The sequence below is a fragment of the Pseudophryne corroboree genome, chromosome 5, assembly GCF_028390025.1.
Source record: "Pseudophryne corroboree isolate aPseCor3 chromosome 5, aPseCor3.hap2, whole genome shotgun sequence".
Taxonomy (NCBI): domain Eukaryota; kingdom Metazoa; phylum Chordata; class Amphibia; order Anura; family Myobatrachidae; genus Pseudophryne; species Pseudophryne corroboree.
Window position 1 is genome coordinate 592014324 of NC_086448.1, and position 72089 is coordinate 592086412.

Consider the following 72089-nt stretch of genomic DNA (forward strand, 5'->3'; position numbering starts at 1 on the left):
TTCATGATGACATTCAGAAATTAATAAATTATCACAAGGTTTTCTCAAAACTAGTTTATTATCAAAATTAATTTGATAATTGGAATTGCCTCCTGTATGTCACTATTGTAATAAAACTTTTGTTGGTGACAGACAGGTATGAAAGTCAGTGTGAGACATGCATGATTTTAAGGTCAGTGTGTGTGTGTGTGTGTGTGTGTGTGTGTGTGTGTGTGTGTGTGTGTGTTTTGCTCATCTTTGTCATTTACTTCTCACCATAGGCGTGCACAGCACATTTTATTAGGGGGTGCACCGTCGGAGGGGTGTGTCTAGCACCGCCTTTTGGGCATGTCTAGCACCATCTATTGACTGTCATCGCAATATAAAATATCCACCCTTGTACCAATCCTAATAATCCTAATGTGCACCAAACAAACACCCCTGATGGCACTCACTGCAATTACACTGCTCCTCCTCAGCCAGGTCTGGCTCCCCATCTCTTTCCCCTGCAAGCTGCAGCAGCTTACTTTCAAGTCAGTCACTCACTGACACTGACAGTCGCAGACTAGTACTGCTGCTGCTGGAAAGCGAGTGATGTGTCAATGTTGCCGCCGACCGCCTGCCAGTATTGAATTTGTCTTCCTAAGAGAACGTTGGCTGCATACTGATCCTCATCAGTGGCTGGCGTTGGCATAGCATAGAAGGAGAGAGGAGGGCGTGTGGCGGGTGTGACGAGTGGGCGTGAGAGCAGCATTACGTAATCACGTCACATCACGCTGTTTTTGTACATGGAGGTGGAGCTGGGAGTTTGAAAGCCGGTGGCAGTGCCACCCGTGATTAACTCAGGCGTCCGGTCAGTAATGCAGTCCTACAGGGTGCAGCGCAGAGGGGTCAGTAATCAGCCTGCTCGGCGATCGCTGCATCAGGCATGTGAGATCGGGGTGCCAGACATTAGGGGGTGCCAGTGCGCACCAGGCACCCCCCCTGCGCACACCTATGCTTCTCACCTAACACTGGGTGACACATTATCAAATAAAAATATACAAATACATGTATTAAAATATTGGCCCTCATTCCGAGTTGTTCACTCGCTAGCTGCTTTTAGCAGCTTTGCACACGCTAAGCCGCCGCCTACTGGGAGTGTATTTTAGCATAGCAGAATTGCGAATAGAAATTTCTTAGCAGTTTCTGAGTAGCTCGAGACTAACTCCTCCACTGCGATCAGTTCAGTCAGTTTCGTTCCTGGTTTGACGTCACAACACACCCAGCTTTCACCCAGACACTCCCGCGTTTTTCCCAGAAGCGGCTGCGTTTTTTCGCACACACCCATAAAACGGCCAGTTTCCGCCCAGAAACACCCACTTCCTGTCAATCACACTACGATCACCAGAACGATGAATTTTCTTCGTTAAGCCGTGAGTAAAATACCAAACTTTTTTGCAAATTTACTTGGCACAGGCGCACTGCGAACGTTGCGCATGCGCAGTTTGCGACTAATCGCTCCGTTGCGAAGAAAACTAACGAGCGAACAACTCGGAATGAGGGCCATAATCCAGCCAATTACATTATAGCTCATCAATCCCATTAAAACATCTCATTAGACACTGCACAGTTGTAACAACTGCAGCAATCCAATGTTTATCTCACACTCCAGACACTGGCAAAGTGATAATAACATAACAAGCTTTCTTGATTTTCTTTTCATGGAGCTGCAATATTATTATTACAATTCTTGGACTGAATTTCAAGCATTATCCTATACAGTGTAAGTGTATAGACCAAGCAAAGCACTAGGATCCGGGGGAAATCAGGCAGTAAGTGAGCTGTCTCATAAGCTCCACCTACACCCACATCACGGTAAAAGCTCTCACCCTTTGCTGCACTCCAGAATCATCCCCCTTTTCCTTTTCCTTTCCCTGGTATTCGCCGCCCCGTGATATGTCCCTGCTCCCTGGTGAGTGCTGATCACTACCTCGCAGACGGAGCATGCAGAGGGAAAGAAGGCAGGCTCATCCTTCTAGCTGTGCCCAGTCTGCCCCTGCCACTGCAGCAGCAGCAGCAGGAGAAGAAGAGAGGTTTCTACATCCATCATTTACACTACAGACTGGAATCCTAATTCTTACTTCCTTTCCAGACTTCTGGCAGCAGTCTCCTCTTTCACGGCTTGCAGCTGCAAATTAGCAATTGTTAAGCTTCCCGCAAGGCACATTAGCCCGATCAGTCAAGAGAATACAAAGGTAAAGTTTTGCAATTGTCTGAACGTATTCTGTTATTGGCGAGAAGATAAAATGATGAAAACAGTCTAAAATGATCGCTTTCTTTTCATCAACTGTGCAGATGTTTCCGCATGCAATGCTCTGGTATGGTGCTACTATGTATTCTAAAATGTTATTACTTATCCAGGTTACTGTGCATGCAGCTGAATTGTGTAATGTGAAAACCACAGTATCATAGGCGACTAATGACTTTTACATGTGTTCAATTATTTACAAGTTTAAATATTTTTGTTTCATTTGTGCGTGTTGGTCGGTAGAAAAGAAAAGACTCCATCTAGTGGTTCTTATTGTCTGACTAGTTATTTGTTATTGACATTTATGATGTGTGTAGTGTGTTGTTTCAGTTTGCAGTGTTCTATTTTTACCTTTTATTTAGTAAACATGTCACTGGCACAGTAAACGGGTTTCATTTACCTGTATTTATTTTAAAGCTTAACTAGATTATTCTCAGGGGGTTGGTAGGAAAATGAGGAATGGGAATAGAAAGTGTATGCATTTATACAGTAATATATCCCTTTGGAAATAAGTGCAAATAAGTGTGTCACATACTGTATCTGCTACAGTTTTGAATAGTGTCTGCTTAAAATATATTGCATGCATGTCAAATTCAGCAATGCATTTCCCTTCTATACTGCTAGGTGGGTTAAGGCTGAATTAGCTAAAATTTACATTTAATTATTGATAGCAAGTTAATTTAGTTAAAACCTTTGTTGTGATTACAAGATGTTGTTACCTAATACAATTTGCTACAGTATGATGTTACTATCATTAGTTCACTTTACCTTCTTCTTTTGTATTAAGATATTATAGTTCATTTTATTTTAAGATGCATTACCCAAATGATTAAATTTGGAACTGCAGTATAAACTTCTACGGTCTTTTTTTATATGATACATATTTAAGTCCATCATTTTGTATTTTTGTGGATAAATCTTTTTATGTTCCCAAAAAGTCACTGTTTTGTTAATAGAATTTTTTTTTAAATACACATTTTACAATATACATATTGTATTCTATTAATGTGCATGTAAAGGGTAACACAGTGAAGGTACTGTACCATGCCAGTAACCCCCGCAGTCCACCAGAATGCACCACACGAGTACTGCAACACTTCTTGTTGTGTTGTCAGAACACCTAACCAGCAATGTTTGAGTCTCATACCCATACAGTGATGGATTGAGACGTGCATGGTTCTGTCCAATCAGTGCCTTTGTTATAAACTGACACAGCATTTTTGAAATGTGAACTGTTACCTGTTGTCAGTTTTAGGATATGGGGGGTAATTCCAAGTTGATCGCAGCAGGATTTTTGTTAGCAATTGGGCAAAACCATGTGCACTGCAGGGGAGGCAGATATAACATGTGCAGAGAGAGTTAGATTTGGGTGGGGTGTGTTCAATCTGCAATCTAATTTGCAGTGTAAAAATAAAGCAGCCAGTATTTACCCTGCACAGAAACAATATAACCCACCCAAATCTAACTCTCTCTGCACATCTTATATCTGCCTCCCCTGCAGTGCACATGGTTTTGCCCAATTGCTATCAAAAATCCTGCTGCGATCAACTTGGAATTACCCCCATAGAGCATGCAGCACTGGTGGTACTTACAGTAGTTACCTTTACTTGCAGTTATGGACACTGAACTTACCTCTACTAATCGTAAAGTGTTTTGTGTGTTTATAAACTAGTATGGTAAGCTATGACTAAAGGTGTGTATGATAAACGTCAGTACAAGAAACACTATAAAATGAGGGTGACTTGGAGTACTGTTGTCCCTTTGTAGCCTTGAGAATTATGTATAGATTTTCTTTAACTTGTAGGGTTTTGCGAATTATAAACAAATTAAATAACCATTGTGCTATGTTATGAATAACCATTATTCATACCAAAATACAAGATATACCGGTAATCTATAGAAAAGGATCATAACTTTATTCTATAAATTACAGATATATCAGGTATACCTAAACTCTGCCCTTAAGATACCCTAACACTCCTGGTTTTAAGGATATCCATGCTTGTGCATAAATTGTATAATCAGATTGACTAAGGTACTAATTAAGTCCAATGTTTTTAAAGTAAACATTGATAACCTTAAAACTGTTATGGCACACTGAGTTTGGGAACTACTGTCATATATAATCCAAAAATAAATTGTAGTTAGAGATTATACCATTATGGGTAAATATTAACTAAATTGAAATGCTTTATATTGGCTGTATTGCATTGTGAGCACAATACAAGTTACAGCCACGCTATCTATTCTCCCTCCAGGGGGGCCGTGGACCCCCAAGAGGGAGAAAAGATGTCGGTATGCCGGCAGTTGGGATTCCGGCACCGGTATGGTGGTCGCCGGGAACCTGAAGACCACCCGTTACAGCATACTACACTAAAATATGTTCTTCCACCTTGCTTCCATAAAGGGCATACATTATACTGTACCTGTGCTGCCCCCCTCAAAGTGACTGTTCTGCATTAGGTGAGAATTTAAACATGTCCAAACTCTACGATGACTCCATGATGTCTGACTGTCACATAAAACCTACAACGTCACTTGTGATCGTAATAATGTTTTATTTGTAAGGGATAACACTGAATAAATATAATTTTCTTACATATTCCGTTCAACAACACTTATTTTTGACAATGGTTCATTTATTGTCAGACGGGATGAAAATATCTTTATTTTTAATTGTTCATGTAACTATAATCACTTCATTAATAAGTAAAAACCTGTTCAAAGGCCTACACGAATATTATGATTTGTTTAGCTGCACTCTTGGTTTTTATATTAATGACATCTCCTCTTTTATTATGTTGTACAAGCACAGCCTGAATAGAATCATTAGTTCATGTTCTCCAAGCCAGCACTGTGCATGAGCTTCAAACGATTCAGACTTTTCACATCTTTTGAAATGAATAGAGCAAAGTGTCTGCAACGTAGATGGCATTTTCAGATGCAGACAAGAATCGTTAGTATTTTGTACTTTCACCCCCACTGGCAACATTAAAAAGGGATGAAACTAAACTTTAGATTTTTGATACAACAATTGTTTACTCTGTTGATGGAATTTTCAGTTTATGGCATTATTATAAATCCGGACTACACATTTTCCTTTGCTAATCTGGGGATCTCCAGCAGTATAGTTATGTTGCTCAAACATGTGATTCAGGTAGTTAAAGCCATAAAGAAATGACACCGCCAAACAGAATTTGATGTAGCATATATAGTTAATACTTAAATACAACACAAACCATAAACACAAATAGTTACATCTGCTCTAAAGTAAAGTAATACTTTCTACTTTCTGGACCTGCCTTCTGCGAGATCCCAGAAGGCATCTCCAAAAGGCAAGTACAGAGGACAACACGTTTCACTTTACAGTATCATGGACTTACTCTCTGCCCGCTGTGTAATGCTACTTATGGGTGGGATCCAGGAGCGTGGCCTAGTCTCTAGAGAATCCAGGAACACTTCCTAAAATCTGGAAGGTTCCTGGACATATCCCAGCAGTAAAGGTATGTAGTTACCTCTATACTGTACGTCGACATTGAGAAAGTCTAATGTTACTGAATATTAACATTTTGGATGCCTATATTATGAACATATGAGCCAAAGGGTGACATGTACTAAGCAGTGATAAAAGTGGAGAAGTGAGCCAGTGGAGAAGTTGCCCATGGCAACCAATCAGCTGCTCTGTATACTTTTATAGTATGCATATTATAAATGTTACATCAATGCTGATTGGTTGCCATGGGCAACTTCTCCAGTGGTTCACTTCTCCACTTTTATCACTGTTTAGTACATGTCCCCATTAGGCTGTGGTTAGGGTCAGAGGCTTCACTATGGGGATGTGGACTATACATGGGTGTCGCCCTTGGAAGGGGTAACACCAAAATAATGGCTCCTGTGCAGGGACAGGAAACCAGATGCTGCACTGTGACATTATCGTGCAGCGCCTGACAGAGTAGGAGCCGGCAGGTCAGGGGTAGTCTCTCGGGGCAGCCCAGTATTTCTGGGAATGCTGAGCACACCCTTCAGGCATGCATGTCAAAGGCGTGCGTGGGGGTGTTAGGGATGCCACTGGTTAGAGTAAAATAACACTGCTGACATTATCTCAGGGTCAACATGAATAATGCCAAATTTGTGAACATATCAACAGTATGACAGTGTCGACATTGTGACCCTGTCAAAAATCTGAACGTTGACATCGTGTCCACACCTGCAGTAACGACAGATGTGTCCACATACACCTTTACCCATGTAAGCCATATGGCCAAATTAGCCATGCAATGGAATCTGCGACTTATCTATGCCTTGTGATTTTTATTAATATTTGCGCATTTAGGGCCTAATTCAAGGTTGATTACAAAATAAAATTTTTCTCTAATGGGCAAAACCATGTGCACTGCAGGTGGGGCAGACATAACATGTGCAGAGAGAGAGTTAGAGTTGGGTGGGTTATATTGTTTCTGTGCAGGGTAAATACTGGCTGCTTTATTTTACACTGCAATTTAGATTTCAGTTTGAAATCACCCCACCCAAATTTAACGCTCTCTGCACATGTTATAGCTGCCTCACCTGCAGTGCAGTAGCGGATCTTGCCACGGGCAAGCAGGACTTTTGCCCGGGGCGCCGCCTTCCGGAGGGCGCTGGCGCCATCCGGAGGGCGCCGCACCATGGCAAGATCCGCCACTGCTGTGCCCTCCGCTGCCCGCTGTGTCCCCCGGCTCTGCGGCTGTGGTCCCGGCTGTGGTCCCCTGTGAAGGGAACTAGACGCGTAGCGTCTAGTTTCCCATCGCGGAGAGGACCTTTGCTGAGCGGTGCGCGATGACGTCATCGCGCACCGCACAGGAAAGGTCCTCTCTGCAAAGGGAACTAGACGCTACGCCTCTAGTTTCCCTTCGTGGAGAGGACCTTTTGCTGTGCGGTGCGCGGTGACGTCATCGCGCACCGCTCAGCATTTAAGTGGCGCTTCTACTGTACAGGGGGCGTAACTGACCACGCCCCCTGTATTAAGCCACGCCCCCATTCCCTGCCCGGGGCGCCGAGGGCCCTCGAACCGGCCCTGCTGCAGTGCACATGGTTTTGCCCATTAGAGGAAAATGTTAACCTTGAGTTAGGCCCATAGGGGTCTATTTACTAAGCCTTAAATGGAGATAATGTCGCTGGAGATAAAGTACCAGCCAGTCGGCTCCTAACTGCCATACCACAGGCTGGGTTTGAAAAATATTAGCTAGAAGACAAATTGGCTGGTACTTTATCTCCAGTGACTTTATCTCCATCCAAGGCTTAGTAAATAGACCCCTTAATCTGCTACTTTATATAAATTATTTTGGTGCAACAAAATAAAAAAAATAACAATTGGGAATCCATCCAATTGCTACTCGTGGTGGATCTTAGCCATGCTAAACATTTCATGCTAAATGAAGAAAAAGGATAAGATGTTATGAAGACACATCTGTATGATCCAGAAAAGTCAGCTATAGAACAACAAAACATATGATACAGGTGGTCATTCCGAGTTGATCGCTAGCTGCATTTGTTCGCTGTGCAGCGTTGAGGCAAAAAAAGGCACTTCTGCACATGCGTATGCGGCGCAATGCACACACGCGGCGTACTATTACAACGGCCGATTTAGTTTTACACAGGGTCTAGCGATGATTTTCAGTCGCACAGGCAGCCGCAGAGTGATTGACAGGAAAAGGGCGTTTCTGGGTGTCAACTGACCGTTTTCAGGGAGTGTTTGAAAAAACGCAGGCGTGCCAGGAAAAACGCAGGCGTGGCTGGGCGAACGCAGGGCGTGTTTGTGATGTCAAATCAGGAACTGAATGGTCTGAAGTGATCGCAAGCGCTGAGTAGGTCTGAAGCTACTCTGAAACTGCACAAAAATATTTTGTAGCTGCTCTGCGATCCTTTCGTTCGCGCTTTTGCTAAGCTAAAATACACTCCCAGTGGGCGGCGGCATAGAGTTTGCACGGCTGCTAAAAACTGCTAGCGAGCGATCAACTCGGAATGACCACCCCAGTCTCTTTAATATATATTTTTTTAAATGTAGCCATAAATACACTTGCATTGCCATATTATTATTATTATTATTATTATTATTATTATTATTATTATTACCTGGCCTGCTTCTGAATACATACAGTACAGTAGGCACATAGACTATCGGTCTCAGGGATTTGGAATTGGGTCATGTAACACCCAGATGACCTTTCCCATAACGCTCTGTAATGAGTTATTGGCATATATGTCTATGCTGTATCATATTAACAAGTTTTAGCAATCGAAAGTTAAGAAAAAAAATACAGATAAACAGTAGTTCATTAACATTCATTATTAACTTGACCAATGATATAATAAGGATTAGTGAAAACCTTTTTATTTCATTTTAGATTAAGCAAAACTATTTTCTGTTAAATTTAGGGGGGTATTCAACATGGAACGGAATTGAGATGCGAAAGGGAAGAGGCGTTCGTGGGGCGGTGATGTGGAATTGCAGGGGCGACGACTTGGTGTTGTACGGGCATGGTGATGAAAAAGGGGGCGTGTTCGGGAAATGGCGGCCTGGAAAATAGTGGCACTGTGCCTGGGTTCGCGTTGCTGCCAGGGATTTGCATGCTGGGTGGTCTTCTTCCGGTGCTGGACGTCCCCAGCATGCGATTGCAGCCATTTCCAGTTTTGCTAAAATAGCAAAACTGCCTATGAAGCTGAATGAGGTCCTTAGGGAATATTTAGATACTCATTTTCCTGCCCATTCCCTTTTTCATTTTCCTGGTGTTTTTTTTTTTTCAACTGTATGTTTTACTATTAGTTGCAACACATTTCAGTTATGAATGATGGCATCTTTTTATTGTGTTCTTGATAATCTGCAATATATAACATCATTAGCTTCTGCAATGCTATGCATTCAGATTTTAAAAAATATAACTAGGGGTGTATTATGTGAGTTCAGTTCATCTTCTGAAGTTGTAACATAATACAAGAATCTCAGAAAAGTACATTGCAAGATAAAAAAAAAAAAGTCCATGAAATACCATTGAATAATATTTGATTATGGAGTGTTTCCTAACACCCTAGTGAATATACTGACAGCATAGTGACCCTAGCAAACATTTATGGGCCTCAGCAGTAAAACCAACATACTGTGGTGAGATGCCAAAAGTGCAAAATGCATTATTTTGCATGCAAGGACAACGCTGCATGCTTGTGTAGGAAGCATACAAATACTGGTTAGCAATACAGATTGAGTATCCCTTATCCAAAATTCAAAATCACACATTTTTGGTTCCCCTACTGAGATAATGACACACATATATATGTATTATATTATATATTTAATATATCTACATATACACATTATATATAATATAATATCTCAGTAGGGGACCCATTAATGTGGGAATTTGAATTTTGGATCTGTATTTTTCACACTGTAATTTAGAATTGAGATAAATTGTGTCCCTTTCCCATCTGCAAATTTTGCTGCATATTTTAAATACAGGTTGAGTATCCCATATCCAAATATTCCGAAATACGGAATATTTCGAAATACGGAATTTTTTGGGTGAAAGTGAGATAATGAAACCTTTGTTTTCTGATGGCTCAATGTACACAAACTTTGTTTAATACACAAATTTATTAAAAATATTGTATTAAATGACCTTCAGGCTGTGTGTATAAGGTGTATATGAAACATAAATGCATTCCGTGCTTAGACTTGGGTCCCATTGCCATAATATCTCATTATGGTATGCAATTATTCCAAAATACGGAAAAATCCAATATCCAAAATACTTCTGGTCCCAAGCATTTTGGATAAGGGATACTCAACCTGTATCCACCTGTAGATAGATTTAATTCTAACTCTAGATAAGTGTGGATGACAGTGTATATTGCAACTATTATATTAAAAAAAGGTATTCACTATGCCTGCCTTGCTATATTTATTAGTTTTTATTTTTTGTGCTGTAAAAATAAGGTAACTATTTAAAACCCTTTCTCCCATCTTATTTCTTTCTCCCTGCATATGACAGTGATAAACATATTTTTATAGTGATTTATCAAGCTGCTCATGTTGGCACAATGATTTCAATGAGAGCCTTCCACAAAGAGAGTGTAGTAAAGTAAAGGATTTTTCTCTATCCCTTTCATTCTGTGATCTAACCTAGTTTTCTTAATGCGGAAGTGCAGAAAACACTTAGCAAGGGAGGGAAGGAGCATGAAGCCAGCTGGGGGTATCAGATCAAGGGCGTAGCTACGGGATACGGTTAATATCCCGCGAAGGGAAGGGGGGGTGTTAGGTTTAGGCATCACCCAGGGATGTTAGGGTTAGACTGCGTATTAGCATCAGCACCCTGACAGCTGTCATTTCATACCATAAGTGGAGGGAGTGCAGCTGCTATGGGGACCAGAGCTGAGAGGGCCCCACCTGTCCTGTCACAGTTACATGGGTTATATACATTTTTCACCATTGGATGATACATAGGGGCCAGGCCCATGCAAGTTTTTGCTTTGCGGCCTACAATATATATAGTGTGAATTTCCAATTATTTCTAAATAAACATTTCAAATGCCAGCGTTAATATATACTGCAGACGCAAGGTGCATCTTATTACCATATGCCATAAAAGTGCGCTGAACATTGCAGCACTATATCCCTTAAGAGAAAGCAAGCAGTCGCACATATTGTATGCTGAGGTCCAATGCTCAGAGATATATATATATTTGATATTAAAGGTTATGCATACAAAGTAACATATGTACAGTATATCATTAAGTATAACATGTATATATATATGGTTACAGAGTTACCGTTACAAAAGAAGCAGTTGTAGTTACATAAGAATCAGTTACAGCCAGTATACATCACACCATGCTCAGTGAACAGTCGTCTCCATTTTAGAATCTGCACCAACAGAGCTTCCTGGGTGAGGGGAAATACCAATATACTGTGTATTGGGGGAGGTACATGTCTGGGGCTGAGTCTTCTGCTATTGTTCCAGGGGAGGGAGGTTTCTCATTCATGATGTGTTATTGGTCAGTTCATATGCAAGCAATGTTCAGTTTGAAGATGCAGTTATAGGGGTTAGCCACTGGTTTTCTGCACACATGCTTTCTTCAGGAAGTTCTTTGTTCTAATAAGAGTGACTTTAGATTTCATACATTTAATCATAACTAATCGTTGCAATGTGCTGCAATTTACCCATAGCTATCAAATTACTCCACACATTCTCCAGATCATTTTGACACTAAGTATGATATATATGTATTATTGGAACGGAACAAGTTAATTATATCTAATGTTACACTCTATTATATAAATACCTTATAATGTCTGGTGCTTGACATGTTTTGTCTATGTGTAATTTATGTGTTGTATGAAATATGTGTTGAATATATCTTTGTGGCTTGTCTGTGTGAATGCGTATGCTACCGTATATCCTGTGCACGCTGCATGTATGCGCACGAACAGAGACCTCTCTGTTTGGAGTTTGTATGTTGTGTGTATGTAATATTTTTGACTTCGACAATAGTTACGCCCTTCAACCTACTCATTGTAATGCGGTTTAAAATGAAATGGAGGGAATTGTAATGTTACATAATATGAACACAGGCAATTTAATGTGCTGAATATGTAGTGGAGGCAATATGAAGTAATATGAACTTGATATGTAGTATGTCATAATGTGTATTGAGGGTATTTTGTTGCATAATGTGTACTGGCAGCACTACAGTGGCTTAATGTGAACTAGGGCACAATTATGGTTCATAAAAAAATAAACTAGGTGTTAGGGTCTCCTGCCCTGTGCTGCCACGTCGTCATGGCAACCGGGAGACAAGTGCTAGCGGAGTGGCCTGAGCGCAGCTGATACTCCGGTTCAGGTCTTTTGCTGTGCAGTGGTTACAGGCTTTGTGCACGGCAGGGGATCCGGTGCTGGTTTTTGTGCTCACAGTCTGTGAGGTCTGAGTGGGGCGTGGACAGCACCTGCTATATAAGGCCTCTTCTCAGGTTAAGCAGATGCTGCTGAATCTTTGTTGGTTAGTCAGTTCCTGAAAGTTAGCCAGTACTGTGTAGCTTTGTATTTGTTGTTGCTTACTGCAAATAGGCCTTGGGGTTTGGTACCACACTCTGCCAATCCAGACCTAGCAGTAAAACTGGAGTCAGTCGTTTAACTTGCTGAGGTTCTTTTGCTACTCTGTGAACTTAGCAAGTTTGCGGCTGTATTCTCAGACTTGCCTGCCTAAATCCTTTCTCACTGTGCAATGTGTTCAGGTGTCAGTTTAGTGACAGTAAACTGAACCTGTGCACTGCAAGTGAGGATTAGGATTGTGGAGACTCTCCTTGTGTCTATCATTCCATCTCTGACCAAGGAGTTTACTGCCACACCCGTTGGTAACCCTTTAGGGTTTTGCTGTTGCCCTTAGCAACAGCATTTCGGGTTCTCTACGTATTAAAACACAACATCTTGCTTTTTCCATCTGAGCATTCCTAATACTAGGGAGACACCCAGTTTCTTAGCCTCTGGGCTTCTCTGTTCACTTTGTGTTTATTTTGTTACCCTATCACCTTCTGTGTATGTAATGTCATATTCCCCAGTCTGTCTGTGAGTTCATTTGTTTTGCATCCCTATCTGTTCAGACACCAGTACATTCCTGCAGGCACTGGTGTGCATAACAGTTCAGACACCAGTACATTCCTGCAGGCACTGGTGTGCATAACACTAGGGTACTACTATGGTTCATAAAATCAAGTAGGGCACTATAATTGGGCATAAAACTAACAACTGCTGTGGAGAGGTGTCTCCCTAGCAGTGGCATCGCAAGGGGGGTGCGGCCCGCTCCCGGGTGTCACCCGCCGAGGGTTGGCACCAAAATGCCAGCTCCTGCTCAGTGACAGGAGCCGAGTGCTGCACTGTTACATTATGTGCAGCACTCGGCTCCTGTCACTGTGTAGGAGCCAGCACTGCAGGCACAGCACACCCCGGGAGGCAGCCCACACCTCCCAAACCCCCAAGTGACTAAAAAACGGGTGTTGGGACATGATGCCCCGCCCCTCCATTGACGCCCCACCCCCTTCCCACAAAGCCCCATCCCCTTTTTGGCCCCCCAAGTGGCGATAATGGGTGCCGGGTTGCGAAGCCCACCCTTCAAGTTAAGTCCCACCCTTCCCATGAAGCCCCACCCCTTTATTCACCGCCGCATTGGGTGTCCAGGAGGTAAGTGACGCCTCTGCTCCCTAGAAGCATTGGGAGAGGGACCCTTCAAAATGTTGCTATTGGGCCTACAAAGTTCTCGCTATGCCCCGTATCAGATGATCCCTTTCTGGAGATACTCTGCCCACAGGTGATCAGACCAAGCTCTAAAAGGCAAAATACAGTACGTTAGAGCCTTATAAATTGGTGCATTCTGAGTCCCCATTAGGCTTTTATGAAATCACCCTGATACTAAAATATGCCTCAACCATACAAAAACAACCATTGCTGAAAGAAAACAGACAAACAAATTCTGATCATGGCCATAAAAAGCAGACTTGAAAGTAATAGATTTTTATAAAACTTCATTGTGGCAGTAATCTGACAGTTTAGTTGGACTCTACAGTGATAATGGAATTTGTTACATTGTAAACCATTCTTCTAATCACCAGGCTAGAACTAGTGATTTTCCTTATGCATAAAGGACAAGTCAAATATTAATATGTTTTTTTGGGGGAACAAAATAGTTTAAGTTTTTGGATCAAATATGTATATAGTATTTTACATGTTTTGTTTTTTAATAATTCTGATAACTAGAAATACAAGCTGTCTCAAGCATTCCCAAGGAACATGTATGATTTATTGTACTGTATGTAATTGTAAATATTGCTTGTATTCACTTTTAGGGGGAAAATGTAATAAGGTTTGAGAATCAGAAAGTGAGATATTTGGGGGAGGTTCTCCTGTTTTCTTTTAAGTGGCAATCATTTACATGGCAAAACCAGGTAACTATTCTCCATGGACATAACATGCACGTAAATGGGCCTAATTCAGACCTGATCGCTGCTGAGCGTTTTTGCAGAGGTCTACAATCAGAAATCTGCCAACCATAGAGAGTGAAAACCCGGGCCGTGCAAGTGTGCGAATGCATGTGTACGCCATGTGAAAACTTTGCCAGACAGCGGACATCTGCAAATCCGTTCATAACTCACTCACCGTCAAATTATTTTTCCAGGCTGTGCAGTCTGTGCGAAGCCCAGGATTTACGCCTACAGTGCGATAGAAACAGGCTGATCGGATCCGGAGCTGACGTCACACACCCGCCCAAAAAATGCTTGTGAATGCCTGCAATTTCCCTGACACTCCCAGAAAACGGCCAGTTACACCCCCCCCCCACATAGTCCACTTCCTGCCAATCACCTGGCGAGCGCCTAGCATTCAACATTTTTGCACCATTCTGTCCCTGTTTGACGTTGCACCTGTACATTGTGGTGCATACTCATGCGCAGTCATTTGATAATCAATCGCTATGCGATTTCGCACAACAGCGATCATCACTGAATCGGGCCCTAAATCTAGTTTCTCCTTCATGGACTACATTAGGTTTATATGCTATGATATGTAACTTGTTGGGCTACATATGTAGGCTCTTGCAGGCAGAGCCAGTCTCCATCTTGTTCTTCTCTTTAATACTTCAGGTCACCCGTGCTCTGCTCCCTTGTCTCCTTCTCCCCCTTTACCAACTCTATCTCTGTCTGCTGGCCCCAGTGTTGGGTAAAGGATCACTGAGTATTCAATTGATTCCCACCCTTGACTCCTTCTAGCTTCAGTGAGTTGCCAGTCCATGCCTCATTTATCTATCCTGCCCAGCCTGTAATGTATTATTATTGTTTGATACTTAGGCTGTAGTATGCCATTGTGTATTGTACTTATACTCTGATACCCTGTTACTGTGAACTGTTTTCCTTGTGCGGCACAGCACATGTTTTTTGGTGCCTTATAAACAGAGCCGGCGCAAGCCGCTCAGCAAAGGCATGCAGTGCCTCTCCCTGCTCTGTACTGAGCTGATGTCCCCCTGCTGCTGCTGCTGCTGCGCCTGTCACACTCTATGGCAGGCAGCAGGGCCAGCGCCAGCAGCATGTAGCCTTGCCTCCCCCTCCCCAATATCAGTGCAGTGTGCTGACCTAAAAGGGGGCGGATCTACACATAACGGGGCGGAGCTACACAGGACCAGGCTGAACAGCAGGATGATCTGCTCCAGCCTGCCAGACTAAAGAGAGAGAGAGAGCAGCCCCTAACTGCCCTACACTCAATGGACCTCAGCTCCGATCGTGGCAGTGTTAGGAGGCAGCTGCTATGCACGGAAGCTCAGCTGTGCTGTGCGGAGACATTTCCTCCCTCTCCCCTCACAGGCAGAAGGTGCCCAGTACTACCACTACTACAGTCAAATGGGGCCCGCAACCAGTGCGGGCAGGCTTGGTGTCTGGCCACGCTGGCATTATGAAAGGAGGGGAGGGCCGCAGGGACAGAAATGCAGCCGGTGCCGGCCTCAGCCCACCCACCTTGTCCATCATCCGTGGCACTGAGTCAGAAAGGGGCGGGGCCTTGCTGTGTTCTTCAGAGGAAGGAGCAACCAATGGCAGCGCACAAACCAGACTGTCATTTCCTGAATCCTGCAGGTCAGCCGGAGATGAAGCACATGGGATGTTGCTGGCTGCTGTACAAGGTTGCGCTCAACAGCAGCATATGTGAGGCCATTGCAGTAACTGAGCTACCTATTATTGTTCTGTCTGATAGTTTCCACCTCAGCCTGTGATCACAGGGACTGTGGACTACAGGAGTTTGATATGTCTCTTCACTTACAGCACAAGGTCCCCTGCATCACATGTCGCCTGTACAGATAATTAATTATATGAGATCATATTCTTCCTTTTGTAATCAGGTGCTAGGGGCAAACAGGGGGCATGAGAGGAATGTGAGGGTGATGGGGGATGTTAAGGGCAAACAAGGGGCAGGAGGGGAAGCAGGGTGATGGGGGATGTCAAGGAAAACTCTGGGGGGCAAACAGGGTATGTGCTGAAGCAGGGTGATGATCACTGTACATCACACATAATAAACAAACAGTTAATAAGAGGTCAGTGAGACAGCTTAGTAGCCGCGAGGGAGACTGCTCAGGAGGGGTCTGGGTGCAGGTGTAAGTAGAGTAACCATTTTAGCCCTTTTGCCTGGGACGCTCATGGATTACACAGGTTCTGTGGCTGATTAAAACCAGCTGAATTGTAGGCTTGAAGTCAGCCAACCCCAGAACCTGTGTAATCCATGAGCATCCCAGGTAAAAGGGATAATATGGTCACCCTAGTATAAGAGAGGGAAGTAGGGAGTAAGAGGTGCAGGAGAGAGAGAGAGAGAGAGAGAAACTATCTGAGAGGTGCAGTTGGTGAAAGGAAATTGAGATGAGAGACACGGGCTAAAAGGGTAGCGGGGAGTGGCAGGTGCTCAGACACAGAGAGCATGTGGGGAATGATAGAGGGTTACCTGGGATAAGAGATACACTGTAAATAAAATATTTTACACACACATACACAAACATGGAGATATCTGCAATTATTCTCCTTTGTGGCACTGCACATAATGGCCTGTGTCAAATGAATAGTAATTGTTCACATTACTATTATTATTAAGGTTAGTGGCCACGCCTCCTCATTTGTGGTCACACACCACCAGTACTTTGACATATGTACCCTCTCCACAGCCCTGACCCCCAAACCTATTTAGGGCTGCTTACAGAAATTTCCCAGGCTGGTTTGGCATCCCAATCCGCCCCGTGTGTATGTGTAATATATGTTTGACTGTGTATGTGTGTAATGTATGTACAGTATGTATGTGTTTATGTGTGTGTATCTGTGTGTGTGTGTGACTGTGCGGCATATTGTGTGTAAGCGTCACTGCTACAGGGGGTGTTGCGTGTGTAAGCGTCACTGGTACAGGGGGCGTTACATGTGTAAGCGTCACTGGTAAAGGGGGCGTTACGTGTGTAAGCGTCACTGCTACAGGGGGTGTTGCGTGTGTAAGCGTCACTGGTACAGGGGGCGTTACATGTGTAAGCGTCACTGGTAAAGGGGGCGTTACGTGTGTAAGCGTCACTGGTACAGGAGGCTTTACATGTGTAAGCGTCACTGGTACAGGAGGCTTTACATGTGTAAGCGTCACTGGAACAGGGGGCATTACGTGTGTAAGCGTCACTGGTACAGGGGGAGTTACGTGTGTAAGCATCACTGGTACAGGGGGCATTACGTGTGTAAGCGTCACTGCTACTGGGGGTGTTGCGTTTGTAAGCGTCACTGGTACAGGGGGCGTTACATGTGTAAGCGTCACTGGTAAAGGGGGCGTTACGTGTGTAAGCGTCACTGCTACTGGGGGTGTTGCGTTTGTAAGCGTCACTGGTACAGGGGGCGTTACATGTGTAAGCGTCACTGGTACAGGGGGCGTTACATGTGTAAGTGTCACTGGTACAGGGGGCGTTACGTGTGTAAGCGTCACTGGTACAGGAGGCTTTACATGTGTAAGCGTCACTGGAACAGAGGGCATTACGTGTGTAAGCGTCACTGGTACAGGGGGAGTTACGTGTGTAAGCGTCACTGGTACAGGGGGCATTACGTGTGTAAGCATCCCTGGTACAGGGGTGCGTTGCGTGTGTAAGCGTCACTGTTACAGGGGACGTTACGTGTGTAAGCGTCACTGGTACAGGGGGCGTTACATGTGTAAGAGTCACTGGTAAAGGGGGCGTTACGTGTGTAAGCGTCACTGGTACAGGGGGCGTTACATGTGTAAGCGTCACTGGTAAAGGGGGCGTTACGTGTTTAAGCGTCACTGGTACAGGAGGCTTTACATGTGTAAGCGTCACTGGAACAGGGGGCATTATGTGTGTAAGCGTCATTGGTACAGGGGGAGTTACGTGTGTAAGCATCACTGGTACAGGGGTGCGTTGCGTGTGTAAGCGTCACTGTTACAGGGGCGTTGCGTGTGTAAGCATCACTGGTACAGAGGGGTGTTATGTGTGTAAGCGTCACTGGTACAGGGGGCGTTGCGTGTTTAAGCGTCACTGTGACAGGGGGTGTTACGTGTGTAACCGGCACTACTGCAGGGAGCATTATGTGTATACGTGTCACTGCTACAGGGGGCGTTATCTGCGCTGTCCCTTTGTAAAGTATGGAAGGGTGCAAATTTATAGTTTGCAGGAGGGTGCCGAACACCCTAGCACCGGCCCTGCTTATAAATAAAAGATAACAACAGTAGTCAACAGTAGAGTCAAAGTATATTTCAGAAACTATCCATACTCCAGAGCATCGTCTCAGGATACAGCCTCATTTTGCTTCCTCAAGCTGCAGCTCACTGGAAACTTAAGTTCAGCTTGAATGGAATTGCAATATGTAAAGCGCTTTTTTAAAGAAAGCTAAGAAATGCTGCTCATTTTGTGGCAATGAAACTTGCAATTCAATGATATCCTTTAAAAACCTTGAAAGTAGTGATGATTAAGCCCTGCTCTTACTCCAGTGTGTGTGATCATCTGTACCCTGTAGCCACTGCCACACCAGCATAATAGTATAATTAGATTTTACTAGCATGGAGAGTGCTGGTCAAGTTCCAATTTTAATAATAGTCAGCCTGAAGAGTACAGTGATGAATGGGCCTACACATAAGGAGTAGTAATAATAATAATAATAATAATAATAATGTTATATATATAATGCTTTTCTCCAGCAGGGCTCAAAATCATTTTACAAGCAGCAAAAACATAGCACAGAGGTTTAGTATTACAGCCTAAAGAAAACAACCCAAACAATTGTGAACATAAGGGGCACAGTGAGCTTAATGCAGGGTTGTGGCAGCCATTTGGTTACTATATTCCACATGTTACATAATTCACCGACGAAAGGTACCAGGTGGGGCAGCCATTTTGGGCGCACTACATAGGTTACCCTGTATGGACTAGGCAAGCCTAGAAGAGATTACAAAGTTGCAGTATACTAAAGCTAGAGGCAGAGCCCTTACATAACAATCAGTTCCAAGCAGGGGTTAAAGTGAGCCGGAACAGGGCGGAACTGCGTTCTGTCAGTTCCACTTGGAGACGGAACGCAGTTCCGCCTCCCCCGGCTCACCTAACCCGATGTCCCGGCGCTGCAGGGAGATGCCGGGCGCCTGCTGAGGTTGCGTTACCAGCGGGCGCCGTCTCCTTCTCCACAGCGGCAGCCGGAGGCAGGAGCTCACTACTGAGCTCCTGCTTCCGGCTCTGTCAGTGCTCGCTATGGGAGAGTGCCAAGGAGCGGGCGCCCAGAGAGGACTGTGGCGGGAGCGGGGCTTGGTGAGTATGGTGCCTCCCCCCCCAATATGTGTACTAGTGGCGGCGCTACTACTGGGGGCAAACTACAAAGGGGCAAACTACTGGGGGGCTAAACTACTGGGGGCTTTACTACTGGGGGCAAACTACAGAGGCGCAAACTACTGGGGGGCTTTACTACAGAGGGGCAAACTACTAGGGGGCTTTACTACTGGGGGCAAACTACAAAGGGGCAAACTACTGGGGGGCTTTACTACAGAGGGGCAAACTACTAGGGGGCTTTACTACTGGGGGCAAACTACAAAGGGGCAAACTACTGGGGGGCTTTACTGCTGGGGCAAACTACAAGGGGGCAAGCTACAAAGGGGCAAACTACTGGGGGCATTACTACAAGGGGCAAACTATAGGGGGGCTAAACTACTGGGGGCAAACTACTGGGGGGGCTTTACTACTGGGGGCAAACTACAGAGGGGCAAACTACTGAGGGGCTTTACTGCTGGCGGCAAACTACAAGGGGGCAAGCTACAAAGGGGCAAACTATTGGGGGCATTACTACAAGGGGACAAACTGCAGGGGGGGTTTACTACTGGGGGCAAACTAAAGAGGGGAAAACTACTGGGGGGCTTTACTACTGGGAGCAACTACAGAGGGGCAAACTACTGGTGGGCTTTACTACTGGGGGCTAACTACAAAGGGGCAAACTACTGGGGGGCTTTACTGCTGGGGCAAACTACAAGGGGGCAAGCTACAAAGGGGCAAACTCCTGGGGGCATTACTACAAGGGTGCAAACTACAGGGGGGCTAAACTACTGGCAGCATTACTACTGGAGGCTAAACTACAAGGGGGCATAACTACAGGAGCTAAACTACTGGGGTATAACTACAGGGGGGCATTACTACAAGGGGCTAACCTACTGGGGGCAAACTACATGGGGGCTAAACTACAGGGGCTAAACAACTGGGGGCACAACTGCAGGGGGCATTACCACTGGGGGCTAAACTACATGGGGCAAACTACATGAGGGCAAAACTACTGGGGGCATTACCACTGGGAGGCTAAACTAAAGGGGGGGTAAACTACTGGGGTCATAACTGCAGGGGCATTACCAGGGAGGGCATGACTACTGGGGCTAAACGACTGGGGGCATTACTACAGGCAACATTACTACTGGGGGCAATACTATACAGGGGCATTACCATTAAGGGCATTACTGATGGAGTGCACTGCTAATAAGGGCATTGTAAAGGGGGCACTTCATAAGTGGCACCACTCCTGGGGACATAAGAGGCACTACTATTGCGGGCATTGCATAAGGGGTGCTACTGCTGTGGGCATTACTGTATGGCCCGACAAAGAAGCTGAGCTCCCGGTCCGCCCTCCGTCGCTCTGCTCCTACCATCGCCGCCACACTGGAAGCCCTGGTTCCAGACTCCCAGCTGCAGCGGATCTGGGACCAGGCTGGCTTTATTATCCCTGCCGCCGCATTGAGCTCCTGTGACCACGGCACTACTAGTTCATATCTGTCGCTGATTGGCTGCCGGTCCGCAGCAGTTTTGAAATATAAGCGCCGTGGTCACAGGAGCTCGATGCGGCGGCAGGGATAATAAAGCCAGCCTGGTTCCAGATCCACTGCAGCCGTCCTCTGCCGCCCCGCCCTCGGACCTCTGCATGCCCACAGCCTCCTCTCCACACTATCTCCGAGGCCCACAGCCTCCTCCACTCCATGCCTACCACAGCCTACTCATCCACCGCACCGCAGACCACTGCCGCTGCTAAACAGGTAATCTTACCCTGCTGCCTTTCTCTCTACTTAGTCCCTACTATATACCCTTGCTGTCACTCTCCATGTCCCTGCTGTCACTTTCCATGTCCCTGCTGTCACTCTCCCTGTCACTCTGTCACTCTATAATGTGAATTTCGGCTCATACCGTGTGCTATAATGTGAATTTCGGCTCATACCGTGTGCTATAATGTGAATTTCGGCTCATGCTGTGTGGTGTAATGTGAATTTGGCTCATACTGTGTGGTGTAATATGAATGTGGTTCATACTGTGTGGTATAATGTGAATTTCGGCTCATACTGTGTGCTATAATGTAAATTTCGGCTCATACTGTGTGGTATAATGTGAAAGGGGTCCTACTATTGTGGTGCATAATGTGTATAAGGGGTATATGGTGTGGTAAACTACACTGAAGGGCACGCCCCCTTTAGCATGGCCACGCCCCCTTTTCAGGAGCGCGTGCGCACCTTCGGCACACACATAATTACAACCTTCACTTTTCCATACCCCCACTTCAAAATTTCCACTTGGGTGCTACTACTGTGGGCATTATTACTATTGTGTAACCACACCCCTTTCTTTTTGAGACCACACCCCCTTTTTGCCACGCGCGCCTACGACGTGCGCAATACCTTTGTTTCATGGGCACCGTGGGGAGGGGGGTGAGTTCCACCACCTCTCTAGGACCACTTTAAGCACTGGTTCCAAGAATTTTTCATCCCACCCACAGGTGTACAAGACGAGGCACCCATCTTTGGTGCACCACAAAGGTTACAATGTGTGAGATAAGCCATACAAGGAAATAAGACATATACAGGTGACTGAAATGTGTGTAATATGATATGCTCTGAATGAATAGACAGCGTTGTTCACCCCGACCATGAAAGAACGATCTGAAGCAGCCATGTGGGGTGCGCTGCATAGGTTACATCTGCTGGGTGTGCAATTAGAAGAAGTATTACATTCAGGTGGAGGAAAGAAAAAAAAAAAAACAAGTTCAATACAAAGGTATAAAATGGCAGTATTAAAACAATGGTGACAGCATTATAAAAACCATGGTAAAGTTAATAAAAACTTAAAATTACAAATAATGGAGTAAACTGGAATAAGCCACACATTGTGGCCTGCGCTTAGCATCTTCCTAGTTTGCAGTTTTGTTGCATCCAGCACCTTGTTTAGTGCTACTGGGCCACAGCACGAGACTGCCCCCGAACACAGTCTCTGATGTACGTGGTAACAGAATGATAACCAAGGTGGCATAAGAATAAAAACATATAATAATAATAACAACAACAGATAATGTGGGTGGGCCAAAGTCCAAATCCAGTCCAAACTCCAATCCTAACTTTGGCCCTAATTCAGACCTGATTGGTCACAGCAGCCGATCAGGTCTGAGCTGTGCCGGCGCCGCAGTGCGCCAGCGCATTCCAGACAGCCGACGGCCATCTCAGCCCTGCGATCGCCTCTGACTGATTGACAGGCAGATTCTGGGTGGAAGGGGGCGCGGCCCAGGCAACGCAGACGTGCCTGTACTGTGCGGGGGGGCGGGCCGTGGTGGCGCGTGTGATGTCACATGCAGCTCCTGTGACCCACACAGTGATGAGTAGCTACCTGCCAGCGCGCAGGAGCTGCGCAGGTATGGAGTTATTCCTAAAGTACAAAAGCATCGCCGCTGTGCGATGCATTTGTACTTGTGCGGGGGGGGGGGGGGTTAGGCCTGACATGCAGGGCGGGCTAGCCCTGTGCTGCCCACCCCCGCATGTTTGTGTGACTGATCGTAGATGTGCCAAATTTAGCACATCTATGATCAAGTCTGAATTAAGGGTGCAGTATGGTTTGCCGGCGGTCGGGGTCCCGGTGAGCAGCATACCGGCGCCGGAATCCCGACCGCCGGCATACTGACAGCTGGGTGAGCGCAAATGAGCCACTTGCGGGCTCGCTGCGCACGCCACCCTGTGGGCACAGTGTCGCGCTCCCCGCGCCACGCTATCTATTCTCCCTCCAGGAAGGTCATGGACCCCCTAGAGGGAGAAAAGATGTCGGTATGCCGGCAGTCGGGATTCCGGCACCGGTATGGAGGTCGCTGGGAGCCCGGCCGCCGGCAACCTGAAGACCACCCCTGAATTAGGCCCGTAATGCTTCAGATATGCTTAAGATGCAGGCTTCAAGATGGCAGGCACACCATCTTGTGGCCATTAGGCATCGCACTTCTTCCACTGCTGCCTCCATCCACTCTTATGTCAATGAAAGTGCAGTAAAGCCAAAACAGGACTTTGCTGTGTATGCACACATGCTCAGAAGACCATTCAGGGTAGATGCAGGAGGATGGATAGAATTGCCGTGCCCATGCTCCATATTTCGTAATTGTGCCCTGTAATGTAATGTTCAGATTTAAGGGATGCTGTCAGTATTGTCCATATGGAAAGATGTAGGTTCTGTTGGAAGATTAATAATGGATGACAATAAAGAGGGAACAAGCAGCAGATGAAATACAAGTTAGATTTTATTTGAGAAAAAATGTGTGAAATGCACATTCAGTTGTGTAGTTGTTAGACAGCATTTTAGCAACCTCTGAAATGCACAGTTAATAATACATGAACCAGGCTATGCTGTTCCCTATGTGTATTCAGTGGCAAATTCTACATCTTTCCTCAACTCTACCTTACATTAGTTATGTTGGCTGTACATTCTGTATTTCCTTAGTTATTCATCTTCCAGCAGAACCTACGTTTTTCCATGTGGACAAAAGTGATACCTACCTTAAAAATAGTGAGTGCAATTTAATAAATTTTTTTAACCTGTTGTGTAAATGTGCTCCTAATGTATAGGGGGCATTGTACTACAGCAACAGTCAGAATGGGAAGTCAGGGGTTGGGTACAAAATACTGGCAGATCCCGACAGCCAGAATCCCCACACATCCCGGTAAGTATTTTTACTGTACCCCTAATCCTAACCCACCCCTCCCGCAGCCTAACCCTAACCTTCCCCTACCTCAACCTAACCTTAACCTTCCCCTCCCGCATCTTAACCCTAATCTCACTCTCCCACAGCCTAACCCTAACTTCCCCCTCATGCAGTTATGTGACTGGCGGTCGGCCGGTCACTATACCGATGCTGAAATCCTGCCTGGTGGAAAGGCCGACATTCAGCATGCTGACTGACATGGACTATTCCCTCTTGTGGGTGTCCACGAATTCCATAGAGTGAGAATAGAACTGTGGCGAGTGCAGCAAGCCACTGAATTCGCTGTGTGGCGAGCGCAGCGAGCCAGCAAGGGCCTACGTTCCGCTCGCCTACCCCCCACTTGCAATCTAAATCCCGGGATCCCGATGTCGGTATGGTGACTGGCGGTATCCTAACCATACCTCCCAACATGACCCAATGCTCTGCTCCTGGACTTCCCTCTTAATGTATGATTGCCATCACATGTGGTGAAACACCTTTCTTCTCCATTAACTTTTTCAACACAGGTGCTGGCAATCATAAATTAAGAAGAAAGTGCAGAAGCAGAGCATTGTGTGCCTGCTGGAGAGGGTCATGTTGGGAGGTATGTGGTATAGGGGGCACTATATTGAGGGGTATGAGGGCCAGTGTGTATATAGGGGCAGTATATGGTGGAGGGTGCAGTGTACATAGGGGGTGTGTGTGTCCTTGTCCTCCAGTGGCTGCCAGCGGTACCACTGAGTTGAGGAGCAGCGTTAGATTAATGTAATCGTAAGTGGAAATCAAACAAAAGGATAGAAAATCCAGTCAATTTTGAATATGAAAGGTTGTTATACATGGCAACTGCCACATAAGAACTTACCACTACCCCCACTCTCTCTCTCCCCAGCATTCACTCTCCATATTTAGCATCTGTGAAACAGTCAGATCAGTGTTTTTACATAATCATCAGCAGGCTCTAACAGCTCCCTTCATGATCACTTTCATTTTCATTTGGGCTGCGTGGCAGCCTCTAGTGGCAACCGACGCACATAACAGAAGATGAGGAGCAGTCAGCCAATTATTATTCTCTGACTCTATAGAACTTGCTTCCCTGCACAGATCAAGAGACACTCACTCTAGATTCCCTCATTAACAGACTCAAGACTTTCCTATTTACTCACACATTTCCTTAATGTTCCTTTAGTGTCTACATGTTCTCTGTATTTTATGAAAAGCTTATCTGTACTTCATTGTTTCTGTAAAGTATTATGTTCATTCTATGAGATACATATGATATCCCAGCAGGCGGGATACCGGCTGTCACTATACCGACAGTGGCATCCCGTCTGCCAGAATCCCTGCTGCGAGACAGCGAGTCCCCCCACGTGTTCTATGCTTTGCTTGGCACAGCATGGTGGGTCCATGCCTACTTGGTTGGTGGCATGGACCCACCAATTGAGTGGGAATACCCCTCGCATGTCGGGATGCTGGGTATCGGTATTTCACTCGCTGTTGGGATTCCGGCGTCAGCCTCATGAATGCTGGGATCCCAACAGCCGGTATATTGACTGCATCCCCATTCTGTTAAGTGCCTTGAGTCCTTTTAGAGAAAGAGCACTATATAAACAAAATTATTATTATTATTATTAGGCCTACCAGCACCCTGAGCAAGATTTTTTTTGTTGCGCCCCCTCCCCTAATGCCCGTGGGCATGGCCTTGCAATTATATATTTCGTAATCAAACTATAAATATATATATTATCACACACACAATTAGCAGCCTTACACATAATGCCCACATTAGTGCTCCTTACACATAATGGACACAATAATAGCTAATAATGAGCGGCCGGCAACTCACTGTTTTGAGGAGTGTCCTCAGTAATGAGCGGCAACTCACTGTTTACGAGGAGTGTCTGGAAAAACTCAGGCATGCCCAGCCATTGAAGAGGAGGGTTCCTGACGTCTGCTCCAAGCCAGATCATCGCAAGTCCTGAGCTGTGCATGGACTGCACAAACATTTTGTTTGTGCAGCACTCTACACAAGCAATTGCAGCCCTGCACAGCCCTAACCCCCTCCCTTGTAGGCGGCGATTACCTGGTCGCAGCAGTGCAAAAAATAGCCTGCGTGCGACCAGGTTGGAATGACCTCCATAGATTGTAAGCTCCACTGGGGCAGGGACTGATGTGAATGGCCAAGTATTCTCTGTAAAAGCGCTGCGGAATATGTGTGCACTATATAAATAAATGGTAATAGTAATAAAAGTAATAATAAAAGCTTAATTCCTTGGGAAGGGACCGGAAACTGATATTTTTTTCGAATACTTGTAATGTTTTAGTGTAGTCACCACAATCTTGATTAAATCAATATAAATAAAATGTAATTATAATACATAAGAAATCCTACCCATTTGTATCTCTCTACATCTTGAAGTAATAAAAGAGCACACACTACAAGTAGCACCCTCTGCAATGTCACACAGCCCTGGTTTTCAGTGAGGACTTCGGCTGGGGGGAAGATTAGTAAAATGTATTGACAGGAAAGCAGTGCAGGCTTTAGGGCTGCTGGCATTCAAACGTTGTTTATGACTCAAGTTTCTAATGCAAACACAAGTACTGTAAGTGCACATAAACAAAGTTAAACATTAAACCGATCTTTATTCACACTTGTATTTGTGTTCATGTAAGTTTCCGCTTGTTATTTGGGATGTTTCTTATTGGATTTGATCTCCATAGGTGTACTTTGCATTATGCAGCATTTTCCATTCTGTTGCATTGAAATGAATAAGGTACATAGCACTGTTGATTGTTGTCCCCCCCTTGGAGTAATGATATAGTAAATCTCTGTAGATATGGACAAATAAGTTTCATGTGTTCATTTGAGTTTATTTTACAGAACCTTGACAAGTGGTCAGGCTTGGACAAAAAAAAAAAAAAAAAACGGGTTTCTGTCTATTTGGTCAGTCCTGGGCCCCACTATTTTTGATGGCAGCCCTGACCCTCACCCTATGTATGTTGCTCACTGCTCAGTTTCTCATCCTCTACCTGCTTTTTCTCTTAAACAATCTGATTTACGCACTTATGTGTGGCCATAATATCTATTGTCCTTTAAGGATGGGCCGCTCATGGGCCAGTGCTTTGGCCTTGCCCCCCACGATAAAATTTGCCAGGTAGCCCCTGGCCGGCAACATGGATCACGCCAGATTTTTTTTGAGATTTTTGCAAATTTATTAAAAATAAATAATTAAGAAATCACATGTACATACAGTAAGTATTCACAGCCTTTGCCATGAAGCTCAAATTTGAGCTCAGGTGCATCCACTGATCATCCTTGAGATGTTCCTACAGCTTAATTGGAGTCCACCTGTGGTAAATTCAGTTGATTGGACATGATTTGGAAAGGCACACACCTGTCTATGTAAGGTCCCACACTTGACAGTGCATGTCTGAGCACAAACCACGCATGAAGTCAAAGGAATTGTCTGTAGACATCCAAGACAGGATTGTCTCAAGGCACAAATTTGGGTAAGGATACAGAAAAATATCTGCTGCTTTTAAGGTCCCAATGAGCACAGTGGCCTCCATCATCCATAAATGGTAGAACCACCAGGACTCTTCCTAGAGCTGGCCGGCTAAACTGAGCGATCGGGGGAGAAGGGCTCTAGTCAGGGAGGTGATCAAGAACCCGATGGTCACTCTGTCAGAGCTACAGCATTCCTCTGAGGAGAGAGGAGAACCTTCCAGAAGGACAACCATCTCTGCAGCAATCCACCAATCAGGACTGTATGGTAGAGTGGCCAGACAGAAGCCACTCCTTAGTAAAAAGCACATGGCAGCCCAACTGGAGTTTGCCAAAATGCACCTGAAGGACTCTCAGACCATGAGAAACAAAATTCTCTGGTCTGATGAGAGAAAGATTGAACTCTTTGGCGTGAATGCCAGGCACCATGTTTGGAGGAAACCAGGCACCGCTCATCACCAGGCCAATACAATCCCTACAGTGAAGCAAGGTGGTGGCAGCATCATGATGTGGGGATGTTTTTCAGTGGCAGGAACTGGGAGACTAGTCAGGATAGAGGGAAAGATGAATGCAGCAATGTACAGAGACATCTTTAATGAAAACCTGCTCCAGAGCGCTCATGACCTCAGACTGGGGCAACGGTTCATCTTTCAGCAGGGCAACGACCCTAAGCACACAGCCAAAATATCAAAGGAGTGGCTTCAGGACAACTCTGTGAATGTCCTTGAATGGCCCAGCCAGAGCCCAGACTTGAATCCGATTGAGCACTCTGGAGAGATCTGAAAATGGCTGTGCACTGACGCTTCCCATCCAACCTGATGGAGCTTGAGAGGTGCTGCAAGGAGGAATGGGCGAAACTGTCCAAAGATAGTTGTGCCAAGCTTGAGGCATCATATTCAAAAAGACTTGTGGCTGTAATTGCTGCCAAAGGTGCATCAATAAAGTATTAAGCAAGGGCTGTGAATACTTATAGTATGTACATGTGATTTCTTAGTTTTTTTAAGTTTAAGAAATTAGCAAAAATCTCAAAAAAAAACTTTTTTTCACGTTGCCATTATGGGGTATTTTGTGTAGAATTTTGAGGGAAAAATGAATTTATTCCATTTTGGAATTAGGCTGTAACATAACAAAATGTGGAAAATTGAAGCGCTGTGAATACTTTCTGGATGCACTGTATGTACTAGCTATTTTTCTAAAGCTCAGTAATTTCAGTGGACTCTTTAAAAGTTTGAAATGCAATTGAAAGGAGTTGACTATTGAAATAAAGGGTGTTTTTTTATCCCCAACTTATTTGCGTAGAAGAAATAAAATATAAGAATTACACGATTGTAGTCAGGGGTTCAAAAATATGGTGTGCACATCTCTATTTCTCGTATCCTCAATTGTAAATTACTGATTTATTGTTAGATTCTCCAGAACAAAGGAAAGTATTTCCAGTAGACCCACTAGAAAAGACATAGGGGGTCATTCCGACCCGTTCGCACGCAGCAGTTTATCGCTGCGGTGCGAATGGGTGTGGAATGCGCATGCGCGGTGGCTGCAGTGCACATGCGCGACGTTGCCCGGCGACAGGGGTCGCCGGGTTACGTCGCGGCTTAAGAAAAAAGCGGTCACAGGACGGACCGCAAAGAAGATTGACAGGAAGAGGGCGGTGCAGGGCAGATCCGGACCGTTTGGAGCCGTTTTTGGGGAGTGGTGAGTAAAACACAGGTGTGCCCAGGAGAACGGAGGGCGGACGAGTGACGTCAAAGCCGAGCCCATCATCGCTGGATCCAACGCACAGGGTAAGTAGGTATAGGCCTGGTCTTGTTTTGTGTGAAAGTTTTTTAGCTTAGCAGGGCTGCAAAAGCGATCGCAGCCCTGCTAAGCTAAAATACACCCCCCCATAGGCGTGGGCTAGTTGATCGCAGCAGCAGCAAAAAGTTGTTGGCTGCGATCTACTCGGAATGACCACCATAAGACAGCTAGGCACTCCATTATAGTAGGTAATATTCATCACTGGAAACGCAACTTTTTTTTTTATTCCATAGCCCTGATAAATTCTGTGAATGAACCTTGAGACATTTATTCAGGCTACACATTATAATGTATTTCATATTAACTGGTTAGCAGTTAGCTGCTACTGTAGTTAGAGAATCATACCCATTTTTTGTTCATATAGAGAATACAAACAGTTGGCAGTAAATTGGGAATGAATGGTGAGCCTTGCCCTAGGAAGCCTCATAACAATAGCAGCAGGGATATCATAATTTATATGCGCTTTCTCATTCATGTATGTATTTCTAAGTGAAATCAATACCTCAGAGATTTCATTATTCCTACACACTCTATATGTAACATAATAAGGATTTTTAACTCTTGCTGTGTACCAGCAATTTAACTTGCATAGATGATATAAATATATATTCTATATACTGTATGTATAATTTATTTTTAGAGCTTCATGACTAATTATTATATATAGCAATTAATTATAATTTTCTCATTAGTTCTAGTACAAACCATAACTTGAGCTTTATAAGAACCAGCCAGTGACATTTTCCTTTTTACAATTTGTTCGCTGTAAGAAGTAAAACATCTTCCTTGTGGATATTCGCATATTGAGAACTACACTACTAATACAGTATCTACATCTTTAAAACATTTTATTTACAAATTTCATTGCATTACAGAAAACATTGGCACAATTTATTTATGCACTGTTTTTACAAATCTCGAGAAGGACACATGTTCCCTTTAGAGCGAATGAAGATAAATTATCTGAGTTCACATTATGTTTGTTATATAAATTTGAAAATAATAATTTAGTTTTTTTAATGTCAATTTTTTATTTCAAATATAACAGCTTCAAATTTCAGGGGTACAAAAAGGGAAAGGGGGTACAGTACAGGTAGGGGGGGAAACATCAACAATAATGTAAGTATAATACATTCAGACTGTAGACAATAATATATTCACAGATGCATGTAAGAAGGTAGGTGGAAGGGTAGGACACAATTTAGTGACCCGGAGTTGGGGTGATGACTGGTTCATTCAGAGCAAATTGGGCTGAATCAGATTGGGCTGAATCAGCTTAGGCCTGGGTAATTTCTGGGAGGGATGAGGAGACAAAGCCAAAAAGTTTGATTCCAACTCACAATGAAAAGTAATCTTTTGAATAACTTTGGAAATGTGGGGGAGTGATATTTGTTTACAGTTCTGATCTATGGCAGCTCTTTCCGCAATAAGTATGTGGCCTAATACATATTTTTTGTAGGGGCAGTACAGAGTCTGGCATCAGATGGAGCAGTGCTACAGATGGGTCCATGTTTATCTTGGCCTTTAATAGAATTAACTGAGATTGGGCAGTCTGACTTAATCCCCCGCCGTAATGACTTAATCCCCTGCTGTATTGTTCTCTGTATTGTATTGCAGCTGAGAACAATTGATGAAGGTTTTATGTAAATAAACCATATTGTGCCTAGAATCTATCTGTATGTGAGGAGAGGGGATCAAAGACGTATGAAGGACATTATTTATTAGGTTAAATACTCCCCCCCCCCCCCCCCCTGAAATGCGGCTAAACAGGGACAAGACCAAAAAATTTGATATATATCACCAACTTCCCCACATTGCCACCAGCAAAATTTAGAACAGGAGGACCAAAACAGGTGGAGTCTATCAGGGGTCAAGTACAGCCTATTCAGCAATTTTGTATGCATCTCAGTATGATTAAGACATGTTGACATATTGTATGAGGACATGTTGATGTTATTCTATTGAGAATGAGACAAAACAACTCCTAAGTCCTCCTCCCACTTAATTTGCACCTTAACCTTGGGGTTGGGTAGTAAGGCAATAAGTAGTTTATACCAAAAGGAGACCTCGCCCTTATAATCAGTTCTATACAACCTAGCGTAAACCTGGTGAGTGTGCTGGTTAATGTCTTTGGTGGTAGAGGGGAGCGTTCTCCACCAGTGTCTAATTTGGTAGCTTAATCGTGCTGATTCTGGTAACTTAAAATTAGATTGCAGGGTGGGGAAGGATGTCAGAACTGATCCATCAAGCAAGTCACTCAAAGAGGAGAGACCATAGAGGTGCCAATGGGAAACATTAAAATTCGGAATCAGTTTTACTAGGGCACGGAGAGATAGAGATGTGAAGGTCGGTGGAACAATAGCTAGTTTTGCCGCCAAAGAAAATAATAATTTAAATTCTTGTAAACATTCACAATCTGCTGCACCATGAATAGCGGCATACTGTTTTCACCAGGATAGTTTTATCCATAAAACATGCGGAAATATCTGTTTTTGCATGTTTTTAAGGTCAAAATTAAATATTACTAGCATTTAACAAAATAGGAAGCAAGACATATCAGAGATATCGGTGCCAGCACTTGCAGGAAAAATCCTCATACTTTTCTATGGGGACGGCATAAAGGAGCTGCTGTATATAGCAAGCTCTGCAAATGTAGCTTTTTAGAGATTGCCTGCAATAGCTAGTGCCTTCTGAAGCCAACTGCACCTCAGTGAAGCTGCCCTGCAAGAACGGGGTCTTGTAATCCCTCTCCGATTGGATGGAGTTAATCGCAATGCTCATCTCAACTCCTTTTGTACTGCACACGCATGTCCAGTTGGCAGCACATGGACACTTGCACGGTGCATTCCAAACCAGCTGGTAAAGTGATGGTGTAAGCCATGAGTACATGCGCCTTCCAGGTGCTGTGGAACTAGACATTCCAGCATGTTGAATACCCCTGGTGACTGCAGGATGATACAGGTTCAGTATGATTTGCCAGTGTACGGGATGTTGGCAGTCAGAATATCGACGTCAGCCTCCCGATAGTGGAAATCCTGACAGGACTGTTCCCTACACCCAAACCCTAACCCCTCCCTTCCATCATCCTAACCCTAATCTCTCCCTTAGTCCCTGACCCTAACCTCCTCCCAGTGGTGCCTAAACCTAACCCCCCTTGCCTGCAGCCTAATGCTTACCCACCCCCTTAGTGCCTAAACCTAACCTCCTGCCCCCTTCATGGAATAAATGTGCACACACAAAAACACACCTACACACACATGTACTAGTTCACAGCTGGGTGCTGGTGAACTTTTCTGTGTGTGTCCAGGATGGAGTGATAGGTGGAGGAGTCAAAACTGAACAGAGGGGTTAGGGTCGGAAAGAGAGAGTGTGATGGGACGTAGACTGAGGTGACCCAGTATATGCTGGGTCCATTAATGTAGTTTGTACGTATGTGTATGTATGTATTAACATGATATGTTATAAATGTGTGTGGCTAGATTGTGACCTTGTTGTATAATAACTGTAAGCCAATATGCAGGGCGGTTCATAAGTGTGGAAACACCCTTATAAAAAGGAAATGAGTAAGGAAATATTAATCCAGTGTCTACACATATGATATGGGACTGGGGGACAACTTGCCCTAAAACATTTTCCCCACTCCCATATCATATGTGTAGACACTGGATAAATATTTCCTTTTCATAAGTGCGTTTTTACACTTATGGACCACCTTACATATTTGAACAGAACCTTGGCTACCAAATAATAACTTTTAACAAAGTCTCTTGTAGTCATCAGAATAAACCCATTCTGTGCACATTTATGAAGGGTTATAAAAAAAGTGGCCTAAAAGACATTCTCTATAATATACTGTATTTAAAGACTTGTATTCTTTTGGCCAACCTCTCCTTCATATATTCAACATTGCAGCCACTATTAATCTATATCTCTTTAATAAGGGGTCTATTTACTAAGCCTTGGATGGAGATAAATTGGACGGAGATAAAGTTCCAGCCAGCCAGATCCTGTCATTTTTCAAACCCAGCCTGTGACATGGCAGTTAGGAGCTGATTGGTTGGTACTTTATCTCCGTCCACTGTATCTCCATCCAAGGCTTAGTATATGCTACAGGTGGGTTAACTTCAAGGAGACCCAGATGGGTAGATTCCCAGAAAAGTACTTCAACAAACAACTTGAATATATAAATACAGTGAATGAATTTATTGTATAATTAGCTAAGGTTATTGATCAGTTCAGCAGATGTTGAATACAGCAATCACATCAGCATACTCAGGAGCCTCGCCCTCTGTGTCTAGAGGCTGAGTTATATTCAGATCATCCTGGCAGTTCTGCAGTCCGTGTTTCACCCAGGCTGTCTAGGCTGCTCTAACATTGACAATTTCTATCTTATATAGGCTGGAGAACTCATGAGTAAGCTTATTTCATATGTACAATGTTCATATTATGAAATATACATAAATGCTAAGAAACAGTAGGGGGCACTGTTGCCTCAATTTTGAGTGTTAGAAATAACATAAAAATACCAATGTGTAACATGGATTATATAGATTAACACACAAGGTGAAACACCTTTGTCTCAATATGAAGACACAAACATTCCAATGTTGACATATGTCTAACTCCAAACACTTGTCTTATTTTTGTCTGTCTTATATAACCAGACAATAGACATTGCCCGTGCTTGTAAAATATACCTGTGTCAGGAATACTGTCACACACAGAACATATCAGTTTGTAATAAATATATGTATATTTCCCTTGTATTAAATATATATATTTCCCCCTTCTTGTCCTATTAAAAATACCATATTATATTCATAACAAACACCAACCACCTTTCTAAAGAAATTAAATTAAGCACTCATATAATAATTAAATGATGTTAAAAACATGACTTGTATATAGTCTGTATGCAACCTGACATGTAATGGGTAACTAGTCTTATCTTCAGTATGTTTACTCATTCTGTTCTTTGTATTTGGTGCTAAAAAACACATGAGACCATGAGACTGATAACAGTGAAACTTGCATTTTTGTATCACTCCTTACAGTATATAGACCTCTAGATCTCTATTGAAGATACTTTTCCTATTATATGTGTGAACTGCATCTCTGCCCTAGCAAGTTAATAGACCTTACTAAATAGACTTACTAGAGCTTCTAAAATGAAAATTGGTGTTGACCAATCAGATTCTGTCTATCATGTTATAAGCTGCAATAGAGAAATGATGCTGTAACTAGATTCAGATTGGTTACATACTGTAGGTAACACTACCACTTTTCATTTTTAGAAATCTACCCCCAGGAGCTTTGGGCTCAAGTATTGTGGAGTAGAGTATAAGGGGCTTTATTTGCTCCATGGGATGCAGGTTAAACTGCAGGGGTACAGTCTAAAGCAGGCATTCCCAACCGCTACCTAAATGCACACTAACAGTGCAGGTTTTAGTGATATCCAGGCTTTAGTGCAGATGGTTAACTCAAAATAATTAAGGTACTAATTCACCTGTGCTCAATCATGGATATTCCGAAAACCTGGACTGTTAGTGTTCCTTTACGGCCGAGGTTGGGAATTCTTGGTCTAAAGTGTACAATCTTTTTAATTAATAGGTTGTGTATTCTGCCTACAAATAAATACATTTTGTGAATTTCGACTATGTAATATTTCTCTGATAAAGCATGTATACTTAATATTGTCATAGCATTATGTGATGGGAATTTGTTTTTCTCTGCAGGAATTCACACTCTTGCACAGCTGAAATTGGGAAATGGGAACAGAAATAATTGAAAAGCAGATGGTGGTTTTCTGAAATTGTCCTTCCTTCAACAAAAAAGCAGCAAAGAAGAGAAGCATTTGGTTAATTGTCATGCCAAATCTACAAAAAAAAGTATAACATTGTTTTGATGAATCAGACATTTTAATTACTGACAACTGGAAAATGAATTAATGGCACAAAAAAAAATTCCAACATTTTCACATATGCTTTATTTGGCAATAACTGAAGAAATGCATCATAAAGCAGCACACAAATGTTGCAGGAGAGCTCAGTAATTAGTTAAGAAAACAAGTATGACTGCTGTTCACCAAGTCCTAGTATTTTGTTTATTCTATGTCCGCTTTATTTAAGAAAGTATAGAAATCACAGACATGCTATTTCAAATATATTAAATGGTTTCCTATTACGTTCCAATATTACAGACATAATTATTATACAGAAGGGAAAATCATGAAATATCATTCGTAACCAAGATATTCATATCTGTATGTAAAGTCCCTTAATTTCATATTTACCAATGTATGCCAAAAGCAGGTACCTAAATGTATGCATGTGGTTAAAAGAATAGATTTAAAATGAAAGAAATCTGTCATTGATTCATAGCCTAATGGATCATGGCTCCAAATGTAGCAGGACACAATGTTTTTGCAATGATATTTATTTTTCTATCACTTTGCTATGTCTCTTGTAACAATTATACTAATGAATGGATAGTACTGAAAGGAGATGTCTCTCAATATAACATATTGTCTCATGATACCACTAGTATCAAGCAGAAAAACAATCCATCTTATCCACGGCTATATTTTGATAGTGCTGATGTTCAAGGACTTAAGCAAAAGTCCCACACCACCCATTTACATTTATTTAGGACAATTAGGAATGCAGTAAGCAAGATGCTGGCTAATCCGTCTTTTTACTTGCCTCCTCCAAAGCATGCTGATTTTGCAGCCAAATGGAATGAGATTTATGGAAATAATTTGCCACCATTGGCATTATACTGTCTTCTTTCTCCAGATGATAAAACTGCATTTACTTTTGCACTGGAATATATGGACAGAATGGTTAATTATAAAGACTGGCTGGTCCAAAGTGCTCCTGGTGATGAGGTACCACTTGCACACTCTTTAACGGGTTTTGCCACCTCATATGACTTTTTATATTGGTCTCTTGACCATGATAGAAGACAAAAGTATTTAAAAAAAATAGAGACTGTTAGTAAAGAGCTGTATGACTATTCCAAAGTTCGGTCATGGGGAAAACAATTCCTCCACAACCACCAAACCACTAATATGCTTGCATTGCTCATTGGAACTCTAGTTGTTGAAGAATCAACCAAGGCCAAATCAACCCAGACAAACATGTGGAAAGAAACGGTTATTGATGTTATGGAAAAAACAATGTTTCTTCTTAATCATGTAGTGGATGGATCTCTTGATGAAGGAGTTGCGTATGGCAGCTATACATCAAAATCAATTACACAATATGTTTTCTTATCAAAGCGCCATCTTGGAATTAATCATTTTGAAAACAACTGGCTGAAAATGCACTTTTGGTTTTATTATTCTACTTTGTTACCTGGTTTCCAGAGAACTATCGGAATAGCAGATTCTAATTATAACTGGTTTTATGGTCCAGAAAGCCAGTTGGTGTTTTTGGACACATTTATTCTAATGAATGGGTCTGGAAACTGGTTGGCACGTCAAATCCGAAAACACAGACCTAAAGATGGACCAATGGTACAATCTACAGCACAAAGGTGGTGCACACTTCATACAGAATATTTGTGGTATAATGCAGAACTTCCATCACAGCCTCCACCTGATCACGAAACACCAAAAATGCATGTGTTTCCAAACTGGGGAGTCGTAACTTATGGGGCTGGCATGCCTAATACACAGACTAACACATTTCTTTCTTTCAAATCAGGAAAGCTTGGTGGTCGTGCAGTTTATGACATTGTTCACTTTCAACCATACTCTTGGGTAGATGGGTGGAGAAGTTTCAACCCTGGGCATGAACATCCAGATCAAAATTCTTTCACATTTGTACCAAATGGTCAAGTTTTTGTCTCTGAGGCTCTCTATGGACCAAAATTTAGTCATTTAAATAATGTTTTAGTTTTTGCTCCATCGCCTACCAGTCATTGCAATCAACCATGGGAAGGTCAACTTGGTGAATGCTCCCAGTGGCTAAAATGGACAACAAATGAATCTGGAGATGCAGCTGGGGAGATTATAACAGCAAGTCAACAAGGGGAGACAATGTTTGTAAGTGGTGAAGCAGTGTCTGCGTACTCGTCCTCCATGAAATTAAATAGTGTTTATCGTTGCTTGATGCTTTTAAATCACCAGACATTACTTGTGGTTGATCATATTGACAAGCATGAAGGTTCTCCTGTATCCTTAGTCAGTGCCTTCTTTCATAATCTTGATATTGATTTTAAGTATGTTCCATTTAGGTTTCTTAATAAATTCAATGGTGCTATGATGGACATATGGGATGCACATTATAAAATGATTTGGATAGACCAAAATGGTAATAGTCCTTTAGCTAAGATACAGGAAGCCGAGCAGACGGCTGAATTCAAAAAGCGCTGGACACAATTTGTAAATGTTACCTTTCAGTTAAACCAAAAAGTTTCAAGAATTGCTTACTTATTTCATGGACCGTATGTTAATGTGTCAAATCTAAAATTCTTAGACAGTAGCAAATATGGAATTAAACTCTCTATTAAAATTAACAATACAGAAAATATAGTGTCTATGGTAACAGACTACAATGATCTTGAGGTCAGATTTAATTTTCTTGGTTTTGGAGGTTATGCAAAATTAGAAGACCAGGATAAAATAGTACGATTTGGCTTGGCTATTGAGCATGTTAAGAAAAATAAACTAATCAATATGAATGTGTTTAATTTTGGTCTAAAGGTAAATTTAATATTAGGCTTAATGTTATGTATAAGCTTGGGGATTTTAGCATTTCATTGGAGATTCTACATTTCCTTTGGTAAATTGATGCGCTGGATGCTAGTATTGATTATAGCACTGTGGTTTTTTGAATTGGTAGATGTGTGGACAACATGTACTCAACCTATTTGTGCAAAGTGGAATAGTGAAGGAGCAGACACAGAGATAATTAAGAAATCTGAAATGCATTCCAATCTGCCTGTTGTAGTAATTACGTCTCTTCCAGGTTCAGGAGCTGAAATTTTAAAGCAACTCTTTTTTAATAGTTCAGATTTTATTTACATTAAGGTCCCTACAGTTTACATTGACATTCCTGAAGCAGAATACAAAATTGATTCATTTGTGGATGCATGTGAGTGGACTAGATCTGATGTGGATGATGGCCATTTTCAACTTATTCAAGGTTGGCTTCAGTCATTGCTACAGAATACAAAGCTCCATCTACAGAATATTGATTTGCAAGAACCCAGCAAACCCAAGCTTTTTCACCATACCACAATTAGCAAAGAAAAGAAGCGAAGATATAAGAGAAGAGACCTTTTTTCCGAGCAAAGGATTAAACTTAAAGCATATTATGATAGGGATGCTGATTATGTTAGACAGCTTCGCAAACATTTGGTGTTGTTTCCCAAGGCTCAGCCTGTCCTTGGTTTAAATAGTGGAAGCTGGACTTTAAAGCTTCCATTCATTGAAAAGACTATTGGACCTCAGTTAAGGGCAATATTTATTGTTCGAGACCCCCGTGCTTGGGTTTATTCCATTCTATATAAGAGTAATCCAAGTTTGTACACCTTGAGAAATATTCCTCAACGTTTATCAGCAATGTTCAGAAATGAAGAAAAGCAGAAATGTAAATCAAATTCTGGCTTTGCTTTGGAATATGACTCACTGAAAGAAGAGATTTCCAACTCTAAGTCAAATGCTTTATCAAAACTCGCTCACCTATGGTTAGCCAATGTAGCAGCAGCCCTTAGAATAAATAATGATTTGCCATCAAAAAATTACCTTTTGATTAAATTTGAGGACATTGTTAACTTTCCAGAAGAGACCGCTGACAGTATGTACAAATTTTTTGGTATCCCTGTTTCACCTGCAAGTTTGAATCAAATAATGTTTGCAGGTTCCACAAACTTGTTTTATCTACCACATGAAGGAGAAATTTCACCCTCAAACATAAATACATGGAAGCATAATATGCCTAGTGCAGACATTGGATTAATTGAGGATATCTGCTGGAAACTAATGGACAAACTTGGATATGCAAGAATTAGAGATTGATGGGTTAATTTTAAAGCCACTAAAATAGACTAAGCCAAAACAAATGATCACTATGAATGATTTTGAGTGGTAGCTCCTCTGTGCTGCAGGACAGCAGTCATTTGCACTATCTCAATATGATTTATGAATCACAATAAATAAATAAATATATATTGTTTATTCTTGTATATTGTCTATATAGCTTTTTTTACAGAGATTATTTTATGCATTGGAATTTTCATAAATTATATTAATGTAATAAAAATACACTTTCAAGTTCTAAAGAACTACTAAAAAAATTAATAAATCACCCAAAAATTCTGGGGATCAGATTGCCTCTTTTGATGTTATTCAAGAAACCGGAAGTGCCAAATCCCCAAGTATACAATAGAAGAAAATACACAAACTGTACCAAAGTGAGCAGATAATAATGAAAAAAAAAACAACTACCTGTGACTGGCGCTATATTATAATTAAGTATATATATATATATATACATACATGAAATTATACCATGCATATACCCATATATACACAACTATATCAATAATTAAAAATATAAAATATATTTTAAACACCAATTGTTCAAATAATCGTATATAGCAGCAAAGGTATAATTGGCTTGTGGATGTAGCCCAAAAAATCACCTAATAAAAACAAGTGTGAAACTAAAAAGGAATTTTTCCCCTTGCGCTAATTTAATCAAATTGAGGCAACAGAACATAAATGTACTTGATACATCAATCAGTTTATAATGAGTTTTAATCTCTGTATGATCAATCACGTAAAAAACAATACATAAAAATTAATATACACATATAAAACTGCCAATATCGTATAAAATATAAGCATAAGAGGTGGATCATATATCTAAAATCTTAAAGTTATCCACAGCGGGATTCACTGTTAGCTGTATTAGTGAATTATTGTCCAATTCCTAAGTAGGACAGTCCCATATGTTTTAAAAAGAATTGTCCCGTAAACGGAATACGGGACAATTCTTATTAAAACATATGGGTCTGTCCTACTTAAGAATTCACTAATACAGCTAACAGTGAAGCCCACTGTGGATAACTTTAAGATTTTAGATATATGATCCACCTCTTATGCTTATATTTTATATGATATTGGGGGTTTGATATGTGTATATTAATTTTTATGTATTGTTTTTTACGTGATCGATCATACAGAGATAAAAACTCAAACTGATTGATGTATCAAGTACATTTATGTCCTGTTGCCTCAATTTGATTAAATTAGTGCAAGGGGAAAAAATCCTTTTCAGATAATAATGAAAGCACAATAAAAAGATTTCCTAAATAAGCAGCTGGCTTTTATGATCAATTAGATTTATTATCCAAAAATAATAGAAGAAAGCAATAATACACAGTATACAACAAGCGATATATTCTAATAGATGGTTTTCATAGTTTGTGATTTTAATACAGATATTCATTGATAGATGATATAAGCGGCTGGATGTAATGGAGTCCGAGATCGCCAGAGGTGTGGGATGCCGGATGATCTCTGATGTTTTTTTTAAAGGGGCAAACACAAGGAAAAACCATGCCTTGTAGGTGATTGCCCCTTTAAAATAAGTCAGAGATCATCCGGCATTCCGTACTTCTGGCAATCTTGAACTGCATTACATCCTGCCGATGGTTTTACTTGATATGTACTGTGTATTCATCATATTTATCATACAAGCTATAGTAGTTGCTCATTTAGGAAATGTTTGTTTTACACTTACATTGGATCATTATTAGTTTGCTAATTAGTTTGCTACTGTTTGTGGTTTTCTCTGTAAAAATTTACTGTTATTCAATTATTCACATAAAAGTGGGAAATAAAATATATTCAGCTCTGTACAAAACATTTGAAGAACCGAGTAGATGAAGGTGTTATGTAACAATTTTCTGAATATATATATTTTTTTAATGGATGAAGGTGTTATTACCTAGGGATTATAGCAACAATTTTATTTTACATGTTGGTAGTCTATTTATTGATATATTTTGTTGATAAAAGTGCTATGTCTAATTCTTAAGCTCTAATAATTTAACGCTAAATATCACAGTTTCTTCTAAACATAACTTAACACCTTCATCTACTCTTCATTTATTTTTCCCTCTAGCTCTGCTCAGAAAATTGCTTTTAAAGCAACAGGTTAGGCTTAGGATTACAAATAACTTGAATATTGAGAAGACTAAAACAAAAAATCTATTGCTAAAGAACATCTCCACCTACAACTGAACATCTAACACCATACCGCCCAACATTGTGCCATCAGAAGTAGGGAGTCCTTTGCGTGGCAATGAGGCGCCTGCCAGAAAAGGGGCGTGCCCAATGTAAAGCGATTGCAAGCCACACCCCATTTTCAGCACTGTGGGAGCTTGCCCTGCTTTCGACGAGCTGCTGGCATGCCAGTCTCCCCTGTCTCTGGTGAATAGATGCTGAGCAGAGTGACAGGAGCCTCCCAACTGGCCCTGCCACCACAGGACACTGTGGCCTGCGGGTGGAACAGCAGGACAGTGCCCAAAAAACGTGACTGTCCCGTGAAAATCGGGACAGTTGGGAGGTATGTAACACTGGGTTTAGTGTGTAATTTTACTGTGATTTTCTAATCAAAACTAAAACAAAAGTCTCCATTTTTTTTATCTCAAACAAGCTCATACCACTAATAGCTTGCAATTAAGATCAGTAGACATCTTAAATCAAATCAAGAATCAAGGACTTAGACCACATTTATACATATGATTTTGCAAAACAATAACTGGTATCAGCTCAGAAAAGATAATAGCAAAATCTTTGTTTATTCATAAGACAGTTGCCTACTCAGTATTGGGGTGGACACACTGAAAATTAGTTAATCACAGAGTATATAGGGGGTAATTCTGAGTTGATCGCACCAGGATTTTTGTTAGCAGTTGGGCAAAACCATGTGCACTGCAGGGGAGGCAGATTTAACATGTGCAGAGAGAGTTAGATTTGGGTGGGGTGTGTTCAATCTGCAATTTAAATTGTAGTGTAAAAATAAAGCAGACAGTATTTACCCTGCACAGAAACAAAATAACCCACCCAAATCTAACTCTCACTGCACATGTTATAGCTGCCTCCCCTGCAGTGCACATGGTTTTGCCCAACTGCTAACAAAAATCCTGCTGCGATCAACTCAGAATTACCCCCATAGTCTCTGATTTAGCATTTTGCTTTTAAAAGAAATTGTACATATCGTTTATTTTTCACTGTTCCAGTTCCCTCTGGATTTTTTATTTTTTTTTGTTTGGTGGGTTTCATAGAAAAAAATAAAGTCTTATTGTTCCATTATGTACCAAATGTGAATCTTAAGCTGGGTACACACTACACACTAGACGATATTGTGAATGATGTTCCCAATTCCGACACATCGTACACAATATTGTCTAGTGTGTATGCACTATGACGCTGATGATGTTTGTTTCCGCATGTCATCAGCAACATCCTCTGTCGGGCGACATCACCAGCATGGACCCGCTCCCCTCACCACTGTCGCAGCCGGCATCATGAAGTGTGTATGCACTTGCCGATACCGGCCCGTCGCCGGGTCCCGTCATTGGCAACATCTCACTGGCTCCACATCGTTTAATGTGTACCCAGCTTAACAGTGGTTTAGAACATCATAACAAAGGAGAAGTTTTAGTGCAAAGGGCAAGAGCTTATTGCCAGTACTCAATGTACCAGATAACTGGAGCCTAGCACTACCAACGTAAGATGCATCTGTACGACTGCTTCCCCGGCAAGACAGAACTATATGTGGGTGGCTTTATTTTCTAAATAGTGGTATAGTTGAGAAGGTGATCCATGGTGATTGCTGGAGAAAATATTACTTTTTTTTTCTAAAATACATCAAGTCAAATTAATTTGCAATACAAATCACAACTAGCTATAAAATTAATATAAATCATAACTAGATATATAATTATTAGCTTAATGCCAGCAGCAATAATAAATTTTGGCTATCTTGGTATTAAAGCAGATACTCTCCCTAGGATTTCAGAAGAGCTAGAATTTTTTATTGCAAAACACATGGGGCCTAATTCAGACCTGATCGCTGCTGTGCGTTTTCACACAGCGGTCGATCAGGTCTGACCTGCGCATGCACTAGCCGTCTCAGCCCTGTGATCACCTCTGCCTGATTGACAGGCAGAGGCGGTCGCTGGGTGGGAGGAAGCGGGCCGGCGGCTTTTGGCTGCTATTTTAGGGGCGCGGTCCTGGCAATGCAGGCGTGCCCAGAAGGTGCGAGGGGCGGGCCGTGATGGCTGCATGATGTCACATGCAGCCGCTGCGACCCGGACAGCGATGAGTAGCTCCCTGCCAGCGCACAGGAGCTGCGTTGGGACGGAGCTACTCTTCAAGTACAAAAGTATCGCCGCTGTGTGATGCTTTTGTACTTGTGCGGGGGGGGGGGCAGGGGGCAGGGACCTACATGAGGGGTGGACTAGCCCTGTGCTGGGCGTTCTCCTTGCATGTCATGGAAACTGATCGTAGATGTGCTAAATTTAGCACATCTACGCTCAGATCTGAATTAGGCCCATGATCTTTTCTTGAACACTTCTACAGATTTCTATCCTTCTATAGTATATTCATTATCCGTAATGATTGTGCACCATCTTTACTGGGGCTCCTTTTGGAATCCACTGTCCCTGGGGTGAATCATAATTTCTTAGAAAGTATTGTGTCTCAGACCCGGTAATTAATAAATATGCCCCTCAGGGCTTTATTTGTTAAACACAAAATAGCTGAGGCACAGAAAAATAAATCTCTTTGATGGTGCTGGTTTACTGATCAAGCTGGCAAGATTGGCATTGGAACAGAAGATTGCAGCAGCCTATAAGAGAAGTGAGGGTGTCCCTTTCAACCTACAAAGCAGGTACACCAGTGCACTAAATGCAAAAATGAGATTTCATTTTATAGAGTGAGTTTACTGATATTAGATAAAGGGCTGGAGAGGGTACAATTATAGGGACATGTCCCTTCAATTTTCTGTTTGAGTTAATTCATTACCAGTGCTTAGCTATACAGTATTTTAAGAGAAAGTGGAACAAAATATATTTATTGTCAGCGGCAAGCGGTAGGAGGTTAGACTTTTCACTTTACATTTACAGTTTAAGACAGAGTGCCTCTTCTATTTTCCAGATGCTTCACATTTGAAATATTAAAATCCACTATAGTTAGTTATTGATTTACATGAATTTATAAGGAAGTTATTTAATTAAATTTGCAACGTTATCAAACAAATACATAGCCTTCATGTATGCCGATTTAGTTGGTTTATTACATACATCTGGAGTGCTGCTCCCCCGTGAACTTTGTGTGTATGTATATATATATAAATATATATATATATATGTACACATTATTGTTTGTATGTATGTTTGCCATAAACTCAAGATCTACTGACCGATTGTGATCATGTTTTTACTGACTATTCCTTGAGATCCTCAGAGTATCATGTTAATTGGCTAATTAGCAAACCAATTAATCATTGTATCGAATTGTCTTTGTTGTGCAACAGCAGATATGGTGATTGGGGGGGGGCAGAAGCAGACGTGTGTTAAGGGGCACATAAAAATGGGACACCCCCTGTCATTTAGGAAAATTATAATTTTATTTTATTAATGAGCCGCAACAAGAGGGGAAGGAAGGGTTTAAGGGGGCACCAGTCAGCATCGTGGGGTGCTGAGATTGCCATTGGTTAATTTCTGTAAACTTTGCTCTTCTGATATAGGGGGAAATTCAATTACCCACGATAAAACAGTAATTTACAGCAATCGGACATTTCATGGACATTGCCAAATAATTACAGCAAAAAGCGGGTTTGCATGCTCTTTCAAATCCGCAAAAATAGGATTCTTGCGATAATTCGTGGTATCAAAACAAGAGTAAAGTGTAGGAGAAAATGGGGAATTCTGCCTATACCCCCCATGAAGCCAAACTAATAGGAAAACAGTATGGAAGTCTATTAGTGGTCATAGGGGGTCATTCCGAGTTGTTCGCTCGCAAGCTGCTTTTAGCAGCTTTGCACACGCTAAGCCGCCGCCTACTGGGAGTGAATCTTAGCTTATCAAAATTGCGAACGAAAGATTAGCAGAATTGCGAATAGACACTTCTTAGCAGTTTCTGAGTAGCTCCACACTTACTCGGCATCTGCGATCAGTTCAGTTAGTTTCGTTCCTGGTTTGACGTCACAAACACACCCAGTGTTCGCCCAGACACTCCTCCGTTTCTCCAGCCACTCCCGCGTTTTTCCCAGAAATGGTAGCGTTTTTTCACACACTCCCATAAAACGGCCTGTTTCCGCCCAGAAACGCCCACGTCCTGTCAATCACATTACGATCACCAGAACGAAGAAAAAACCTCGTAATGCCGTGAGTAAAATACCTAACTGCATAGCAAATTTACTTGGCGCAGTCGCACTGCGGACATTGCGCATGCGCATTAGCGACTAATCGCTCCGTTGCGAGAAAACAATAACGAACTAACAACTCAGAATGACCCCCATAGTACAAAGATTTGGGGTACTTAAATTGTGTCAAATAGCTTTTATATGCATTTTTCTAAATAAGGAAAACTATTATGCAAAGCAAGTGTTTCTCAGCAAAATAAGTTGTCTAGTTAAATTGGGGGTACATAAAATGGGTATATGTTTACATTTGAGTCATTTTACGCCAATCTAAAAAACTTCCCCAAAAAACGATTACTAAAATGATAATAATAATAATAATAATAATAATAATAATAATATTATTTTATTTATATAGTGCTTTCTCCCGCAGCACTCAAAGTCACTTTACATGCATAAAAACATGGTACATTGTACAAAGACATTAGAGTTACAGCAAGTTGAAAAAACAAAACTAAAAAACATACAGGGATACTTTAGACCAACTAAACCTAGAGAGCACAATAAGCATACTGAAGACATTTTGGGTAATAACTTCTATTCCACCCATGAAAAGTACCAGGGGAGGCAGCCATGTTGGGAACACTACATAGGATTAACCTGCAAGCCTAAAAAAAATCATAAAGCACCCCAATATACCTATCCCATACCTTGTACCCCAATTTCCATAATTTTGATTATTTGATACCAAAAAATAAATGTCATTTTTACCTTAAAATATTTTCCCCAAGCTTATCATATGCTCAGAGGTGGTGAAGTGAAATTTGTTTTAAGACTATGGAGAATTATCGTTGCTAATTCATTGCAGACATATGAATAGTGGCTTATCGCAAGTCATGATAAAAGCCCAGTTTTTACAACGAAAATAGGTTATTGCGGCTGATTGCATCCACAATAGTGGTTTCATTGATAATCAAATTTATAACAATAACTGTATCGATTTTCCTTATTAATCTTATCAATCCTAGTATACCTCTTAGAGACCCTTAGGCCTGATTCAGAGGTACACACATCGCCAGTGTTCACACGATTGAGTGATTAGTTGCTACTATGGGGGTTATTCTGAGTTGATCGCTAGCAGCCATTGTTTGCTGCATAGCGATCATTGAAAAAATCGGCTAATCTGTGCATGCGTATGCACCGCAATGCGCACGTGCGGCGTACGGGTACAAAGTCCTTTGTGGTTTTGCACTGGTTCTAGCGATGATTCCAGTCGCACAGCCGAACGCAAGGAGATTGACAGGAAGAGGGCGTTTCTGGGTGTCAACCGACCATTTTCTGGGAGTGTTTGGAAAAACTGAGGTGTGGCCGGGCGTTTGCTGGGCGGGTATCTGACGTCATTACCGTGTCACTCGTCGCAGCAATCATCGCACAGGATAAGTAACTACAGGGCTGGTCTTGTTTTGCACAAAATGTGTTTGCAGGTGCTCTGCTGCACTGGCGTTCACACTCCTGCAAAGCGAAAATACACTCCCCCATGGTCGGCGACTATGCGTTTGCAGGGCTGCTAAAAACTGCTAGCGAGCGATCAACTCAGAATGACCCCCTATGTGTGCAAAAAATCCTTGAAAACCCCATAGCATATGTGCTACCCTGTTTCACAATAATGCTGTTGCATGCAATTCAGACATCAGAAAGCTGGCAAAAAAGCAGTAGGCAACCCTTGGTTGTGACTTCCAGCTAGCCAGAAGATAACCCCCTTTAAATCTGTCTCATGAGTGTGTTATGGCATGCCAGTGCAAGTGGGCAGCTTTCTCATGTTCAGACTGAGACATTGCACCAACCATAGGCAGGTGCAAGTGTCAATGGTGATGTCTAGAACCACGAGCGGAATGCTGAAACTAACATTTGCATATTATTGTATCCACATCACTGCCAATAGATTCAAATGTAGATACAGCAGCGTCCACCTCTATCTATCTATCTATCTATCTATCTATCTATCTATCTAGTAGTCCATAAGTGTGGAAACACCCTTTTTGTAAGGAAATGAGTAAGGAAATATTAATTCAGTGTCTTCACATCTGATATGGGAGTGGGAGAAAACTTTTTAAGGTATGTCACAAGTATGGCGGCCATCTTGAAGTTGGCCATCTTGGATGCAACCGCAATTCCATCCAACTGATCATAGTGCCTGATTCAGAGATGGACGCAGTGAGCATCGCTGCTGTGTCTTTGGATGCAGCAGTAATGCCCACATATTGTAATGCAGCAGGAGGCATCTGTTAGAAAAGGATGCCTCTTGCTTGCAGCACTGATTTGAGTCGAATCACCATTGCGACCTTCTGAGTAAACCTCAGCTTACACAGACTGGATGCCAGGATCAGGGAATCTGGGTCACAGGGTCAAGGAACTCCTGTGCCAGGGAATCTGCATGGCCACATATACAAAAAGGGGATGATATGCTCCCTTTTTATATATTGGTAATGGTCCCTATTGCCATCAGGTTTACGTACATCTCTGAATCAGGCCCTTCTCTATGTATACTCTTTTTATATGCAGTAGTATATTAACATCTATCAGAGAGGAGAAACATAATAATTTATATATATATATATATATATATACATAAAAACAAACATATATACAGTGCTCGAAGTGGGAGGATATATGGTGGTATGACAAATGACCACTTCCTGCTGCCACTGCATTTTTGCCGCAGTAGAGAATGTACCAGCACTTGGATTGAGTATGGGATTCAAGCACTGGAACAGCAGCGCCATTGTGTCGAGATTTGTCCCTCTGGGGATACATCTCGAATGGCGGCTACGCTGAGATAGAGCCATAAGCTTCGGGTCCTGGCTGCACTGCAGTTTAAAGTTGGCACCGGCCACCAGCCAATTCCGACTTACAGACTGGCTACCAATCAAAAGAAGGTCAGATTCTTTAAATCTGGCAAGAACTAATCACAACTCGCAGACTGCCAGTCAATGAGAAGCCGCCAAGTGGCAGGATGTGTAGTGGGTAAGTAATGAAGAGAAAGATGCAGGTCATCAGACATAAAGGAAACTATGGGGAAAATTCAGAGTTGACCGCAGCAACAACCATGTGCACTGCAGGTGTGGCAGATATAACATTTGCAGAGAGAGTTAGATTTGGGTGGGTTATTTTGTTTCTGTGCAGGGTAAATGCTGGCTGCTTTTTTTTTACACTGCAATTTAGATTTCAGTTTGAACACACCACACCCAAATTTAACTCTCTCTGCACATGTTATATCTGCTCCCCCCTGTAGTGCACATGGTTTTGCTCAACTGCTAACAAATTTGCTGCTGCGTTCAACTCTGAATTACCCCTATGACTAAGAGGCTGATCCAGGATGAAGGCATGGACATCCTATGGAGGCGGGAGATTCAAATTTCAATACCCCCACTTCTAAATTCCTACTTTCAGCACTGTGTGTATATATATATATATATATATATATATATAAATATATAAATAAAACTGAGCCTCAGAGAGTGATAAAGTGGAGAGAGATAAACTGCCAACCACTTATCTCCTTGCTGTCATTTTTATACATAATGGAAATAGGTGTGAAAAGAACCTTAGGCACTGAGTGTGACAGATAGTGATTATGTTATAGTAAAAACATATGAAATTATTTATTCACAAATAAGTTTTAGACGGTTAAGACAAAAACTCCATATATAAAATCTATAAATAAAAAAGCAAATAGTGTTACACCAAAATGTACTGCAAATGGAGCCGCAGGTGGTGTTTGCAGAGAGTGGTCCTCACCATGCCCTGCATAGGCTCCAAAGCTTGTCCAGAGAGGTGTATGGAAAATCTATAGGTAATGGCCCAACGCGTTTCAAGCTGCTCCTGAGCTCTTCCTCAAGGCGAGTACCTGTCCTGTGGAGCCTGGTCTGGTTTGGTGTAACATTATGTGCTCTTTTATTTATGGATTTTATATATGGATTTTTTTTCTTACCCTTTTTTGTGATGAAATAATTTTGTATGTTTTTACTATTACATAATTCCTTACCATCTGTCACACGCACCTAAGGTACTTTTCTCACCTATTTCCATTATATTTCTACTCAATGGTTTATTTGGAATACCCTCAGATCTGATACCCAGGCTGCTTTGTTGTGTGTGTGCACTGTTTTAAGATAGTCTCCACCAGCTGTATCAATTTTTAAACATAGCCTGTAACATGGCAGTTAGGAGGAGCTGATTGGTTGATACTTTATCCATCTTTATCCCTTTCCAGTTTATCACTTTCCAAGGCTCCCCTACTGTCTGCCCCAAACAAAGTGAAGTTTATGTATTACATTACTTCAGACATATGAAGGCCCAATTATCATGGTAAGGCACACCAATCTTCTGCCACTGGACATGTTCAGCAGCTCCATTCCACCCATGCTGCATATAGTGGCTGCTGGAAAGGCTGTAGGGAAGGGGGGTTTCCGGGCAACTGAAAACCCCACCCATTGAGTTTGCCTTTGTGTTTAATGAGGGAAGTACTGTAGCAAGAATCCTGACATGTGCAAAAAAGCATCTAAGATCCTGGTTATCATTACATGTACCAGGGAAAAAAATGATGTAGCAGAATTTCTTAGCAAGAAAAAGATTTTTCCTGGAGAATGGGAACTGGATGCAGAAGTATTTCAAGCCATAGTGAACACATTTTTTTGCCCAGTGATAAGACCTAATGGCAAAACACATGACTATGAAGGTGACACACTTCTTTTCCAGATACTGTATCATCTGCAAATATGAGTGGGGTAGATGCATTCTCAATGAGATGCCTGTTTCGGCTGGCATATGTCTTCCACCTGTTCTCTTTATAGCTTACATGTTGAAGAAGATAAGAGAAAATCACGTAGAAGTTGTGGCAGTTCTACCTTACTAGCCGAGAAGGACATGGTACGAAACAGTCATGAAGACAGCAATAGAAAAAACGTCATTACCAAAAAAGCCTGATCTGCTACATCAAGGGCCAATACTCCACCCAAATCTAGCAAGACTCCATTTGACGGTATGGAGATTGAGAGGAAATTATTGAAACAAAAAGGATCTGTCTGACCAGGTAATACTGCCCCATATAGAATACTATAGTAAAGAATACTCCATAATTGTGTTTCCGGGAAACAAAGAATGGAGACACTCAAAAGATAAGGGGAAAGAGGAGGACCAGAATCCACCTTCATTTTCACTTCCCTGTATGGTCATAATATATATACATGTATTTTTATTATTTGAGATACAATACACTTTATATAAAGCTATGCAGCTACCTAAACAGTAACTTTCCCTAATGACTACACTAAGGGATGAACGCAGATCACTGTGTTCACAGTACAGGTCAAGGCCGCCCAGCATGTGTGGGGCTGCCTCTCGATGCGTCCGCAATTTAATTGTGAATGCATCAGAACTAAGGTTGACCCCTGGCGTCAGGCGGTCAGCAGCCATTTATTTTTCCAGAGCAGTGGCATATGGTGTTACGCAGCTGCCCCGAAAACAGTCCCAGCCCACCCCCGTTTTTCTGATGCCGCCCGCACAACGCCATAACCCCACCCCCGCATTGTTGTCGCCTGTCAATCACATTGCAGTCATATTCATCGGGGATTCAACCACAATGTGTATGGAAACGCAGCCACTGCATATGCACAGTTTGCCGTCACCGGCAAACTGCGCTGCTGCCCGCTATTGCTGCTGGGTATGAATGACCCCCAAGAGCACTGTTTTTATTTTTCAGTCCTCTAATTAAATGAATTAACAAGCTAATGGGTAGCTATGGCATGGCAGAAGAGTGTTAATAAATAGGTTATTTCAGTATATTAAAAAATAAATAAAAACATTTTTTAAGCAGAGTAGATTTTAAGTTTTCCCTAGTGCATAGCATGCTTTCTGTATTACTGTATGACAGATTTAATCATCATTAAATTGCAATGTTTTCAAGCTGAAAAACCAATTATTACTACTATGCCTCCATGACTTTCAGACTTTAGTTTTCTACATCAGAAAATAAATGCATACATATGCATACAGAATAGTATAGCAACCCCCTGCGATAAGACTAAATATTAGAATTTTGTTATTACAAATATGACTGCACACAATGTAATGGCGAGGACTACTAGAAAACAATGGGGCTATCATTATTACAAGACTTCCTTATAGATTCTCACTTTCCTAATCTCCAGAGGCATGAATTTCCATAAAAATTATAATGATTCTAACAGGTAGATGTACTGATGTAGCCACTTGTATCCAGCCTGTGATACGTACACGCATGTGCACGCATCGCGGGGGTGACTTGCCGCGCACAGGTGCAAATAGTCGCACCTGCAATTAGACAATGTAAAGTCTGTGGGCTGCAGGTGAGATTATTTTCACTCGTACATAAACGTAAATAGTCGTGGGTGTGATCAGCCTGACTACATCTGTATTTCAGCAGTAAGTAGAGGTTTTGCCTGTAGCATCCAATCAGATTATGTATATCATTGTCTAGGATGCATCTATGGGCAACACCACCACTTTTTTCAATTTTAGAAGCTTTCTTAAATCTATACCTTGTCATAAGATATCACAACTAATAATAAGGTTTTATAAACTACAGTAGTATTTTATAGAATTCTATAGTATACTAGCTTGTCACTCATTATTAGAGATAAGCGTGACTGGTTCATTGGGAACCGGACCCACCGAAACATAGGGGATCTGAGGCCACATATCGAATCTCCCTGTCTGCCCTGGATCAATGCAAAACTCAAGGTCCCGCTGTTGGATCTTGAGGTTTTGCCACGGGTGCCAGTCCCATTGAATTCAGTGGGCTGAACACTGATTAGATGAGAGCCATCTCAGAGTTCAATGGGCACAGCATTAAAGAAACTGTCCACCGCCATCCACCTGCACAGAGGTCACCACCAACACCCCCTCTGCCGGCACCCTTGCACAGAAGACACCACTGGCACCCCGCATTGTTGCCATCCCCTTGCAGAGGACAATGCCGGCACTCCAGCACTGCCGACACAGTTGGCACCGCTGCTCAGAGAATGCTGCTGGTACTCCCACACTGCTGACAGAGCTGGCACCCCCAGCACAGAGAATACTGACAGCACCACTCACACTGCAGACAGCTGGCAACTCCCACACAGAGTCACTGATGGCGCTGCCAGCACACATGCACAGAAGACACAAACAGTATCACTACAATACCAACACAACCGGCATCATCCTCTTCACAGGCACAACCATGGGCATTTACCACTGGCGGTTTCCCTCCCACCTACTGTCACAGTAAGTGCACTATTGGTGTATCCAACCCACACTGTATCTGACTGCCACTGTATTGAACCCACACAGTATCCAACCTCCACTGTATCCTACTCACAATGTATCTGACCCACAATGTATCCGACCCACACTGTATGTAACCTGCACTCTATTCATTCCACACTGTATCTGAACCACACTGTATCCAACCTGCTCTGTCTGTAACCTGAACACTATCTAACCTGTACTGTATCCAACATGCACTGTATCCAACCCACACTATATCCGACCCACACTGTATCTGACCCACATTGTTTCTAACCTGCACTGTTTCTGACCTGCACTGTATCCAACCCGCAATGTGTCCATCCACATTTTATCCAACCTACACTGCATACAACCAACACTGTATCAAACCCACACTGTATGCAACCCACACTCTTTTCAACTTGCACTGTCGGTATCCTGCACTGTATCCGACCTGCACTATATCAAACCCACACTTTATCTAACCCACACTGTATTCGACCCACACTGCATCCAATACACACTGTATCTGACCTGCACTGTATCTTGTACTGAATCTGACCCACACAGTATCCGACCTGCACTATAACCTGCACTGTATCTAACCTGCAGGTACAGTACAGAACACTGTTTTTATGGTTGGGGAGATTTTGGGGAACTGTTCAACAAAAGACTCATTGATCTGGGCTTTACATGGGCACATAGTGCCACTCATCAGTGGCCCAGGGACCCCAGAATGGAGGTACAGATTGGGTAGTGAGAGGGTCTGCTGTTGCTATTTTACACATGGTTTAGCGTTTTTCTTTGCTGTTTGTTAACTACCACTACTTTAGAGCAATGATATTCCGCACATGATTCTTAGTAAAATTCTGTTTTGGATTGTCTTCTATTGAAAGTACTTGCGAGTTGGTATGCTTGATTGTTGCTACTGTACATTACCAAAATTTTTAAGCAGAAATAACTGCCATGTGTTTCTGCCGCTGCTCTGTTTCATAGTTTACCCAGCCAGCCTTTGGCCTATGTTTGTGAAGAATATTGTGAACTGTAAGGTGGTCAAAATGGACTGAAAATGACTAGAAATTAATGTTATTGAGGTTCATAATGCTGTAGTGTAATTTTAGCAGTTTTTTTTAATCAAAATCAAAATACAGGAGGGTGGTTTTGGCAAAACCAAAGTCAGATACAATGCACAGTGGAGAGATAGGGTTCTATTTAGTGAGACTTGGATGGAGATAACGTGGATGGAGATAAAGTACCAGCCAATCAGCTCCTAACTGACTTTTTCAAACCCAGCCTGTGACATGGAAGTTAGGAGCCGATTGGCTGGGGCTTAATCTCCGTTTACTTTATCTCCATACAAGGCTTAGTAAATAGAGGAGATGAGTTCGGTGTCCTGGGATCCGAAATCCCCCCGAACATCACTTCCCGAGCCCGGATCCGAGTCCGGCTCGAGACTTCCCGCAAGACTCGGAAACCAGAATGAGGTAAAAAGTCATCATCCCGCTGACGGATTCTCATTGGTTTTGGCTTCCATATAAACAGCTGCGCATCGCCGTCATTCTCGCTCTGGACTTGGAGAGTGAGGGAGACAGACCTCTGTCTCTCTCTGTTGGGTGGTGGCATCGGGTGGGGTTAGTGTGTACTCTGTAGGGGTGCTGGTGCAGTCACTGTGGTGTACCTGTGCTGTGTAGGGGTGCTGTCCTGGCTGTCATTGGCTGTCACTGGCTGTCATTGGCTGTCACTGGCTGTCACTGGTGTTTCATGTGCTGCAGCTGTACATGGGTGTTGCTGTCCTGGCTGTCACTGTGTTGTACTGGGTGCAGGGGCACTGGAGGTAATTCCAAGTTGATCACAGCAGGAATTTTGTTAGCAGTTGGGCAAAACCATGTGCACTGCAGGGGGGCAGATATAACATGTGCAGAGAGAGTTAGATTTGGGTGCGGTGTGTTCAATCTGCAATCTAAATTGCAGTGTAAAAATAAAGCAGCCAGTATTTACCCTGCACAGAAACAAAATAACCCACCCAAATCTTACTCTCTCTACACATGTTATATCTGCCTCCCCTGCAGTGCACATGGTTTTGCCTAACTGCTAACAAAATTCCTGCTGCGATCAACTTGGAAATACCCCCACTGTCCTCCTGTATGCTGTAAAATATAGGGATGCTGCTAGTCCTGTATGCTGTAAAAAGTCAGAGGTACAGTTGTTAAACATTAAGGGACTAATTCAGGTTGGATCGCAATGTGCGATCCAACCGGAATTTTTGCTGGAAAGATGCCGGCGCATGCGCAGCGCCCATACTGCACATGCACCTGCACTTTCTGCAGGGGGGCTGCAGAAAAAGTGATTGCCTCTGCCTGTCACTCAGGCAGAGGCGGGCGCTGGGTGGGATGGGGACGGCGGCTATGCTCCATTTCCAGAGAGGAGATGGAACATTGCGAGGACAGGGCCTCATGAACAATGGGTGGAGGCAGATGAATGGGGCGTGTCATGGGTGTGATCATGGTAGCTGCATGATGTCACACACAGCTGCTGCAATCAGGAAACTGGCAGCGAGTCTCCTGTGGCCGAAGCTAAGCTGCATCGGCAGGAGGCTCCCACAGTTTCTGCTAACAAGCAGAAATTGTGAACGCTCCACAAATTCTGTTTGTTCAACTGGTGGAGGCTCCGGTCTGCATGCTGGGCAGCCTTGCTCAGCGATGGGCGGCCCCCAGCATGCAATCCAAAGGATAGCAAATTCTACTGATTAGCAGAATTTGCTATCCTTACTGAATTAGCCCCTAAAAGCACACTGCTGTATGCTGTAAAATATAGGGGTGCTGCTGGCCCTGTGTGTTGTAAAAAGTCAGAGGTGCAGTTGTTAAACATTAAAAGCACATTGCTGTATGCTGTAAAATATAGGGGTGCTGCTGCTACTGTTCAAATAACATTACACTGGCCCTGTATGTTGTAAAAATTCATAGGCACAGTTGTTAAAAAATAAAAGCACACTGCTGTATGCTGTAAAATATAGAGATGCTGTGCTGGCCCTGTATGTTGTAAAAAGTCAGAGGTGCAGTTGTTAAAAATCAAAAGCACACTGCTGTATGCTGTAAAATATAGGGGTGTTGCTGTTCAAATAACATTACACTGGCCCTGTATGCTGTAAGGATACGTAATGCCCTGTCGGTGCTGTAAAAATAAAGGAATGCTGTAGCCCTGTCCTGTATGCTGTAAAAATACAGGGGTGCTGTAAAAATAAATGAACACTGTTCTGTTTGCTGTAAAAATAACGGGGTGCTGTCCTGTGAAATGGAGAACAACAAATTTGAGGACAAAATAGGGAAAGATCAGGAACCACTTCCAGTTCCTAGTACTAGTGCTGAAGCTGCTGCTGCCACCAGTCATGACATTGATGATACAATTCCATCAACGTCGCCTGCTAAGGCTAATGCCCAATGTCATAGAGTGCATGAAAAATCCAAGAAGCAAAAATTTTTAATAAAAAAAAAAAAGAAATTATCTGATGAGAAACGTAAAATTGCCAATATGCCATTTACGACACAAAGTTGCAAGGAAAGGCTAAGGCTTTGGCCTGTGTTCATGACTGGTGGCTCAGCTTCTCATGAGGATGGAAGCCCTCCTTCTTCTCAATTTTTTTTTAAAAATGAAGCTTGTTAAAGCACAGAAATATGCAACTGTGCTTTCAGAGATATCATAAATCCACCAAGAAGAGTCCAAGTGTGTCCGCGGCGGCAATGTCTAGGCCTGACCTTCTCAAGACTCTATGGAAAAAGGACGCTCCTACCACCATTTGCATGCCCCCTGCAAGTGCTGAAAGGAGCATCACCATTCCAGTTACTGATATTGAGATTGAGGATGTCAGGGCACTATAGTCGCCCTGAGGAAGCTCATTAGGAGTGAAATGCGCATAGGCTTTAGCAATGTGTTCCCGTATTAGTAACAATGTTTAAAATGTGCAAATGGTATACAACATACATGTGACACCTATAGTGTATTATTAGGAGCCAAACCTGCTCATGTTAGAGAGGAGTCTTTGAACGCATTCATATTCACCTGAAACTCTATCCATATGCTGTGGGTTAGCTGACATTAATATCAAATAAGAGAGACAACGGGGGTTAATGCCAGATACAAGACTGTCTCTGTGTTTAGCGGATATTTATTGCTATTGTATGTATACTGCAGTCAGACGATAAACAGGGGCATGATCCTCTGGTACCTATACAATTTATAACTTACTTGAACATGACTAGCAATGTTTAAGTGCTATTAATATGTCCTGCATGGACACAATTTAATATTGCTGAGTACCAGTAACGACTGCTGCTAAATTAATACGTAATACCAACCTATACATATGGTGTAGAACACTGTGGACTAACATCATATGGGATATACTAAACCCATCTTTCCTGCACATTTATTTATGCATCATTAATAGCAGTAGTAGGTGTCAGAGATTATTAAGATTTATAAAATAGACAGCCTTTAACACAGGGTAGTGAAATTATTTACCCAGGCTCATCCCCATTAGTTCTCTCTAACACTGAGTTTATTATACAATATCATACTAGCATTTTCTGCACTATATGACACTCTAGGATTTCAGGCATAAGTTACATATTTAGCAACATTGTGTCACTCCTCAATTTATAACATTAGAATCAAGTTACTATAATCACAGCCTTAAGGGCAGGAGTGGAGATCTATTGTTGCATATTTTTAAAAAACTTGGTTACAATTCGATGTAACAGTTGGTAACTCTAAAGTAAGACAGCATATTTCCCTCTATTGCAGCATAACAGGCTCTAATGAATATGAAAACTGCAGGTCTCATATGAATATAGCACTGATACAGTGCTGCACAAATATATGTATGTGAATGCACAATTGAAATAAACACAGGAAAATATATGAAGGGAAAAACACATTAGCTTTGTTTTTAAATCTTTATTCACATATAGTTCAATTTCTGTCACCTTCTATTCTCTGTCTCTTATTCTATGAATTTTAATATTTCGCTCTATTTTCAATAAAGAACAATTAAGTCCCATATAAATGAATAATAAAATAAACCTCTACATCAATTTAGGTTATTGAGCATTTAAGCCTTTATTTGATATTGCTGCTGTGGATATACATGTTTCACAACAACAATCATATCAATGATTTAGTAGTTGGATGAGTGCACCTTAAATTTATCTGGTTTCTTTTCCTTTTCCCCTTTCTATGGGGATTTGACTCCACATACTAGAGAGAGTCTTAGGTTTAAGAAACAACAGAATGCAGTCCAGCAGAAGTATGAAGGGTGGATTTGCATTCAGTAACAACATGGGAAAGGAAGACAAAGCGTTGGAGAAGGGACCAAAACCAACAATACAATCAAGATCATTCCACAATAAAAGGGGAGGAGGGGGAGGTATCAGCAGTACAGTATAAGGAGACAAGGAGAACATAAGGCATAACATGGAGACGATTGGTCATATATGTCATATACAAATGCTTGTAAACCAAGGTAGAGGCTGCAACAAATAACCAGTGCTACCTAAAACATATACGAAAAGAAAATTAATCAAGAATAGTAACAATAATAACATGGAGTACACTAGGAGCCTGAGAACAAACCATAATGGTACGATTAGGGGACTCAACCCAAAAAGATTCCACTATATGGGATGGAGTCCAGAGAAAAGACCCAAGTCCCAAACAGGTAGACAAGGTGTGGTGCATAAAGGGAAAGAGAAACTCAGGTCACCGCTGATGGAGTAGGTCATGGGCCGACTGTGTGCCATTCGTTTCTCGGTACCCACAGGGGTAAGGGTGATGAACCGACATCCTTGGACATACTTGTCGTGGCAGATCGGGGGGCCGGCAGTTGAAGTTGAGTAAGCAAACGTAGGGCCTCATCTGGAGAACGCGCCGAGATGATTTTGCCATCGGTGTACACTTGCAAGCTAAAAGGGAAGCCCCAGCGATATCGAATATTATGGTCCCGTAATATTTTAGTGACATCTTTCAGGTCACGTCTTTTAGCCAAGGTAAGAGGAGATAGATCATGGAAAATTAGCAATTTCGCTCCCTCAAAGGGAATTTTGGGGGAACGTCATGCTTGTGAGTAGACACGATCTTTTGTCTTGAAATAGTGGAAATGGAGGATCACATCCCGCGAGTTGGCAGGACCCTGAGAGCGAGGTTTGAGGGCACAATGTGCTCTGTCCAAGTGTAGCATATCATCAGGTATAGAAGGGGCGAGGGTACGAAAGAGGTGGAGCAGGTAGTCCTCAAGATGGGCGGGTTCAACCGTTTCTGGGATGTTATGGACCCTGAGATTGTTCCAGCGCCCCCTGATGTCCAGATCTTCTTGCTTTTCAGCGAGCAACACAAAGTCACAATTAAGTTGAATATTATCTTGTTCGGACATCTGTTGGAAGCTGATAATCTCCTCCTTCCTCTCAAGGGCATGGACCTTGGTTGCAATGTCAGCTATCTCTGACTGCAGGCCAGAGACCGCTGTGCGAACCTCATCTTGGATGGCCTGGCGGAACCCCTTGATTTCCGCCAGAATAGCAGCGATTTCGGCTTTAGTAGAGGGAATTGGCGAATCTTCCATGTCAGAGTCCACATCTTATGTACCACCCTGAGAGGGAGTAGGGGGAGGTTTTTGCGGTTCAGACACTTGGTTTGCTTTAAAGTAAGAGACCAGGTTATGAGGGCCAGATTTCTTATTTCTAGGCATATTGAAGCCGGGGCCAGGAAGGTCTGAGAGTGAGGTAGAGGAGTAAGGACTCCCGTAGGGGGTGGGTCATATAAGGTAGGAACCAGATAGGCTTTAAGGTAGAAAAAAAGACCACAGGTACCAGAGTAACTATGTTCGTGTATACCCAAGGAGTTACCATGTATGGAGGTGGGGGGGAGGTAACTTCTCTATAGCAAGAAACACCCGGAGCTTGTGGAAGTGAAGTTATCCCATAATTACAGTCGAGCTTCGTTCAGAAAGCGCCATACTTCATCCAAGTCAGGGCAGGACCTAGAGAAAGCTGCCGTGAGATTGAGGCTGTTGCAGAGCAAGGGTGTGGATGGAGGCTGTAAGTGAATGCAGGGATAAGGTCCCTGCACAAACAGGGGACACCGGCAGAAGAACCAGTGACACACTTTATCACCGTGGCTTTTCCACCAGAGCAAGTGGGTGGTGTGCAGGGCGTGTTGCCAGGCACGGACCCAGGGCCGGCGCCACCATTAGGCAGCTTTAGGCAGCTGCCTATGGGCGCCGGCCACTGGAGGGCGGTGCCGCACACTGCAATGAAAGAATTATTTTTTTATTCCATTAGCTTGTCTGAGTTCCTCCTCTTCCTTAAGAGAGGAGGAGGAGGAGGAGCTCAGACGAGCTAATGGAATAAAGAAAGAATTCTTCCTTAAGAGAGGAGAAGCAGGGATGCCGCGGCAGCTCAAATGGCTCATGTGTGTAAGTGTAATTGGTTCCCGCATGTTACCCTCCCCGGGCTCCCCCCCACCAATGCACGATTGCAGACTCCCGACGGCTACCCCCCGCGAGTGCAGCTCCAGCAGGTTACCCGCACTCCACCCCCCCACCGTCCCGTGTGCAGCTCCCAAAGGTTACCCGCGCCTCTCCCCCCCCCACTGCCACCGCCCGCGAGTGCAGCTTCCACAGGTTACCCACGTCTCTCTCCCTCCCCACGAGTGCAGCTCCCACAGGTTAGCCGCCTTTCTATTCTTTCCTCCCCCCCACCGCGTAAGTGCAGCTCCCGCAGGTTACCCGTGCCCCCCTCCCCCTTGCAGGTGGATCTCCTGCAGGATACCCATGCCTCCCTCCCCCATCACAAGTGCAGCTCCAGCAGGTTACCAACGCCACCCCCTGTGACGCGAGTGCAGGCTCCCGTAGGTTACACCCCACCCCCGCGTCCCAAATTGCAGTCTCCCTTATGTTACCCGGCTGCAGGTTCCACATATTTCCTGCTCCCTCTCCCCACAGTTGCAGACTTCGTCAGGTTACCCATCCCACGGTCCCCACCCCTGCATGTTACCCACACATCCTCTCCTGAGCCCCCCCCCCCCCGTGAGTGCAGGCTCCTGCAGGTTACCCACGCATCCTCTCCTGAGCCCCCCCCCCCGCTCCTGCAGGCTCCTGCAGGTTACCCACACATCATCTCCTTAGCCCCCCCTCCCCCCGGCTCCTGCAGGTTACCCACTCATCTACTCCTGAGCCCCCCCCCCCCCCCCCGCGAGTGCAGGCTCCTGCAGGTTACCCACACATCTCCTGAGGCCCCCCCCACGAGTGCAGGCCCCTGCAAGTTACCCACACATCATCTCCTGAGCCCCCCTCCCCTCCCCCGCGAGTACGGGCTCCTGCGGGTTACCTGTGCCCCCCCCCCCCCCAGCGAGTTACTCCAGGGGTAGCCTCTTGATTGCTGATTCCCTCATGTTACCCGGCTGAAGGCTCTGCATGTTAGCTACTCCCCTCCCAGCGATTGTAGACTCCCTCATATTACCCTGATGGTAATATATATTTCATATGTACATTATGTACTGTATGCAGTCTCATCTTTAATATATACACACTGGTACATCATGATCTATACACTTTCACCTACATAAATATTACATGTATCAGTGTGTATATAGAGATGAGACTAATGTGTGTGTGTGTGTGTGTGTGTGTAAATGTATGTATGTATATATATATATATATATATATATATATATGTATGTATGTAGGTGGCGTATAGATCATGTGCCTCTGTGGATATTCATATAGATGAGACAGTTTACATCAGGTGATTTACTGTATGGGCCAAATTCAGTTGTTTCTTGGGCAGCTGCCACTAGAGGGCACCCAACGGCAGCAATTCAATTGTTCTGCCACTCGGGCACTTGGCGGCTGCGGAGGACACATTTTTTCTCGCAGCCTTCTGAGGTGCAAGAAAGAATGTGTCCAAACCCGGTACTTTGGGTGTCCAAACTGGCGTTTGGATGCCCAATGCAGGAGTTTAGATGGGTTTAGCCACTTTACATGGCTAAACCGTGTCTATTTGGGCACGACATGTGCAATGTGCATGGGTGCCCAAACAACAATTGAATAGTGACAATTGTTTGGGCGTTTAAATAGTCCTGAATTCCCCCCTATGTGTATAGATTGTGTACCTGTATGTACATGGGACTATATATCATGTACCTCTATGTGACTATTCTACCTTAGGCAGTGCCAGAGCCACCATTAGGCTGATGTGTATGGGTGCTGGTATTTGATGGGCAGCGCTGAATTGAACCAACAAATGAAGGCTGTGACAAGATGTGTGCTGCGCATGTGTGGCACTCGCTCCATGCTCAGCCATGTTGGATCTGCCGTGCCAGGGCTGGAGCTGCTTGTCCGGTGCCTGTCCCCACCTGCCCCCCTCCCGGTGTCGCTCCCTCCCCTTCCCTCGACCCAATGACTGGGAAGAAGATCCGCTCCTACCGCCGGGATCACAAGCCGTGCGGGGAGCTGCTGGAATCCGAGGAGGAGGCCATGACTGGGGTCGGCACCATCACCCAGGTGGCAAGGGCTTTGTCAAACACCAGTTTATCTGCCCCCCCTCCCAGCCAGCCCTGAAAGGCAGTGGCGACAGGGAGTCCAAGCCTGGCAGTCTCTAACCCGTGCACAAGTGAATTTTAAAGGGCAATGGCCCTCATTCCGAGTTGATCGCTCGCTATCTACTTTTAGCAGCCGTGCAAACGCATAGTCGCCACCCATGGGGGAGTGTATTTTAGCAGAGCAGGGGTGCGAATGCCTGTGCAGCAGAGCGCCTGCAACACATTTTGTGCAGAACAAGACCAGCCCTGTAGTTACTTATTCTGTGCGATGATTGCTGCGATGAGTGACGCGGTAATGACATCAGATACCCACCCAGCACACGCCCGGCCACGCCTGCATTTTCCCAAACACTCCCAGAAAACGGTCAGTTGACACCCATAAATGCCCTATTCCTGTCAATCTCCTTGTGTTCGCCAGTGCGACTGAAAGCGTCGCTAGAACCTGTGCAAAACCACAAAGCTCTTTGTACCCGTACACCGGGCATGCGCATTGCGGTGCATACGCATGCGCAGATTTGCCTTTTTGTAAATGATCGCTACGCAGAGAACAACAGCAGCTAGCAATCAACTTGGAATGAGGGCCAATGTCCGCTGGCTGTCCACTCTCACCTAGAGCGACAGCATTAGCCAGGAGGACAACAATGGTTAGTGCCTCACACCTCAGCTGGCTGCCATTCATGTGATCAGCAGGAGATTTGCAGCAGCTGCACCTCTCTAGTGCCTGAGAGGTGTCAGCTGGCTGTAGACGGCCAAATTAATATGCCAAAACAGTAACGTGTGAATATGTATATATATATATATATATATATATATATATATATCATACAGTATCTCCACTATGTGGAAAAGACAGCACTCTCCAGATTAAAGTTTCAAAAAATCAAAAAAGTTCGTATTTATTTAAAGTCTATCTCACAGTTTCCAAGAAGTGTCCAACGTTTCGGTCCACACCAGGACCTTTTTCAAGGTATACAGCAGCTAAAACATCAGGTACAGCAGTGCAGCATAAGTCAAATAAAGCAGGAAAACTGGAGCACCGAATAAGCCTCACAGGCCCCTATTATATACCCTAAAAAGGCGCAATTCCCGCCTCCAGTGACGCCGGAGACGGGGTGGAACGCATGGTGAGACGCAAACATCATTTCCGGTAATACCGGAAGTGAGCCGTGCTATTATTGTGATGTGGTATAGAATCTAAGTCCCACACTAGGTGGTATTGTGCACCTCTAATGTGGACCAATTTATTCAGCTTGAGCTGGAGCACAAGGGAGAAACACTATAGGTTGCGCCCCTTGCGCCGGAGCCCGGCGATGTGCTGAATGGAACACATGCTGAGCCGCAGGTGTTCCATTCAGCACATCGCCGGGCTCCGGTGCAAGGGGCGCAACCATTAGAGGTGCACAATACCACCTAGTGTGGGACTTAGATTCTATACCACATCCCAATAATAGCGCGGCTCACTTTAGGTATTACCGGAAGTGATGTTTGCGTCTCACCATGCGTTCCACCCCGTCTCCGGCGTCACTGGAGGCGGGAATTGCACCTTTTTAGGGTATATAATAGGGGCCTGTGAGGCTTATTTCTCCAGTTTTCCTGCTTTATTTGACTTATGCTGCACTGCTGTACCTGATGTTTTTGCTGCTGTATACCTTGAAAAAGGTCCTGGTGTGGACCTAAACGTTGAGTCAGTGAAAATGATGCTAGTAACCACAGAAAGCACCAGCGGCTGATCTGCGGCACACAATATACCAGCATGCCGGTAAGTGGCGTGTGCGAGCAGTGCGTGAACCATGGTTCCTGATGAGGAAAAGGATCAAATTTCCTAGCTCACCAGCTGGCCGTGATGCTGGGCAGTCAGGAGCAAATGTTGACATCTGGTCCGGACTGAAGGACCTGCCAATGATTACTGACATGTCTACTGTCACTGCATATGATGCTGTCACCAGTGAAAGAATGGTGGATGATTATATCTGTGACATCATCCAAGTAGGCATGTCAGACAGTCTGTAAGTATACTGGCAGAAAAAAGAGGCAATTTGGAGACCCTTGCACAAACTGGCTTTATTTTACCTAAGTTGCACCCCCTCCAGTGTGTACTCCGAAAGAGTGTTTAGTGCAGCCGGTAACCTTGTCACCGATCGGCGTAGGAGGTTACTTCCAGAAAATGTGGGGAAGACGATGTTCATCAAAATTAATTATAAATTCCTCCAGGAAGACCTTTACCAGCAGTTGCCTCCAGAAAGTACATCTGTGATGGTGGATTCCAGTGGGGACAAATGAATACTCTGTGAGTAGGACAGTGGCGTAACTAGGGGTCCACAGCCACTGCGGTTGCTTGGAGGCACGCAGGGCACCCTAGCCGCCACCACTGATTTCTGCTGGAAGGACACGGAGGGCACAGCACGCGCCTCTCCTGTGTGTACTTCCTGGGTCTCCAGCGGCAGCGGCATGTCTGTTAAATGAAGTGCCCATTCATGAGCTCTGATTGGCTCACGAACGGGCACTTCATTTAACAGACACGCCGCTGCCGCCAGAGATGCAGGAGGGACACACAGGAGAGTCGCACGCTGTGCCCTCCATGTCCTCCCTCCCAAAATGCACAGCAGCGGGGGACCTGGGGGGGCTTAACTGGCACTGGGAGAGCATATTTGGCACTAGGGGTGCATATTTGGCACTGGGAGAGCATATTTGGCACTGGGGTGGCATATTTGGCACTGGGGGAGCATATTTGGCACTTGTGGGGGCATATTTGGCACTTGTGGAGCATATTTGGCCCTTGGGTAGCATATTTGGCACTGAGGGGTCATATTTGGCACTGGGGAAGCATATTTGGCACTGGGGGGCATATGTGTACCTGGCACTGGGGGGGCATATTTGGCACTGGGGGCATATGTGTACCTGGCACTGTGGAGGAATATCTGGCACTGGGGGCATATGTGGCACTGGGAGCACAGCCCTAGCAACAAGCATTACCCACTGGTTACAAGCACAACACTAAGCTCATGAATTCCCTGGCAACAAGCATTACCCCCTAGCAACGAGCATGACACCCAGTGCATGAAACCCCTGGCAACAAATATTAACCCCTGGCAACAAGCTTGAAACCCAGCACATGATACCTCTGGCAACAAGCATAACACCTACCGCATGAAACCCCTGGCAACGAGCATGACACCCTGAGCAAGAAAACCACTGGCACCGTGCATGGAACCAAGAGCATGAAACCACTGGCAACGAGCAGGTAATTTAAACGTGATTAGAAACCTTACTGTAGTACTTAATGCGTAATGGGCATTGCGGTGTGTGACATAATGTATCACGGACATTGCGGTGTGTGTCATAATGTCAAGTCAGTTGCATTTTCTGTCAAATGAATTAAATTAATTTAATCAAAGTCATTGTAATAATATACGTTTTTGTAAATTACTATGAATCATTATGGTTCTGGCTAGTGTGGTAGACCTTCAAAATTACAATTTAATTGTTTATATAGTGGACATGCTAAGGAGTCTATACAAGATTAATAACTTGGCTATATTCTGCTATGTACTACAGTATGTGTTTCTTTTTTCTATCAGTTAAAATGATTAGTTAGTTAGTTTGTAATTGTTCAGTTCTCCTGATTGGTTTGGGGCATTTAGACATAGATAGAAAATGTGTTGAGATACTAGATATTGAAAAGACAGAACAATCCTTTATTTCCCTATTCAGGGGTCTATTCAAGCAATGAAAAGAATGGAGAAGTGAGCCAGCGGAGAAGTTGTCCATGGCAACCAATCAGCATTGAAGTAACATTTATAATTTGCATACTTTAAAATTATACAGAGCAGTTGATTGGTTGTCATGGGTAACTTCTCCACTTGCTCACTTCTCCACTCTTTTCACTGCTTCATGAATAGAACCCTCAGTCTGTAGCTCAATCTAAATGGCCCCATACACTACAACGATATGTCTGAGGCTGAAGTCGGATGCAGTTTCCCTTGAACTCCCCTGGGAGCTTCCTGGGAGTGATTCCATGTGATTTGGTACTTTTGTGCTATTTTTGCAAAAGATATATCGCATGCGATTGATGAAGCCGCTATACAATGCATGCAATATATCATACGGCATACAATTGTACCATAAGATATATCTGATGGGCTGGATAGAGGGCAACGGGGGATGGGAGTACCAGTCAAACTTCCCTGTGATACATCGCATACAATATATCACATGCACAAAAAACACACTTTTTTTCATCCGATTCCATCCAATTCTGGTATATCATTAGTGCTCCACCATTGACCTAGGGGATACTATCCGACAGCCACGGGGACGCGCATCAGATTGGATACGATCTAAAACACATAAGATTGTACACAATTTCATACAATATATCAGACGGATATATCGGAATTGTATGAAGTCGTGTAAAATAGTCCTAGTGTATGGGGCCCTTAACAATAAGAATGGTCTGTAGCTCAATCTAACAATCAGCAAATCCTCAAATTTGGTAGGGAGACTAGTTAGGATATGGGAAGCAGGAATGTGCAAAAGAAAAAGAAACAAAAAAAAAAGGAAAAAGTTGTTGATGGGGGAATATGGTGCTGAATGAGTTAATAAATCAGACGTTTTATATTCATAATTCTCTCAGAGGTGCATGGTGTAGAGGAATATGATGCCGTTATAAAACAGTGTTGCCTCATCATCATTGTCATCATTATATATTAATTTAAAAAAAAAATACGTAAATGAGGCATTTTTTTTTTTTATCCTATTACTGTGCTGTTCAGTTTCAGGGACAATGGGGGTAATTCAGAGTTTACCGCAGCAGCAAATTTGTTAGCAGTTGGGCAAAACCATGGAGGAGTTGATCGTAGCTGCGCTAACTTTAGCACAGCTACGATCATTCACACTGACATGTGGGGGGACGCCCCGCATGTCAGTGCTGGCTTCCCCCCGCAAAAGTGCAAAGGCATCGCACAGCGACAATGCTTTTGCACTTCAAGAGTAGCTCTCGACCAGCGCAGCTTTAGCGTGCTGGCCGGGAGCTACTCATCGCTCCCCATCCCGCAGCGGCTGCGTGTGATGTCACGCAGCCACCACGGCCCGCCCCCCCAACAGTTCAGCCATGCCTACATTCGCCGTCCAGCCCCCTCCCGCCCAGCGACCGCCTCTGCCTCAGAGGCGATCGCTAGGCAATGACGGCTGGCATTTGCAATTCCGACCCGACCGCTGCGCTGTGAGAAAATGCAGCGAGCAATTGGGTCGGAATGACCCCCCATGTGCACTGCAGGTATGGCAGATATAACGTGCAGAGAGAGTTAGATTTAAGTGGGTTATTTTGTTTCTGTGCAAGGTAAATACTGGCTGCTTTATTTTTACACTGCAATGTAGATTTCAGTTTGAACACACCCCACCCAAATCTAACTCTCTCTGCACGTGTTATATCTGCCCCCCCTGCAGTGCACATGGGCCCTCATTCCGAGTTGTTCGCTTGCTAGCCGCTTTTCGCAGCAGTGCACTTGCTAAGCCGCCGCCCTCTGGGAGTGAATCTTAGCTTAGCAGAATTGCGAACGAAAGACTCGCAATATTGCGAAAAGATTTTTCAGTGCAGTTTCTGAGTAGCTCGAGACTTACTCTTCCAGTGCGATCAGTTCAGTGCTTGTCGTTCCTGGTTTGACGTCACAAACACACCCAGCGTTCGCCCATACACTCCCCCGTTTCTCCAGCCACTCCCGCGTTTTTCCCAGAAACGGCAGCGTTTTTTCACACACACCCATAAAACGGCCAGTTTCCGCCAAGAAACACCCACTACCTGCCAATCACACTACGATCACCAGAACGAAGAAAAAACCTTGTAATGCCGTGAGTAAAATACCAAACTTCTTAGCAAATTTACTTGGCGCAGCCGCAGTGCGAACATTGCGCATGCGCAGTTAGCGGAAAATCGCTGCGATGTGAAGAAAATTAACGAGCGAACAACTCGGAATGAGGGCCATGGTTTTGCCCAACTGCTAACAAATTTGCTGCACCGATCAACTCTAAATTACCCCCAATAGCAGGAATGATTTTATAGACATATTCAAATTACAGCTGCACAGAGTTCAATAAACTGTCCAATTTCTGTGCTTCAGAATTTATGATAAGATGAAGACTACATATTGAGTATAACATTACTTTACAACAAAACACACTGAATGTCTTTTGAGTTGCAGCACATAAAATGTAATCAGTTCAAATTGACCCAGTAAATTCCACACAGACTTGACGGTGAGAAATTGCACACATATCAATAATACAGTATATCAATAATATTATTCAGCAGTATTTTATAAGCAGTAAAGTACCAGGTTAGGTCAAATCTAGTCCAGTAAAGTCCAGTGACAAAGGGTAATGTGCTAAAGCAATGATTATGATAAAGCAAATATAAAATGTGAGGATACTGGATTTATGTTTATTCATTTTCTCCACTCAGTACTAGCTCATCCAATACCACTAAAAGGGGGTACACATGTAGAGATGTTATGCTGAGCGATCTATCACAGACTGCTCAGCACACATCTCTCCCCTCGCTCAGCGGAGAGGGGGAAGGGGGGGCCGAGGCCGCTCACTTCACACAGCGGTGAAGTGAGCGTCCTGACTAGATTTGGCATGCATGCATACCAAATCTAGAGCCGGCAAAAGTGATGCACGGGTCCGTGCATCGCTGTCGCCGGCACCCTACACACGGAGCAATGTATGCTTAATTTCTAAACAATCTGTTCAGATTGCTTAGAAATTAAGTAACAATCGCTCCGTGTGTACCCCCCTTAAGGGTTTGGAATAACATAGTCCAGAGGTAGGCAATCTGTGGCACTCCAGAAGCTGTGTTGCTACACATCTCAGCATGCCTTACCACATTTATGCTGTTACTGTGGCAGGGCATGCTGGGATGTGTAGTTCAACAGAAGCTTGAGTGACACAGTTTGCCTACCCCTGACCTAGGGAAACAACTGGACCTGTCTCAGATTTGTACACTAATGCTGTCGCAAATGCGATCACGAATGCAGCTAAAGTTCTAATATATGTAAAAACAGCATGATTGTGAGATGGACTGTGGGAAAAGTGAAAACACCCACTTTACTTATTTGAGTATTGTGCAGATCCAATAGATGGACAGAGCACACTGCAACATCAATAAAACAGCAGGAAACATCAGTTGCTCCCATAATTTCTATGTCATGTAGATGTAATTCTGAAACTTTCAACAAATATGGCCACTGTATCAGCAGTTCTGCATGAGAGAACTCATCCACATGCAGAAGCATGCCCATGACACTCCCATAACACTCCCACAACACAGCCTCTTTTGAGTTTCAGTTTTGGGTACCACCCAGGCTCCACCCATATTTGTAAATGCCTCACAATGGTCTTCTCAGGTACTTGTGATTTAGTATGCAATGGGGTGCACATTTATGAATGCAGTTCGCGCATATGCAGTAAGAGTTTCTGAGGATATTCACACTTGCGCAGTTGGAAAACATTGGTCATTTGCAAAAACATCAACATTGCATACAAATCAGTATCTGATACTACAGACATACTGAAAAACCATCCTTTAATGAAACAAATTTCTGGTTACTGAGCCACATGGTTCACTCCTTCATCTGGTGCTGGAGTTCGAAATTCTGCTATTTTGGCATTGTGCTTTTGTTCTGCGGGAGGCTTGCCACCTAGCAACAGCAGGTGGGTTAGGCAGCAAGCCTCCCGAATCGCTGAGGGAGAGGAGAGTGAAAGAATTTTCACTCCCTCTCCCCACTTGCAGCGGGCGCCGGTGCGCGCGTGCCCGCAGTCACGTGCACGTTGCGTCACGTGCACGCGCGCGGTCACGTGGGCGCGCGCCTCAGCCGCTGATCAGATTTCTTCTGTCAGCGCAGCAAGGAGGACTTTGTCTCTGTCTCAGCGAGAGATTCCCTTACACTGTCCTCCATGGCTGATAGTAAGTTAAGTAAAAGAGCCCATAAAAGGGCAAGACACTCTTCTCCCTCATCCTCTGCATCTTCAGAGGATATACCAGCAAAGAGAAGTAAAAAAAATTCTGTCAGTAACTTCCTAGACTCTGACTCCTCTGATGCTGAGGTAAGAAAATCCCCTCAGCAGAACACAAACTTAGCCCCTATTTCAGGGAGCCCATTACACAGGAAAAAACTGAGTAAGACTGATAAAAAATAAGTCTTATCAAAAAGGGACCTGTTCAGGTGGAATTCCCCCTTTTCCTGGTATTGTCCATAGCAGACAGCCTTATAGTGCTCGTAGCAAGCACAATTCTCCCGCCCGTAGCCGGCAAGATATATCTGCCCATAGCAGGCAACATGATGGGACCCGTACACAGTATATGGGGTCACCTATAAAACACCCACTTTTCACCTATAATGAGCACAGTCACTCCTCCTCAGTGGATTGGGAATCCAAGGAGGTGACAAGATCATCCGCGTCTTCCCAGCGCGGAGAATTTAGTGACATACAAATGGCCAGGGTGGCTTTGGCTGGTAAAACTCCTGCTCCTAAACTATACGCCACACATTGGGCACTAAAACACGACTCAGAAGTGCAGAAATTTGCCCAGCTGGCGTTTAGAGCTACACTCATTAAAGAAAACGAGTTAGTGTTACGCTCTTATACGGGGCTACCAGATGTCCCAGCACTATTTGCACCTGGTATAGACCCAGCCTTAACTTCCATAGTGGGCGAAAAGAGATATAACGATACCACTGACCGTACCCTTAGGAAAATTCAATATAAAATAGCTGATGCAGCGGGCCCCCTCTTATATGTACTGGACAAAGCCGAAAGAGAAGGGGAATCCAGCGTTTCTCTAGATTCGCTAGTGGCATCTAAGCTTGCTCTCCTTAAGGCTATTAGCAGAGCAACACTAATTATAGGCCAGACATTCAACCACATTACCAATACCCGCAGATCCAGATGGCTAACTACTGCAGGACTAGCAGACCTGGCTCCAAAATCCCTAGAATTCCCAAATTTAGACAATGCCGACTTATTTGGTCCCCAGTTTGTTGAGGAAGTTAAAATTAGACATAAGGCCCGCAAATCCTTTTCCGACCTCAAAAAAGGAAACAATCAGTTCAAAAAGCCCTTTCTCCAGAGGGGCCGGACTTCAAGAGCCACAGGTCCGACCCGAGACTTTCAAGGCAACAAGAGAGCCCAGACAGGAGGCTTCGGTAACAGGTC

General features: G+C 43.4%; 1 protein-coding gene across 1 annotated transcript; it reads left to right on the plus strand.

Moving 5' to 3' along the window:
- Positions 1 to 1824: 1824 nt before the first annotated feature.
- Positions 1825 to 39925, plus strand: DSEL (dermatan sulfate epimerase like). The gene is made up of 2 exons (XM_063923395.1): positions 1825 to 2216; positions 35331 to 39925. The coding sequence occupies exon 2, from the start codon at positions 35987 to 35989 to the stop codon at positions 39617 to 39619; it is 3633 nt and encodes a 1210-aa protein (XP_063779465.1). The 5' UTR covers positions 1825 to 2216; positions 35331 to 35986; the 3' UTR covers positions 39620 to 39925.
- The last annotated feature ends 32164 nt before the right edge of the window (positions 39926 to 72089 follow it).

Bases quoted from the DNA above. Each gene is read 5' to 3' on its own strand.
- DSEL (XM_063923395.1), top strand. From the start codon at position 35,987: ATGGCTCCAAATGTAGCAGGACACAATGTTTTTGCAATGATATTTATT.